Genomic DNA, 71497 nt, shown 5'->3' on the forward strand with positions numbered 1-71497 from the left:
GGCGGGCCGCGCCTGGCATGGCGGCGGCCTGTATTGGAATCGCTGCTTTGACCGATTCTTGAGGGGCCGCACCTGACGTGGCTGCGGCCTGGGCTTGGCGGGCCGCATCTGCGGCGTGGATTAACGTCGCCGCTGCGGCGGGATCTTGCTTGTCCGAGCGGGGTATCGCTGCTGGGGCCTGAGCTGGACGGGCCGGGCTTGGCGTCGCTGCTGCGGTGTGGAGGGGCGTCGCTCCGGCGGCGAAATCTTGGCGGGCCGCACCTGGCGTGGCTGCAGCCCGGATCGGCGTCGCCGTGCCGGGCGTCCCTCCAGGGACCGCGGGCATGGCAGCGGGGGTTGGGGCACTCGCGCCAGCAGGGGCAGCATGGGACTCACCCAGATCTAGGCCGGAGATGCTCTGCAGCAGGATCGGCATCGCTGGTGTGGGCTCCGGATGGTCGTGGGCGGCACCTCCACTCAGGCCTCGATGCACAGACTTCTGCAGACTCCTCATGGCCAGCACCATCTCCTTCCCCCACACGGCTGTCTCCCGTCCGCTCGGCTTCTTCATCCCGTCAGCCATCCTTCCGACCTCAGCCTCCAGCTCAGCGGCGGTCACAGGCCTGATCCAGGTAAGCTCCTCCTGGCCTCCGCTTGCAGGAGCCATTTTCTCTCTCTGCTGGTCTGGCATTTTGACTTGTTCTGCCAGCCGGCCAGCTTTTCTAGGCGCCATTTTTTCTTCCGCCTTCCATGGCGGGCACTGCTTCGCACTCTTTTTCTTGGACAAGGGGGCGGGGCTTCTCTTCGCGCCCTTTCTTCTGGCACGCCCCCCTTCTTCCCGCGCTCAGTGGCTTCAATGGCGGCAGTTTCTCACAGTAAAGCATGCAGTAACAGTCTTTTCAGGCGCACAGTACCCGGTGGGACCGGGCACGAAATCCTGTTCGTGACGCCAAAAGTTGCTTGTCGGGGCCCAGGGGCTCTTGGACTGCTGAGACCACTGTCGGGGACCTCCGCCGTTTCTGGGTGATTCTGAGAGTAAAAGCCGGTACCCTTCTCTTTAGTGTCTCTGTCTTCGGCTGTCTTCCTAAGCCTTGCCTTTGATAGGATAAACCTGGCTTGGCCTCCACTACAGCCTCCAGGCTGGGGGGTCATCTGTCGGCTGATTACCCCTTTTCTGGAGGTTCTGCTATGGGCTCTGGCCCGGGGAGTCTACAACGTTCCCTGGGCCTCGGTTTTTACTGTTTGGAGTTGATTTTGCACTCCTCCGGTTTCTAGGGACCGTCCCCTGTTGCAGCTTGATCCCTCCACCGATGTTCTTGTGGAACAGGCCACCGTAGCTCTAAACTGCCCCGACAGCTCTACAGCTACCCGTGGCCCTGCGACTCCTTCTGTCTCCTACGTGGTGTCACCTGGACCCTCCGAGTCCCAGGATCTTCACCAGGAAGCGTCCCCTTCTGTTTCTCTGCTCCTGTCTGACTTGGAGCTTTCTTTCCTTCTTTCCTTCTTTCTTTCCTTCTTTCCTTCTTTCCTTCTTTCCTTCTTTCTTTCCTTCCTTCTTTCTTTCCTTCTTTCTTTCTTTCTTTCTTTCTTTCCTTCCTTCCTTCTTTCCTTCTTTCTTTCCTTCCTTCTTTCTTTCTTTCCTTCTTTCTTTCCTTCCTTCTTTCTTTCTTTCCTTCCTTCTTTCTTTCCTTCCTTCTTTCTTTCTTTCCTTCTTTCCTTCCTTTCCTTCTTTCCTTCCTTCCTTCTTTCTTTCTTTCCTTCTTTCTTTCCTTCCTTCTTTCTTTCTTTCCTTCCTTCTTTCTTTCCTTCCTTCTTTCTTTCCTTCTTTCCTTCTTTCCTTCTTTCCTTCTTTCCTTCTTTCCTTCTTTCCTTCCTTCTTTCTTTCCTTCTTTCCTTCCTTCTTTCTTTCCTTCCTTCCTTCTTTCCTTCCTTCTTTCTTTCCTTCTTTCTTTCTTTCTTTCCTTCCTTCCTTCTTTCTTTCTTTCCTTCCTTCCTTCTTTCCTTCCTTCTTTCCTTCCTTCCTTCTTTCCTTCCTTCTTTCCTTCCTTCTTTCTTTCCTTCCTTCTTTCCTTCCTTCCTTCTTTCCTTCTTTCTTTCCTTCCTTCTTTCTTTCCTTCCTTCTTTCTTTCTTTCCTTCTTTCTTTCCTTCCTTCTTTCTTTCCTTCCTTCTTTCTTTCTTTCCTTCCTTCCTTCTTTCTTTCCTTCTTTCTTTCTTTCCTTCTTTCTTTCTTTCCTTCTTTCTTTCTTTCTTTCCTTCCTTCTTTCTTTCCTTCCTTCCTTCTTTCCTTCCTTCTTTCTTTCTTTCTTTCCTTCCTTCCTTCTTTCTTTCCTTCCTTCTTTCTTTCTTTCTTTCTTTCCTTCTTTCTTTCCTTCTTTCTTTCTTTCTTTCCTTCCTTCCTTCTTTCTTTCTTTCCTTCCTTCCTTCCTTCTTTCCTTCCTTCTTTCCTTCCTTCTTTCCTTCCTTCTTTCTTTCCTTCTTTCTTTCTTTCTTTCTTTCCTTCCTTCCTTCTTTCCTTCCTTCCTTCTTTCCTTCTTTCTTTCCTTCCTTCTTTCTTTCCTTCCTTCTTTCTTTCTTTCCTTCTTTCTTTCCTTCCTTCTTTCTTTCCTTCCTTCTTTCTTTCTTTCCTTCTTTCCTTCCTTTCCTTCTTTCTTTCTTTCCTTCTTTCTTTCTTTCCTTCCTTCCTTCTTTCTTTCCTTCTTTCTTTCTTTCTTTCCTTCCTTCTTTCTTTCCTTCCTTCCTTCTTTCCTTCCTTCCTTCTTTCTTTCCTTCCTTCTTTCTTTCCTTCCTTCTTTCTTTCCTTCCTTCCTTCTTTCTTTCTTTCTTTCTTTCTTTCCTTCTTTCTTTCTTTCTTTCCTTCCTTCCTTCCTTCTTTCTTTCCTTCCTTCTTTCTTTCCTTCCTTCTTTCTTTCCTTCCTTCTTTCTTTCTTTCCTTCCTTCTTTCTTTCTTTTCTTTCTTTCTTTCTTTCTTTCCTTCCTTCTTTCTTTCCTTCCTTCCTTCTTTCTTTCTTTCTTTCCTTCCTTCTTTCTTTCCTTCCTTCTTTCTTTCTTTCCTTCCTTCCTTCCTTCCTTCTTTCCTTCCTTCCTTCTTTCTTTCCTTCCTTCTTTCTTTCTTTCCTTCCTTCTTTCTTTCCTTCCTTCTTTCTTTCTTTCCTTCCTTCCTTCTTTCTTTCCTTCCTTCCTTCTTTCTTTCCTTCCTTCTTTCCTTCTTTCCTTCTTTCTTTCTTTCCTTTCTTTCTTTCTTTCCTTCTTTCTTTCCTTCCTTCTTTCTTTCTTTCCTTCCTTCTTTCTTTCTTTCCTTCCTTCTTTCTTTCCTTCCTTCTTTCTTTCCTTCCTTCCTTCCTTCCTTCCTTCCTTCCTTCCTTCCTTCCTTTCTTTCTTTCTTTCTTTCTTTCTTTCTTTCTTTCTTTCTTTCTTTCTTTCTTTCTTTCTTTCTTTCTTTCTTTCTTTCTTTCTTTCTTTCTTTCTTTCTTTCTTTCTTTCTTTCTTTCTTTCTTTCCTCCAGCAGGCCTCCTCCTCCCTCCTTTCTCTCGTTCTTCTTCCCCAACTACATGCTGGCTCCTCACTCTCACTCTCTGAGGTAAACTGAAACTCTAACCTTCCGCTCTGTCTGCTCTCTGATGGCACCTCCCACCTCCCCAATTGCCCTGTTCTACCCTATGGTAGCAGGGATGGGTCTTATGTCTCCTCCCAGCATGCAGCACTTTCCCTGGTCCCAGTGTGTTCCTAGCAATGGGTGTAGTGTGGATTTACCAGGGGACCGGTGTTCACTCCCTTCCTCACCCAGAATGGGGCATCACACCGCTGATGGGGTGCAATGACCTGTGGCGACGGAAGCCTCAGGGGCGCCACAGCACCCTGTAATCATACTCCTCAGATGACGAGCAGAGGACCTGCTGTGATCGCACAAATCACACACGCAAACATTGGATCACACGCAAACATTGGATTGCACACATACTCGCCACATACAGCGACACCGATCTCTTCTCGCCGGCAGAATCCTGAGGCAGTGCGGTGGAGCGCAAGGACCTGCAGAACAGGACCTGCGGCCAGACACGTGACTTCCTCCCATCATTCATGTGTCGAACCCCCCCCCTCCGATGCGCACGTTTCGGCATCACCTTCGGGGTTGATAACATCAGTGACAGCCCCTACTGCTTGAATAACAATGACTGGATTAGTTGAGCCTCTCCATGAACAGCACAGGCCTAATGTCATCTTCATGGGCGACCATGCTGCAGCTCATTGAGATCACATTAAGTAACAGGTGCTGGAGACTGGGGAACCTCAAATGAAGCGGCTGTCACTTTCTCCAGGCCTGAGTCCTATAGAAAACCTATGGTATCAGCTGAGTCACCGTGTACAGGCCGTACCCCTGTACCCCAGAAACTCAATGACCTAAGGGCTGCCCTTAAAGAGTAGGAAGCCATGCCTCACCAGACAATAACTCCACGTGTGACCAGCAGGAGGAGTGTTGTCCAGCTGTTATTTACACATTTGACTTTTTTGGGGCGTGGCATTTGTTTCAATAATTGTTTGAAATGAGATCACCATTGCATGCTTCTACTTAAATGTCTTTCTTTTCATGATAAAATATCACTGTAGAGAACTTTTTCCGTAAATTTCAACCTAAAGCCAAATATCCCGAGCTCTCGAGCTCCTTTTTGAGTACCGTAGTGTCTGATCTGTGCTCCTAGCGGACATAACTTGTATAATCTTGAAGGGGCTTTCCACCGCTCACACCCAGTGACTCCAGTCATGTGTTTGTACAGGTCTGCGCTTATCCAGTGCAGGGCATCTACTGATGAGATGGGACTCTACAAAGTGATGGTAGCCACAGGAGAAGAACTCTTCTGCGGGACCATGGACTCCATCTCGATCAGTCTTATCGGAGAGAAAGGTGAGAGCGCCAAGACGAAGCTGTTCCAGCTGTGTTTCCACGGATCGGTAAGTCCAGTTATGTGAACCTTTTTAGATTGTAACATCAGTTTTCTGTCTACCCCACCAGTCATAGTAGCTTGGTCACCAGTGGCCCTGGTTTTGGGATATCGGCTTTGGTCTTCTTCTTAAACAGTAGGAAAGGATCAGAAACTGTGGAAAAACAAAGCGCAATAGGGTCTTACCCCAACAATGGAAGGGGGTAAAAAGGAGTGTCACACTCGCCTCTGATGGTTGTGCCAGTCACAACCACTATATAAGCATGTAAGAATCTGGGTCCAAGGCAGCAGCCCCAGGAAAGCTGATAACAGAGTAGTGGAGGAAGGGTCTAATATCCGCGCCAAGGACTCAAAGGATCCAATGAAGAGATTAATGCTTCTTTTAATATCATGCAGAGGTCTACGCGTTTCAGGAGACGCAGCTCCCTTCATCAGGACGACAGGCAGAAAAACATCAAATTTGATTTGATGTTTTTCTGCCTGTCGTCCTGATGAAGGGAGCTGCGTCTCCTGAAACGCGTAGACCTCTGCATGATATTAAAAGAAGCATTAATCTCTTCATTGGATCCTTTGAGTCCTTGGCGCGGATATTAGACCCTTCCTCCACTACTCTCTATAAACAGTAGGAAAGAGCAGGTACTTGTTGCATAGCTCAGTGGTGGTGCTCATGCCTTACAGCTCTTTATATTTGGGCTTGGTATGACTTTTCTGTAGCTTTCTCATGCTCATCTAAGAGGCATTTCTGATTTCCAGAAAATTTCTTAGAATGAAACCAAATTAAATTTCCAAAGATGGCGGATCTTCAGCAATCTGCCTTGGTTCAGAGTCCGGACATTCAGCTTCCGCCCTCTGCTGAGCAGCTCCTGTGTCACATGGTTAGTAGTGATGAGCGAGTACTAAAAAGCTCGGGTGCTCGAAGCTCGGGCCGAGCCTCCCAAGATACTCGTGTACTCGGGCCGAGCAACGAGCCCAATGTTATCCTATGGGAGACCCGAGTATTTTTGTGAAATGACCCCCCGGCAGCATGGAGAAACCCTAAAAATGTCACAAAAGTCTCAGAGTGTTCAAATGACATGGCAACAGCATGGGGAAGACCCCTTGAAGCATTTATCACTCAAAAGTCACAGCTGTGAACAATTTTGTCCGCGTTTTACGCCATTTTTACGGACTCACCAGAAAACCTTCCAAAATGACCCCAAAATGATTTTTCATGGCGGAAATGTTAAGGGCACATACCCAATAGTGAGATAGAGCTGGTGTATGTTACTTTTTGAGATTAATACATGAAAGATTTTACGTGAAAACATTGTGTGGCACTCCGATGTCCCTGAGAAGAGACGTACATGAAGGCCTCTTGAGTCTAATGTGCCCATTTTGAGGAAGTGAGTCTTTGTAGTATTTTCCTTTGCCAGGGCAGTCCAAAATTGTGAGGTTCACCAATGCCCCTGCATACAGACGTGCATGAGGGCCTGTAAACCTGAAGTGCCCATTGTAAGGAAGTGGGTGTATTATAGTATAGCCCTTAGGCAGGGCAGCCAAAAATTGGGAGGCTCCACGTTGTCCCTGGATACAGACGTGCATGAGGGCCTGTAAACCTGAAGTGCCCATTGTAAGGAAGTGGGTGTATTATAGTATAGCCCTTAGGCAGGGCAGCCAAAAATTGGGAGGCTCCACATTGTCCCTGGATAGAGACGTGCATGAGGGCCTGTAAACCTGAAGTGCCCATTGTCAGGAAGTGGGTGTATTATAGTATAGCCCTTAGGCAGGGCAGCCAAAAATTGGGAGGCTCCACATTGTCCCTGGATAGAGACGTGCATGATGGCCTGTAAACCTGAAGTGCCCATTGTCAGGAAGTGGGTGTATTATAGTATAGCCCTTAGGCAGGGCAGCCAAAAATTGGGAGGCTCCACGTTGTCCCTGGATAGAGACCTGTTAGGTTCTTAGTGCCTCCGTGCTTGCATTTAAAAACCGCACGTGTGCCTGTTGGTGGCAGCTTTCCGCTGCATTTGTGAGTTTTGCAAAAACTTGGATATAACGCACAAGTCTAGTGAATACACATCAGCACAGCATTGCAAAATGCGCAAGGGCGTTGGCAAGGAACAAGGAAGTGGACGTGATGGTGGTGCAGGCAGAGACCGAGGTTGTGTGCAAGCTCTAATTTCGCCACAACAAAGGGCCACATCTAGTCGCTCGCACGTCCTGTCCCAAATTCTTGGGGACCGCAGCAGTACACCGCTCTTGAACCAAGACCAGTGTCAACAGGTTGTTAGTTGGATAGCGGATAATGCTTCCAGTCAGATTGGCACCACCACAAACACTCTGTCTTCCACACGGTCAAGTGTCAGTAGCCGTGATACTGCACCGCACATTTCAGAACCTGATCCTCCTTCCTACCACCAGGCCGAGTACACGTCCACGGACATTACTGATCCCACACTTGGACACTCGGAAGAGCTGTTCATTCACGTTTCCATTCACAAATTCTGGCCTCTCGCCAGCTCCTGTTGAAGTGGGCCATGACGAGATTGTATGTACAGATGCCCAAATATTTGAGCAGCCACGTTCTCACGAAGTTGGCAACGTGTCTCAACAAGGGGTGGACGATGATGAGACACAATTGTCAGGAAGTCAGGAGGAGGAGCAGGGTGCGGAAGAGGAAGACGACGTGGTGGATGATCCAGTAACTGACCCAACCTGGCAGGAGGATATGCAGAGCGAGGACAGCAGTGCACAGGGGGAGGGAGGCATGGCATCCCAACAGGCAGTAAGAAGCAGAGTGGTGGCCCCAGGCAGACGTCAGGCAACTGTTCCCCGGAACAACACGACACAAGGTGCCTGTACAAATGTTAGGTCTTCCCGAGTCTGGCTGTAATACTATTGTATGTATTGAGGATTTCGATTGCGTTAGGGCAATGACAACCAGAGACGAGTTCTTGGTGCAAGACGTTTATAATATGCAACCAGCAAATATGTACATAAACGGAACAAAAACACAGTAGAACATAAATACAGGAAATACCTTCCAGGGACGGAGCGAAAGGGAATTCCCGGGACCGCGCACCGGACTACCCCAGGGAAACCACCAAGAGCGAACCCCTATACAGGGACTGTCTGGCAATCACCCCAGAAGCCCTAAATGCGCAGCAGCCGGGACACAAAAGGGCAATAGGTAAGTCCAAAAATGTCCGTACGTGATGTGAGTCCAGAGTGGTATTAAACGGAAGGAACCGGGCAGAAGTGCCGACCAAAGACGGCAAACGGAGTCCGGGCACAGCTAGATGATACCAGATGAAGTCCAGAGTCGGTGTCGGTTGTTTTCCAAGAGGATCCGAATAACAATCAGGAACCAAAAGCAGCAGGGCAGGAGCACACAGGAAGCAGTATACTCAGGCACTGGACTAAGCTTTAAGGGCGGCTTTTAAACAGATGGACAGGAAGTAGGGCAACAGAACAGAAAACTCCATGTTAACAAAGGGCAAGCTCTTTCAAAAGAAAACTGGAAAACCCGGAACTCTGACACTGGCAGTTTTTTAAGTTGGCTCCAGATGATTCTAAAAAGGCCATTTGCAACACCTGCCATGCCAGCATCAGCAGGGGTACCAAAACTAGCAGCCTGACCACCACCAGCATGATCAGGCACATGTCAGCCAAGCACCCGACTTTGTGGAAAGTACAACAGAGTCGAGGAGCAGTGCTTGCTGATGTCACTGCTATGTCTTCGCTGGTTGTGCATGCGAGCCAATCCCCTGTCCATGCTGCCTGCGAACAAGCCTCCTCCGGTCCTGCACCTGCAGTTACCCACGCAGAAATAACACAATCATCAAGCACGTCCTTGTCCCAGCGCAGCGTTCAGTTATCCATTCAGCAAACCTTTGAACGCAGGTGCAAATACACTGCCAACACCCCACATGCCACACTTCTAAATGCTAACTTTTCGCGACTGCTTGCGCTGGAAATGTTGCCTTTTAGGCTGGTTGAGACCGAAGCATTCCACGACCTGATGGTGGCAGCTGTCCCACGTTACTCGGTCCACAGCCGCCACTATTTCTCCCGGTGTGCCGTCCCCGCATTGCATAACCACGTGTCACAAAACATCACACGTGCCCTGAACAACGCTGTTTCAGCCAAAGTCCACCTAACCACAGACACGTGGACAAGTGCATGTGGGCAAGGCCGCTACATCTCGACGTCACACTGGGTTAATATTGTGCAAGCTGGGACCCAGTCTGAGCGAGGGACGGAACACGTCCTTCACACACCAAGTTTTGCAGGCCCTACCTCAGTCAGGGTTTCACACACTCTACAGCTCCGGAATGTCATGCTCCTCAGCCTCCTCCTCCTCCTGCGCATCCTGATCCACTTTACCCTCCACACCAGTCCCAAGCTGGAAGTGTCGCGGGCGGAGGAGGGGACGGTGCGCTCTCCCACTGCTCGGCTCCGGCTGACGCTGCTCTACGGCTGCTGCTGCTCGTTGGCTCGAGCGATGGCCGGATCCCGGGGACTCGAGCGGCGCTACTCGCCCGTGAGTGAAAAGGGGTGGTTTGGGTTTTGGGGATATTGTCCGTGACGCCACCCACGGTTGTGGTGATTGTGTGGACACCACCGCTGCTCTGGACGGGGATCCCGGGAGCCTGTGACAGGGAGCAGCTTTGTTGTTATTTCTCCCCTCCGTGGGTAGGGGGGTTGGTTGTCCCGGGGCCTGGTGATGGGGTAGAGATGGATGACAGGCGGGTTGCGGGGCCTGATGAGGTGCAGGGTCGCAGGGGCAGCGCTGTGCCGCACGGCACGGAGGTACTCACTCAGCCCAATGATGATGACACAGTTCACGGTAAAACAAGTGGCTGGATGGACGGGTCCCTCGGACGGCTGCGGTTGTTCCTCCCTGCAGGTTAGTGATGACTGTCTCTCCCTGCACCTAAGTTAAGTGTTGGTAGTGATGGTTTCCCAACGGTAACCCGCTCCCCGACCTGGATATGGGCCGGAGGAGCCCCTTTTGCCCACAGGCGCTGGCCCTGGGAGACGGTTGCCCTTGGCGGTGGCGGTGTCTCCCCTTCACGGTTGGACGGTTGCCTTCTATCTGGACTTGGCTGTTTGGAAACCTTGAGGTCCCCTTCACTAACGGATTTGGCAAATTCACGGCGACACCAAGCCTTGCCGGGATCCGAAAGTCCTCTGCCAATGGTGCTGGCTTCTCTTTGTATACCGGTCCGGTACGGCCGGGTCACCACCCGTCCACGGTCCTTACGGCAGACTCCAATCGGCCTCCACTGCAGACGGTCACCACATCCTGCCAACCTTGCTGTCCTGTCCGGGCCACACACCCGGACCAACTTCAGGCTCTTTGCTGTCACTTTTCTCCTCTCTACTACTTTCCTCCTTCCACTTCCTTAGCTTAACTCTCACTGCCTGTGTTTTCCCTCCTCCTCGGTGGGTGGAGACCAACCGCCTGGCTCCACACCCTGGTGTGGACAACAGCCCCTGGGGAAGGCAACAAGGATTTTGTGTTTTGACTATGATATGCCTGCAGGGAGTGTGGGGTGTTTAAGTGTTGTGCTCTGTGGCCCCTGGCTTGTCCAGGGCGACACAGAAGCACTGCAGCACTGCCTCGGCGAAGCGGCAACAGGCAGTGCTGAAGCTAATCTGCATAGGTGACAAACCCCACCATGCAGAAGAGGTGTGGACAGCTCTGAAACAGCAGGCAGATCACTGGCTCACAACTCTGAACCTAAAGCCAGGAAAGGTCGTGTGTGACAATGGCCGGAACCTGGTGGCGGCTTTGAGGCGAGGCCAGCTGACACATGTTCCATGCGTGGCCCATGTGCTCAACCTCGTGGTTCAGCGGTTTCTAAAGTCATACTCAGAGCTGTCTGATCTGCTGGTAAAAGTTCGCCGCCTGTCTGCACATTTTCAAAAGTCACCTACTGCTTCAGCCGGCCTTGCCGGCTTAAGACGCCGTTTGCATCTTCCGGCACACAGACTGGTGTGTGATGTCCCCACGCGTTGGAATTCAACTCTGCACAAGTTGGTCAGGATATGGGAGCAGAAGAGGGCAGTTGTTGAGTACCTGCATCACCTAAGCCGTCGGGAAATGGGTCAAACTCCACACATAACACCTGAGTGGAGATGGATGTCCGACCTATGCACCATCCGCCAAAACTTTGAGGACTCCACCAAGATGGTGAGCGGCGATGACGACATTATTAGCGTCACCATACCGCTTCTCTGCCTTCTAAAATGGTCTCTGCTCAAAAAACAACCATGATGCATTGCAGGCGGAGTGCGATGAGTTTGAGCAACAAACAGTAGTGGGTGTGGGTGATAACACACAGCCCAGCCTCGTCTCATCACAACGTGCAGTGGAGGACTATGACGAGGAGGAGGATGAAGACATGGAGCAACTCTCTGGCCAAATTGAGGATATGACATGCAGTCATATCCTCGGTTCAGCGTGGCTGGCCAGAGGACAGGGTAGATGATGATGAGGAGGAGGAGGAGGAGGACAGCATGTTCAGTCATCGTGTTGGTCAGGATACTGAAGTCCTGGCTGTTAAGAGTCTGGCACACATGGCTGACTTTATGGTAAGCTGCCTGTCTCGTGACCCTCGCGTTAAGAACATCTTGGCCGACAATCATTACTGGTTGGTAACACTGTTAGACCCACGCTAAAAGGAGAACTTTATGTCTCTTATTCCCGAGGCGGAGAGGTCAGGCAAAATGCAGCAGTTCCAGAAGGCCATAGTCACGGAAGTAGGCAAAGCATTCCCCTCACAAAACGCTAGCGGCATAGGTCAGGAATCAGTGGACAACCAAGGCGTACAGCCGAGAGGGGCACAAGTCCAATCCGCCAGAGGTAGGGGAACAGTCTTTAAGATGTGGGACAGTTTTCTCAGCCCCTCACATACCACAGCCCCTGAGGTGAGGGGTAGTGCCACAAGAAATCCTAAGTTTGGCCAGATGCTCAAGGAGTACCTTGCAGATCAAACAACTGTACTCCGACATTCCTCTGTGCCTTACAATTAATGTGTATCCAAGCTGGACACGTGGCATGAATTGGCTCTCTACGCCTTGGAAGTCCTGGCCTGCCCTGCCGCTAGCGTTTTGTCAGAGCGTGTTTTTAGTGCCGCAGGTGGAATCATTACAGATAAACGCACCCGCCTGTCAACTGTAAATGCTGACAGGCTGACTCTGATCAAGATGAACAAGGGTTGGATTTGGCCAGACTTCACCACACACCACCAGCAAATGACAGCGGAATTTAAAGTTTGTAACGGGAATTTGCCATGTACCTCCACTCACCCATGGTAACACACTTCTGGACTTTGGCTAATCGCTGGACTGCTCCTCCTTCTCTTCATGCGCCATCATGGTGACCGTTACAATAGTTAAGCCGTTGTTTCAGGTATACCCCCAGTGGTAAATTTTTTCGCCCATTCTTTCTGAATGGACATTACAACGACAGGAGACCCGCTCCTTTGCAATGGGAACAATGTTTTGAGGCCCTCATGCACATCTCTATCCAGGGACAATGTGGAGCCTCCAAATTTTTGGCTGCCCTGCCTAAGGGCTATACTACAATAGACCCACTTCCTTACAATGGGCACTTCATGTTTACAGGCCATCATGCACGTCTCTATCCAGGGACAATATGGAGCCTGACGCTGCCAACGACTGCCACACACGTGCTGTTTTTAAATGCAAGCACGGACGCAATAAGAACCTAACTGGTTTTTAGGAGCGACAATTACTGAGAAGTCTGACACTATCTGGACTGTTTTAGACTGTGTACACCAGCCCCAGATATGATGAAGGCTGGTATACGGTCACCACTAAGAATGGCTATATACCCTGCCTGCCTGTATACTGCTACAATAGTCCTGACAAGGACTCTTCTGGTCACTAGCCTGTATTCCGACCTGGCTATACCCTGCCTGTATATAGCAACAATAGTCCTGAGAAGGACTCTGCTACTGTACTCCGACCTGGCTATACCCTGCCTGCCTGTATACAACTACAATAGTCCTGAGAAGGACTTCTGGTCACACTGTTTGCAGCCCTGCTCCGGAACTAACTATAAAGGGCCGCAAAGCTTTCCCTGAATCAGCGACACTCTCCCTGCACTCACTGTCTGGATAGCTGTGAGCAGAGCACAGCGCGCCGGCCGGTATAAAGGCTCGGTCACGCTGTGCAGGCCGGCCAATCACTGCAATTCCACAACTAACAGGGCTGTGGCATTGCAGTGGTCTGCCAGCCAATCCCTGCATGAGGGCTGGCTCTCAAAAGAGCGCCAACATGCAGGGATGAAGACCACGAGTACAGCACGAGTATCGCGAGATTACTCTGTCCCCGCCGAGCAGCCCGAGTACAGCGATACTCGTGCGAGTACCGAGTAGTTACAAGCATGCTCGCTCATCACTAATGGTTAGTGATTTTGGCTTCTAAAGTAAAATATTAAGCCAAGCCAGTCCCCCTTCTAGAATTGGTGGAAAACATTGGTAGATACTGCTTTGATATTGGAATGAGTTAATCGGCCGCACCCCTGGGTCATCTGACCATAAATGCTCCAAACTAAGTGGAGGCTCTGAACTGGGACAGTGGCTGATGACCGAGAGTCAGGACACCTATGGGAATATGTGAAGCTGTTCCTTAATATTGAACCAATGATTATAGAAGGAACATCTGAAGACAGGTAACGCATATAAAATCAGATGTGAGGAAGTGACTAGGCAAGAAAAAAGAATCAGCTGGCCATTAGGGGCTTATGTGGGGGGGAGATGCTGGGGAATTGGGTCTTTATAGACTGGTTGTCCTAGTCGTATAGTATCAATTATTGTTGGGTGTGTCAATACTATACCAGACAGACCTCCGCTATGATCAGGTTTATACCGGATGCAGGGGGCTACATGCCTCTGTATGCAGCCTGTAGCTATAGAGGCATTTCTCGTCCTAATGTGGGGTCCATGTTCTCTCCCAGGTGTGTGACTTTGAGGTGCCCATTGAGGAGGATATTGGGGAGCTGCTGTCTGTGCGACTCTACAAAGAGACTCATGTGTTCCCAGTTGATGATGCCTGGTACGTCCAGTACATCCATGTCACGTCCCCCGATGGAAAGCTCTACCAGTTCCCTGCATACCGGTGGATCGACCAGACCAATGTGGTGATTCATCATGGGATAGGTGAGTAATCATGGACGGGTCATGTGGTCAGCAAGTAAAACCATTCTACAACAGGTGACTCCATTTAAGGAACATAACATGGCCCATATCATAGTATCATAGTTTTTAAGGTTGAAGGGAGACTCTAAGTCCATCTAGTTCAACCTGTAGGCTAACATGTTGATCCAGAGGAAGGCAAAAAAACCCCAATGTGGCAAACAAGTTCCAATGGGGAAAAAATTTCCTTCCTGACTCCACATCCGGCAATCAGACTAGTTCCCTGGATCAATACCCTGTCATAAAATCTAATATACATAACTGGTAATATTACATTTTTCAAGAAAGGCGTCCAGGCTCTGCTTAAATGTTAGTAGTGAATCACTCATTACAACATCATGTGGCAGAGAGTTCCATAGTCTCACTGCTCGTACAGTAAAGAATCCTCGTCTGTGATTATGATTAAACCTTCTTTCCTCAAGACGTAGTGGATGCCCCCGTGTTCCAGTCGCAGGCCTTGGTGTAAAAAGATCTTTGGAAAGGTCTCTGTACTGTCCCCTCATATATTTATACATTGTGATTAGATCCCCCCTAAGCCTTCGTTTTTCCAAACTAAATAACCCCAAGTTTAATAACCTGTCTTGGTATTGCAGCCCACCCATTCCTCTAATAATCTTGGTGGCTCTTCTCTGCACCCTCTCCAGTTCAGCTATGTCCTTCTTATATATCGGTGACCAGAATTGTACACAGTATTCTACGTGCGGTCGCACTAGTGACTTGTACAGAGGTAGAACTATATTTTTTTCATGAACACTTATACCTCTTTTAATACATCCCATTATTTTATTAGCCCTGGCAGCAGCTGCCTGACACTGTCCACTAAAGTGAAGTTTACCATCCACCAATACACCCAAGTCTTTTTCTGTGTCTGTTTTACCCAGTGTTCTACGATTAAGTACATAATCATAAATGTTATTTCCTCTACCCAAGTGCATGACCTTACATTTATCTACATTAAACTTCAATTGCCACTTCTCAGCCCAATCCTCCAATTTACATAAATCTCCCTGTAATATAAAATTATCCTCCTCTGTATTGATTACCCTGCAGAGTTTAGTATCATCTGCAAATATTGAAATTCTACTCCGCATGCCCCCAACAAGGTCATTTATAAATATGTTGAAAAGAAGTGGGCCCAATACTGACCCCTGTGGTACCCCACTATGAACTGAGACCCAGTCCGAGTACGTACCATTAATAACCACCCTTTGTTTCCTATCACTTAGCCAGTTTTTAACCCAGTTACACATATTTTCCCCTATCCCCATTATTCTCATTTTATGTACCAACCTTTTGTGTGGCACCGTATCAAAAGCTTTTGAAAAGTCCATATACACAACATCCACTGCATTTCCCTGGTCCAGACTTGAACTTACCTCTTCATAGAAGCTGATCAAATTAGTTTGACAGGATCGATCCCTCATAAACCCATGTTGATACTCTGTCATAAGGTTATTTTTCTTGAGATACTCCAATATAGCATCTCTCAAGAAACCCTCAAGGATTTTACCAACCGTAGAGGTTAAACTTACTGGCCTATAATTTCCCGGCTCAGTTTTTGTCCCCTTTTTGAATATTGGCACCACATTTGCTATGCGCCAGTCCTGCGGTACCGACCCTGTTATTAAGGAATCTGAGAAGATTAAAAATAATGGTCTATCTATCACAGAACTCAATTCCTGTAGTACTCTGGGGTGTATGCCATCCGGGCCCGGAGATTTGTCAACCTTAGTGATTTCGAGGCGGCGGCGTACTTCCTGCTGGGTTAAGCAGGTAATATTCAAGTGTGAATTTATGGTATCACTGGTCATGTCATCTGCCATGGCATTTTCTTGTATAAAAACCGTAGAAAAAAAGTCATTCAGCAGGTTGGCTTTACCCTCATCCCCTTCCACCATTTCACCAAGACTATTTTTAAGGGGGCCAACACTATCGCTTTTCAGTTTTTTACTGTTTATGTAGTTAAAGAATATTTTAGGATTATTTTTACTTTCTCTCGCAATGAGTCTCTCTGTCTCAAACTTAGCTAACTTAATTTGCTTTTTACATATTTTATTTAATTTTCTATAATTATATAATGCCTCATCACTACCTACCCTCTTTAATTCTTTTAAGGCTTTCTGTTTTTCTTTTATTGCTTCCCTTACAGCTCTATTTAGCCATAGGGGTTTCCTCCTATTTCTAGCATGTTTGTTCCCATAGGGTATATTTTCTGCACAAGCCCTATTCAGGATGCTCATAAAAGTCTCCCATTTGCTTTGTGTACTTTTATTACTTAGTACATCATCCCAGTTTATTGCACTAAGATCATCTCTCAACCGTTTAAAATTTGCTTTCCTGAAGTTTAGTGTCCTTGTAGCCCCTCTACTAGACATCTTACTAAAGAATACATGAAAACTTATTATTTTGTGATCACTATTCCCCAAGTAACCCCCAACTTGTATATTTGATATGCGGTCTGGCCTATTGGTTAGTACAAGGTCTAGTAGTGCTCCCCCTCTTGTGGGGTCCTGTACCATTTGTGAAAGGTAATTATCTTTCATTGTTATCAAAAATCTATTTCCTTTGCTGGAACTGCAAGTTTCTGTTCCCCAATTTATATCAGGATAGTTAAAGTCCCCCATAATAATTACCTCTCCGAGACTCGCTGCTTTATCAATTTGCTTTATGAGGAGATTCTCTACCTCTTCCATAATATTCGGCGTCTTATAACACACCCCTATCAGTATTTTATTATTCATTCTCCCCCCCCTTATATAACAATCATGTTAGTATTAAATTCATCCCACCCCCGTAATCCAAAGTCACAGAAAACCTTATGGTCAGCAATGCTCCTCTGCCATTGTGTGCGTTATTGTTCGTCTTTTGGGCACTTGACCGTAGGCTTTTCCTCAACTTTTCTTACAGTGGAGACCTCTACTAGATTAGGTTTAGAGGTTTTACAAAAAACTATAAAGTGGAAACCGTCCCTATGGGGGGGGGGGGGGGTTGGTGGTTTGACTTGGTTACTTAGTGTAACATTATACTTTTCCTCAGGCAGTATAGTATCGTCCAGCAAAGTCTGTGTGGATCAGAGGACAGAAGAGCTGGAGAAGAACAGAGAAGATTTCAAGTGAGTGGCTTCACATGCCCCTAACAGCAGGATGGCCATGTGGTATAGATTTTGGGGGCACATGGTTCCCTATTGTCTAATTCTGATGTTTGACTTGTAGATGGAGGTTGTATGCCCCTGGGGTCCCGTACTGCATCGATGCAGATAATGAAGAAGATATACCCATTGATGAACAATACTCTTTCCTAAAGAGAACCAGCTTCCGGATTATAAAGTTTCTGTCGTAGGTTTTCAGTGAGTTCTAGAAGTAGACAATGAGTTCTCAGCTTGTGAAGGTGTTTGGGAGGTTCATCACTGGTCAAATGCATGTCTAATATGAAAAGGGCCATCTGAAGCTTCTATTAATGGGGCTCCAGGTGTAAGCCAGTGATACTAATGGCTCCTTCTTGCATGTGATCCATGGTGGACTCTACTGAACCCCAAGAATTCCTGTCTTTACTAGTTGGTCTAGCTTTGCTTGTGCTGGACCCAATCCCTGGCCTTAGCTGACCCATGACAAGCTAATTACAGTAGACGGTTGCTATGATAACTACATAGTATAACTTCTGAGGGATGTCTGACCTTATTTGTGTCTTTTATAATCTTCTTGGTTCATCACATCGGAAGCTCATTGAACTCTTCTCTGGTTTTCTTGTAGAGCCATTGAAGCCAGATTGAAAGGTTTAACAAAATGCACCGATTCCTGGAGAAATCTAGAAGACATGAAAACTGTGTTTTACTTCAAGAAAACCAAAACTTCAGGTGCTTCCCTCAGGTCCTTCAGTGTGCCTGACCTTCTCGCAGCTTTTAGTTCCAGAAATCAAGAGTTGGGCTATGTGCCCACGGGACTCTGTACCCGTGGATTTTTCCGCAGGTACGGCCGCAGGTTTCCCGCAGCAGCTCCCCGGAATCAGCAGCTATCCATTGCTGCGGGATTCCAGCAAAATATCTGCGGTAAACCTGTGGACATTCATGCGACTTACCTGTGGAAGTCCCGGCTCTATCTCCATAGTAGAGGGCCGGAAATTCTGTAGGTATTGCTGCAGGAATAATTTACATGCAGTTATGTGCAGCTGCAGGACATCCACAGCATATTTTGCAGCCGCACGTTCCGCAGCATAGACACAGCACTCCCCATGTCCCATAGGATAACATGGGGAGTGTCTGTACTTGCTAAAACCTGCGGATTTATCTGGAAAATCCAGATAAATCCGCAGGTTTTCAGTGGCAAAATCCGCGGGTACATAGTCCCGCAGGTGCATAGCCTTCAGGCTGGAAAACAAAATAGCGCATGTAGGGTCTTATCCTGGCTTAATGGATAAGAATACCTGTGAGATTGCTCACCTGATGAGGTGGTGAAAAAACCACTTTGTAGGGACAAGGAGAACGACCACCACAGTCCTCAATGTAGGATATAATAAACTGGAGAATGACCACTGCCATGGAGGAAATGGTCAAACGTGGTTGGCCTGGAACGGGTTTTATTTTTACATGTTTTGGAAAAGTCTCCTTCAGGGAAATCAGAAATGTAGCTAGTCCCAGAGCTAGAAGTCATGACTTCAAGAACACCAGCTTGCCCTCCTTACATCTGGTCCTATGGTTTCTCAGACTATATTGATGACTGAATAAATTCAGCAAAAAAAAACCCCAAACTCTTCATGGAACAGATTTTCAGCTGTGAATTTCAACAAATGTCCTCCATTACTTGGTACATCCCAACACCACCATAAACTCTGGATTTGTGGGGTTCTCAAAGATCATGAAAAAATGTGGTGCCATACAAGCCCCAGTATGCACCCCATAAACCTCTGCTTGCTCACTGGGTAGTCGGGGACCTCATTGCTGCAGACAGTTAACAAAATCTGTCTCCACAATGTTTGTCATAAATCTGCCATAAAACTGTCTCCATTTTTACTCCAGTAACTTGTAGAAGGAATTTGGCCAACAAGCATGGCATAAATGGTCTCCAGTCTCTGGCTAGAGAGGACTTCTTATGCTGGAGTTTCATGCTCTGATGGACCATTCCTCATGGCTGCTATGCCCAATGCCAGTCTTCATGGATTTGGGCTGAAGGGTCATGGAGCTGCAGAAGAGTGGGGCATTTATCTGAGTGATGGGTCATTAATGGCTACCCTGCCCTAATCTTATTCGTTAATCACTTGTCTTGGAGGTATTATAGAATCATAGAATGGTAGAGTTGGAATGGACCTCCTGGGTCCAACCCCCTGCTCAAAGCAGGATTCACTAAATCATCCCAGACAGATGTCCGTCCAACCTTTTTAAAGACTTCCATTGAAGGAGAACTCTCCACCTCTCGTGGCAGCCTTTTCCACTCGTTGATCATCCTCACTGTCAATTTTTTTTTTTTCTAATATCTAATCTGTGTCTCCTCCCCATCAGTTTCATCCCATTGCTTCTAGTCTTTCCTTGTGAAAATGAGAATAGCGCTGATCCATCTACAGTGTGACAGCCTTTAAGATATTTGTAGACCGCTATTAAGTCTCCTCTCAGTCTTCTCTTTTGCAAGCTAAACAACCCTAAATCCTGTAACCGTTCCTCATAGGACATGGTTTCCAGAACAGTCATCATTCTGGTCACTCTTCTCTGAACTTGCTCCAGTTTGTTGTCTCTTTTAAAATGTGGTGCCCAGAACTGGACACAGTATTCCAGATGAGGTCTGACCAAAGAGGAGTAAAGGGGATAATGACATCACATGATTTAGACTGCATACTTCTGTTATTACATCCTAGAATGGTGTTTGCCTTTTTTGCTGCTGCGTCACACTGGTGACTGCTGTGTAGTCTGTGATCTATTAGTATACCTAAGTCTTTTTCACACATGCTTTTGCATAGCTCTATTCCTCCCATGCTGTATATGCTCTTTTCATTATTCTTGCAGAGATGTATGACTTTGCATTTCTCTGTTAAAAATCATATTAGTCGATACCAATTGTTCAAGCTTGTTTAGATCTTGTTGAATCCGCTCTCTTCTCTAGTATTCGCTATTCCTCCTAACTTTGTGTCATCAGCAAATGTAATCAGTTTACCCTTAATACCTTCATCTAAATCATTGATAAAAATGTTGAACACTGGGCCCAGGACAGAGCCTTGTGGTACCCCACTTGAGACAGTCTTCCAACTGGATGTGCAGCCATTTATGACCACTCTTTGACTCTACAAATCCATCTAACAGTTGCATTGTCCATTCCACACTTGGTCATTTTTTCAATAAGTATTGTATGAGATACTTTGTCAAATGCTTTACTGAAGTCAAGATATACTATATCTACTGCATTTCCCTGATCCACCCAGTCAGTGGTTCTGTCATAGAAGGAAATTAAGTTAGTCTGACATGACTTAATAGTTACAACCCATGCTGGCTCTGGTTAATCACTTCATTCTCATGCAGGTACTTGCATAAATATTTTAATTTGTTCAAAGCTCTTTCCTGGTATGGAAGTCAGGCTCACAGGTCTGTAGTTCCCTGGGTCCACAGTCTTCCTCTATTTGAAGATGGGGACAACATTTGCTCAAGTCTTCTGGAACTTCTCCTGTTCTCCAACAATTTTCAAAAATTATGAAGTGGTTATAATATTTCCTCTGCTAACCCCTTCAGGTCTCTGGGGTGTAATTTATCTGGACCTGGGGACTTGAATTCATTAATGTTATCTCAGTATTCCCTCACTATCTCTGTTTATTGATGGCCTGGATTCTTATCCTACAATAGAACGGTGAAGATCAGTTGATTTTACATTTACTTTTTCAAAGAAAACAGATGCAAAATAACAATTTAAAAGTTCTTCCTTCTCAACATCATTTTTTACAACTTCACCATTTTCATCCTGTAAAATTCCTATAACATCTTTGACTTTTCTTTTATTATTGACATAACTCCAAAATCCTTTTTTATTGCTTTTGACATCTCTTGCTGCCTTATTTCATTATCAGCTCTGGCTAATCTGTGTGCCCTGCAGGTTTTGCAGACTGTATTAAATTCTTTAGATTTGCCTCCCTCTTTCCATTTAATAAACATTTCTTTCTTCCTTTTTAGCCTGTGTTTAAGTTATGTGTTCATCCAGCCTGATTTCCTTAAATGTTTCTTATTCTTTCCTCTTTTGGGGATTAACAATTGCGCTTTGAGAATCTCATTTTTCAAGATGTCCCATCCTTCCTGGACATTTCTGTCCTTTAAGGACATACGGCCATTGAATCCCGGCTATCCTCTTTCTGAGTCCCTTAAAATCTGCCTTTCTGAAATCCAGCCTTGAAGTCTGAGTTTTCACTGGTTTTCCTCCTCTAGTTATCCAAAACTCTATGATGGCATGGTCACTGCTTCCCAGGATCCCAGCCACCCTTACCACCTCTGATAGCATGGTCACTGCTTCCCGGGGTCCCAGCCACCCTTACCTCTTCTATGATAGCACGGTCACTGCTTCCCAGGGCCCCAGCCACCCTTACCTCCTCTATGATGGCATAGTCACTGCTTCCCAGGGCCCCAGCCACCCTTACCTCCTCTATGATGGCATGGTCACAGCTTCCCAGGGTTCCAGCCACCCTTACCACCTCAACTATTTCCTCCCTGTTTGTAAGGATTAGATCCAAGGTAGCAGATCCCCTTGTTTTCTCCTCTACCTCTTGGAAGATAAAGTTGTCAGTAACAGAGGATAAGAATTTGTTGGAACGGTTACTTTTGCCTGAGATTCCCAACAAATGTCTGGAGAGTTGAAATCTCCCATGATCACAACATCATATTTTCTTGAGAAGTTGGTCATCTGATGTATAGAGTTTCTCCATATCCTCGGCTTGTTGAGGCGGCCTGTAGTACTCGCCTACAATGGTGTGCTTTCCCTTGTTTTCTCCGTGTATTCTTACAACTTCCACAGAATTCCCAGTCTCTGAAGCTTCGATCTCTGTGGAGATACAGGATTTTCTAACATACAATTCGACACCTCCTCCTCGTTTATTAGGTCTGTTTTTTGCACATAAGTTGCATCCTTCCAGCCTTGTCCTCCAGTCATGTGTGGATCGTTCCACCAGGTCTGTGATGCCAGTGGCATCATATTTCCTTTCCTGAGTCAGTAACTCCATTCTCCTTGTTTGTTGCTCATGCTCTGTGCATTTGTAGAAAAACATTTTAGTTTGTGATTGTTTTCTTTCCCCCATATTTTCATTATTCAGATTTTTTTGGTCTTAGTTCTTCCTTTCCATTTCTAGCAGCAGAGTTGTCAGTAGTATTTGTCACGTGTGTGGCTTTCCCTGGACTTTTTCTTCCCTTCCCACGCTGTTCTAGTTTAAAGCTCTCTTGAGCGTAGCAAGGCCATTTCCAAATGTGTTTTCCAGTCTTGGACTACTTGCTAAAGATGGGCTGCACCTTACCATCATAGTTATTTATAACCAGGCTGCAGCTGATAGATCAGGGTAAATATGTAGAAGAAAACCATAAGGGGAGTACCCTGTGCCGCCCCCACGTCAGCAGCCGGGCTGCTCTGATCCGGATCCGCAGTGGCTCAAGGGGTCTCCGGACCCGGGGGTCGTGCGGACACTCAAATAAAAAGGGATGTAATATGTGCAGGGGATTGTTGTAGACAGTTTGTGATGTCACCCACGGTGTGTGGTAAAGTGGAGTACCACCGCTGCTGTTGGGGAGCACCCGGGGGCGATGGAGTGGCAGCTGGATGTTAACCCCTCGTGGGTAGGGGTGGATGCCCTGGGGCCCAGTGTCTAGAACACGAGAGGTGATGGCTGCTGGTGGTAGTGCACCGGGCTGGACCGAAGGGTGTGGGTGTACTGACGATTCAATGATTGCACACGAGTCTGCTGGTAAACCAAGGTGTCAGTGGCCGACTGCCGTTTCAGGGTGTATACGGTTCCCACACCCGGCTGGTGTACCAATGTCCCTTCCTCCGGCACTTTGTACTTTTTTCTACTATTTTGGACATCCTCGTGTGAAATGGGGAAGTCCACTCCTGATTTGGTTTTGGTTGGGAGATGTGCCCGTTAAAACTGACCCTTGGGATCTCAGTGGGTTGTTGCGGATACCCTATCCCCCACAGTAGAGCGAAACTGCAGCCCATCTGAGCTAACACACGAACATCTGGAACCTTGCTCCTGGCCTGGTTAGAGAAGGGGCTTGCAACCATCTTCTAGGGTCCAGGTACCCCGACTGTGCATGGTTTAAGGACCAGATCTCTGCTGTCGGTACCAGCGGGCTCCAACCCTGTCCTGGTCCACTTTGGATTTCCCGCAGCCGGACTCCTGTCGCCTTTAAACACGGTCCACTGCTTGCCACCTAGCCAGTAGACCAGGGCCACTACCCTGGCTACCCTTCACTAGGCTCGAACTTGACTCTCTCAAACTTGCACTTCCACTTTACTTGAACTCTAATTTCCACTCACTGGTTCCCTCCCACGGATCCTCAAGACCCCTAGGTGGGCGCTCCCATCCACTTGGTCCCACCCACTAGTGTGTCCTTCCTACCCTGAGTGGTTGGCTAGGATTTTGTGGCAGATGGTACCTGATGTGGGGTGGTGTTTGTTTCTCTGTGGCCAACTGGTGGCGCCAGGGCGTCACAACCCCATTAAAATAACTTTTATTTTAATTAAAAAGTCAAGTTACCATAACACACACAAATGGTAAAATATAGGGTATATACTAATCAGGTGGGAGGTATAAAAATAGAGAAGGAAAACACTGGCCCTATAGTGTCTCTCCCTACCTGGCAATGGAGGGTAGCACGTCCTAGGGTTGACGCTCCCCCCATTCAATGACTGGAAGCCCTCACTGACCCTATTACACCCTAACAAACACCAAATACAAAATTAAACAATAATCCCCATTGCAATGCAATAGTGGGGAGGGGGACTTATCTGAATTGTGGTTCAGACGCCCAGTCCCAGAAGATACCAGGGATTCCTCAGGGGGTCAACAACAAATGTGCAAGCCTCCCTGGAGTATGAGAGCTATGGTGAAGAGGGGTGATACCTGAAGTGCCTACAAATGTCTGCTATTTATAGCCGGAGCGGGTAGTAGCACAGGAACCGGAAGTGAATAAATCCATCCACAGATGTCGCGTGGAAAAAAAAAAATCAGTGTACCCCATATATTGGTGATGAAACATGGGGCATCATTAGTGAAGGGGATTTATGAAATGCATAAAACCGCTGCTATGATGTGCGCCCCCTCCCCACTATTGCATTGCAATGGGGATTATTGTTCAATTTTGTAGTTGGTGTTTTTGTTAGGGTGTAATAGGGTCAGAGAGGGCTTCCCGTCGTTAAATGGAGGCGTCCCAACCCTAGGACGTCATACCCTCCATTGCCAGGTAGGGAGAGACACTATAGGGCCAGTGTTTTTCTTCTCTAGTTCTATACCTCCCACCTGGTTATTAGTATATACCCTATATTTTACACTTCCTTTTTTTTTTTTTTTTAGTCACTTTTAATGAAAATATGAAGTTATATTTTAATGGGGTACTCCCCTTTATGGTTTTTAGTCCATCATACAGGTAATTCACTCCGTGATCCAGAAATCTGAATCCTTGTTGATGGCACCATCGATGTAGCCAGTTGTGCACCTGTAGAAACTTGTTCCATGACCATCCACTATTCACATGACTATTAGTATGAGGTTTCAGTCCCGATGCTTTTGATAATTTTCCTTCTCTCCAGATGAGGTCTCCCGGATCTGGAATGAGGACTCCTTCTTTAGTTACCAATTTCTGAATGGCGTTAATCCAATGCTGATAAAGAAATGCATCGAGTTACCGGAGAACTTCCCAGTCAGCAGCAGCATGGTGGCCTCATTGTTGGGGTCCTCCACAGACCTGGATAAAGAGCTGGAGGTGAGGGACTGATCACTATCATCTTACGATGTCTATACCAGTGTGTGATCTTCTCTACCCTGTCCACTAATCTTACAGTATGGAAATGTCTTCCTGGCCGATTACAAGTTACTCCATGGAGTTCCTAAAAATGACTTTATTAATGGGAAGCCGCAATACATGACTGCCCCCATGTGTCTGCTGTGGAAGGACCCCCAGGACCAGCTGCTCCCCATCGCTATCCAGGTATTGTTCGGTAATAGCATTCAGCATCTTGTATTTTTTTTCTGCCCTTGGTTGTACTCCACATGCTTAAGACATGGTCCAGCTTTCTCTACAACTATAAGCCTTAAAGGTGCGTCTGGCATAGAAGGTTCGTTTTCTAATCCTGAGCAATTCTAGGGACATCCACAGTTCAGGACTTCAGGCAAGGCATCTCCCACTGGGAGGATCTGGTGCATCGTTAAAATAGACGTGCTCCCATTTTGTAATTTGGCGCCCCTGAGGCTTCCGTCGCCACAGGGTACTGCATCACCTTCAAGATGTAGTACTCATCACGGGTAAGGAGTGGTTAATCGTTGGTGTTTCTCACATCAACAAACCACAAACGGTTAGGTACTTTCCCACCAGGGGTTGGACTGGGGTTGATAGGGGGTGGCCTTCACGAAGCATGGGACTTTCCTGGTCACTAGGACAAACACCTGGGGGGAGGGGGGGGAGCATATCCACACATAGTCAGTTAGCCCCGGGCACAGCTTGGGGTGAGTAGCACAGTTGGGACTTCAGTCACATTCTCTCTACCTTCACACTTCTGGGAGCGCCATAGGACCCGCAGCTTGGAGCAGGTAGCTCAGCCTGGGTTCTCTACAGATACACAGGATTCCAGGGTCTGCGGAGAGTGCAAGAAACCCCCGCAGCCCATTCCATATTTCACATACATCGGGATTGGAGGGACCCTGACCAAAAAAAACTCAGTGGGAACACCGGTGACCTCGAATTCTTGGGGATCGACTGGGGCCAATCATGGCAGTGACTGGCATCTCCCAGGTAAACCAGGACTGAGTAAAGAAACCTTGAACCCACAGAGACTGTCTGCCTGTCCTTTTTGTCGCCTTGGCACCAATCCCGGTGTATGTGGAATATGGAACGGGTTGAGGGTGTTTCTTGCACTCTCCGCAGACCCTGGAATCCCGTGTAGCTGTAGAGAACCCAGGCTGAGCTACCTGCTCCAAGCTGTGGGTCCTATGGCGCTCCCAGAAGTGTGAAGGTAGAGAGAATGTGCCTGGATTGAAGTTCCGACTGCTCCTCACTCCAAATTGTACCCAGGGCTAACTGTGGAGATGCTCCTTCCTTTTCCCCATGTGGTGCCTGCCCCTTAGGTGGTTGTCCTAGTGACTGGGGAAGTACCATGCTTCGTGATGGCCACCCCCCCTAACTGTGGTTAGTGAATGTGAAAAACGCCAGCGATTAACCTCTCCTTACCCAGGATGGGTACTACATCTTAAAGGAGATGCAGTACCCTGTGGCAACTGAAGCCTCAGGGGCGTCACAGTAAACTATAAAGCTAACTATCCACTTGTACAGCTGCAATTCTCCCCTTCCCACTTACAACTGATCAGAGAGGTCAAAGTGAAGAGGGGATCAAGGTGATGGCCGGCAGCATACTCGACTTTTTCAAACAGGTGGTGTGCATGCATTCCACCCCATCTGGCGGGGGTGTGACACTTACTTGCACATTCGATGGCTCGTCCACCACCTGGTCAGTCATTAACATCATTCTCGGGCAACACTTCACAAACTATTTTCTGTGACTCAAACTTAAACTTCTTTATTCAGCATTCATTCTTCATAATAGACCTCTTCACAGTAAAACGTCTCAATCTTCATAACCAACACTTTCTCCACTGTTACCGTGCTGCTGCTGCTCAATGGACTAATCTTCTGTCCAGGTCTCGCCCTGGACACTATTCCTCCAGCAGCTGAGCCTGACATCTATGGTCCCCGTCTCTTGCAGCTGTGCCCATATGACACAATTGAAGGATTCCTCTGAGGCCTGGGAAAACCCTGATCCAGGGCTTGTGATCCCAGAACCTCCTATGCAGCACACTACTGCATCTTAACTAAACTGACTCCTCTGTCCTGTCTGCTTTACCAGCTGACTCCTTGCTCTGGCCACTGTGCGGTCTTCTAGAATACCACTGTATCAATACCTGATCTGCTGAACCTACACTTAGTATGCCTCTAACACATTATCTACCACTGCTTCCCCTCCTGCACACTTGTCCCTATGTTGCACTATACCTTATCTAAACATTTGTTATGGAGGTGTACCGCCCTGCTCGCAGCAGCCGAGCTGCTCTGATCCGGACCTTCTGTGGGTGGCTCGAGGGTCTCCAGACCCCGCGGGGGGGGCTCGGGGTCACTTCGACTGAAAAGGGGGTTATGGTGTATGGGATTTTGGAAAGTTTGTACGTGACGCCACCCACGGTGTGTGGTGGTATTGGACACCACCGCTGCAGTTACGGGGCACCTGGGGGAGATGTTGTGCAGCAAGTAAACCCCTCCGTGGGCAGGGATGGTGGCCCCGGGACCCGTTGGGGAGGCTTGCGATGCAGGGAGATGGGCGACCGCAGGGTGCTGATGTACTCACTATTAGAAACACACACAAGTCTCTGGTATACTAAGGTGATGGTGGTCTGTGCCCACAGCCGGCTGCGTTCGGGTTTCCCCACCCCGCTGGTGGTCTTTCTCCTTCACCTGTGTAAGATGGTGGACTGACTGCTTGCAACTTCAGGAGTACGCTCCCGGCTTGTGGTTGCCTAAGGAGTCCCTTGCCCGCAGACGCTGGCCCGTGGGATCTGAGCCGTGGTGGTGGCCTTTTATCCCCATCGGTGAGCTGTTGCCTTCAGTCGGGACTTTGGGTGGGACAGGACCTCTAGTCCTGGCCGCAATCAGTTAATTAGTTAGCCCCCAGTCGCTTCTGAACCTAGCTTCAGGGTCTGAGTACCCCCCCTTTGTGCTCCGGTTTCTGAGTCGGTTCCCCAGGTCGGTACCGGCGGGCCACTACCCTGTCCCGGTCCACCTCGGTTCCACAGAGCTGTCTTCCCGGCTCCTGCAGACAGAGGCCTCCGTCTGCCTCCTAGCCTCCTACCCTGGCACCTGTCAAATTGGGGTTTTTTGCCTCTGCTGGAGCTGCACACAGCTCCAGCCCACACTCCTCTCAAACTTGAACTTCAGACTAATCTAGACTAGACTGTTTACTTTTCCCGCCCCAGGCTGTCTAGACTCCTTGGTGGGAGTCTTCCAACCACCTGGTTCCACCCCCTGGTGTGTCTAGCAGGCCCTGGGGGTGGTGACTAGGTTACAATGTGCGGCTGTATGTTACCTGTGTGGGAAAGGTGTAATGCGGGGCCCTATCTGTGACTACCTGGCTGGCCAGGGCGTCACACTCCCCCCTTGGTTAAACAGACCGTCCGCCTTCCCGGCCGGGCTCTCATTAGGTACGCAGGTGTGCACTTGGTGGAACTGCAGGGGATGTTGTTGTACATGTCCACCAAGTCGGGCAGCTTCTCCGGCCACAAGGGGCAGGGTATTGAGGAGGTTAAGGACCAAATGGTTCATCTTTTCACACATCTCATTAGGTTGGGCATGGTAGGCCGTGGTCCGGATTTTCTTGCACCTGTACAGGTTGCAAAACTCCTGGAAAACCTCTGCCTCGAAGGCCGGGCCCTGGTACGTGATCACCTTCTCCGAGTAACCTTGCGGCCGGCAGAAGTACGCTTGGAAGGCCCTGGCTGCAGTGCGGCCTGTTAGATCTTTGACGGCGAACCACCACCATGAATCTGGAATAATGGTCGCCGATGGTCAGGGCGTATGTATACCTACTCTGGCTAGGCATGAGCTTGACATGATCCAAGGCGACCAGCTCCAGCGGCTGGCGGGTAACAATCAGCTGTAACGGGGCCTTCTGGCTGGTTTCATCCCGTCTTCTCGCGTACAGGGACCACATTCTCTGCACCAGGCCTCTACGGACTCTCGCATCCCACTCCAGTAGAAGCGCTCTCTCAGCAGCATCTCCAACTTCTTCCAGCCAAAGTGTCCGGCGCTGTCATGGTACGCCTTCAGGACCTTGGGCACACATGCCTGCGGCACCACCAGCTGGCGGACTTTCTGATGTGTCTTCGGCTTAATCAGTTCCCTGTATAGCTTTCCTTGTCACAGGTAAAGGCGGCCTTTCTCCTTCCACAGCCGCTGAGCTTCAGTAGGGGCTGTAGGTTCCAATCTAGAAGCGCCTTGGGCAATCGCCATCTTGACGAGCTGGACCGCGGGCTCTTGATCTTGGGCCTCCTGCCACCCTTGGCTGGGCATCAAGTCGAGGTTTGCTTGCTGCGTGCCAACATAGGGTTTTTCATCCCCTGGTTGATGGAACGCGGGCAGCTTGATCTCCTCCAGACTGTCTTCCTCCATCCCTTAATCTGGTAGGTGTGGCATCCGAGACAATGCATCCGCATTAGTGGTCTTCCTGCCAGCCCTGTAGTTAATGAAGTCATAGTTGGATAGCCGAGCCACCCATCGCTGCTCCAGGGCTCCCAGTTTGGCCGTGTCCAGGTGCGTCAAAGGGTTGTTGTCCATGTAAGCGGTGAACTTTGCCGATGCCAGGTAATGCTTAAACCTCTGTTATCGTCCAGACGAGTGCCAAGAACTCCAACTTGAAGGAGCTGTAGTTCTCAGGGTTCCTTTCCATGGGCTTAAGCTTCCAGCTGGCGTAGGCGATCACCTTCTCCCTGACATCTTGCATCTGGGATAGGACCGCACCCAAGCCCACATTGCTGGCGTTGGTGTAGAGAATGAACGGGAGTCCTTAGTCTGGATAAGCCAGGATATCTTCCCTTGCCAGGGCCAACTTCAGCTGCTGGAAGGACTGCTTGCGCTTCTCACCACAGACAAACGGGGGTCCGGGAGCTCTGCCATTCTTGGTCTGTCCCACGAAGAGTTCTTGCATGGGAGCAGCCATCTTTGTGTATCCCTTGATAAAGCAACGGTAGCCCACCAGGCCCAGGAACTGCCTCACCTTTTACCGTGGTAGGTTGCGGCCAACTCTGGATGGCGTTGGTTTTCTCAGGGTCCGAAGCCACGCCTTCCGCGCTCACCACATGCCCGAGGTACTGCACTTTGGGTTTCAGCTGGTGGCACTTAGAGGGCTTTAATTTCATCCCGTACTTGGAGAGGGCTGCAAACACTTCTGTGAGGTGCTCCAGATGGGCCTTGTAGCTCTTGGAATAGACTATCACATCATCCAGGTACAGCAGAACAGTCTCGAAGTTGAGATGCCCCAAGCAACACTCCATGAGCCTCTGGAAAGTTCCCGGGGCATTACACAGCCCAAACTGCATACTGTTGAACTTGCAGAGTCCCATCGGGGTAGCAAACGCAGTCTACTTGCGGTCGGCTACTGCAACCACCACTTGCAAATAGCCACTGGTGAGGTCAAGGGTAGAGAAATAATGTAGCAGCCTTCAGCGCAGCCAACAACTCTTCAATATGAGGGAGAGGGTATGCATCCTTATGCATTATTTGATTAATCTTCCGGTAATCCACACACATCCTCATGGTACCATCCTTCACCAGCACCAACGGAGCTGCCCAGGGACTACAACTATCACGGACGACCCCTGCCTCCATGTTCCTCAACATATCTTTGGTGCACTGATAGTGTGCTGGTGGGATCGGCCTGTACCTCTTTGATAGGTGGATGCATACCTGTGGGGATATGGTGTTGAACCTCCTTAATCCTTCCAAATCTAATGGGTGTTTACTGAATACCTGCCCATACTCTTGCACTACCCGATACACCCACTCTTTGATGTGTGGGTGTAGATTCGGTGTCAACATGCAGCTCCCGGCACCAGTCCTCTACTTGTCTGGGCGGGGTGTCACTATCTGACTGTGATGTGGAGGTTGCTACATGGATGGCATCTGCGTCTACAGAGAACTTGGCAATGGTGGCATAGCGGGGCAGAATAACCTATTCCCCTCCGCAGTTCATCTCTCACGGGCACTCTCCCCTTCTTGACATCAATCACACCCCTCTGGCTGCCATTACTGTGGGCCAATGTTCTGAAGGCAAAGGCTCCACCACTGCTGGGTCATCCTGTCCCTGGGGACCTACTGCTGCCTTGCACCAGATCATAATCTCGCTCCGTGGAGGCACCACTACGGGCGCCGCATCAATCACTCGCACACAACCGATCTCTCCACCTGTCATATTCACTTGCTGCTGCAGGAGGGCCCGGATTTCGCATTGCAGAGCCCTCTGCCAGCCCCCTCCCACAGTGGCAGACAACTGTTGCAACAGGCTCAACATCTCTCCCATGCAGTGCTCAATCACATTGGTCCCTAGGACCACTTTTGGGTTACGGTCACTGGATTCATTCTGCACCACAATCGTCCCCTGACGTTTCAGCTCTGTTCGCCCTACGGTCAAAGTCCCTTCCTTGAACTCCACTTGGGTCATAGGGAGTCCATTGGCCGCAATGATGCTTAAACTATCGTCCGGAGGGGCAAGTTCACTCAGACCAATACCGTTGGTACAACGTATAGGGCATAGTCGTTACCTGCGATTCAGTGTCAAGAAGGGCCATAGTCGGGATACCGTCCACCGCCAGGGAGATGATGGGGTGACCTCCAACTTACCGGTCCCGCCAATCAGCTGGGCCTTGAGGGTCTACTCCTGAGGATTGACCCTTGGCCTCAGGGGCTGCTCGTTTAACGGACACCATCTGGAGTAGTGCCCAGTCTTGTTACATTTGTAGCAGACAGGTGGCCCATACCGGGTGTTGTTCCTCCTCCGCTGCATCCAGGGGACATCCTCCGGGCTGTCGGCGAGCTGTATCTTCTCCGCTGGCTTGACTTTCATCGGGAGCTGCAGGGTGGCGAGGATCCTGGCGACGTAATCATTCAGGCGCTGGACTTGCGACAACAGATCTTCCGGAGCTCCGATGGCTGCGTTGGGGACCGGTAGGGCCAACAGGGGGGCTGTTATGGAGACGGGAGCGGTGTCAGCCGGCCAAGGTGACTGGTTGGGAGCACCAGCATCCGGCGCCTGGAGGGCTTTGATGGCCCGGTCTTTCAGAACCGCAAAGTTCAGGTCGGTGTGCTCCAGTGACCACAGCCGCAATTGTTTGCGATCTTCGGCGGACCCCAGCACCTGCAGGAACTGCTCTACTAGCATCTTGTTACTGTCAGTCTCACTGATGGGATCCACCCGCCTCAGCGTACGTAAGACCGTGTGTAGCCGCAAGGCGTAGTCTCGGACACTGTCCTGCGGCCGCTGACGACAATGGTAAAACTGCATCCGCAACTCCCGCTTCTGTGCGGGTTTCAAAAGCGATCTGGAGCTTGTCAAAAATGGCGGTCACCAAGGCCCGATCCGCGTCTGCCCAAGTCTCCTCCTCCTGCTCGGCGGCACCGGTCAGCTGCCCTAGGACTACCGCTGCACGCTGTTTGCCACTCATGGCGTACAAATCAAGTATTGTGCATATTTTCTTCCGGAACACTGGCAAGGCATCAGGCTTCCCATCGTACTGGGGTAGTCAGGCAGCGCCGGGCACGTAGGGCAAGGAGATTGGCATTACCTGGGTGACTGTTGGAACCGCGGCCTACCCCACTCCTGCGACCGGAGCGAGCGCCGCCACGTTCCCATCATCAGGCGCACCTGCAGGCACCACCGCTCCAGCGGCCGGCGCCACTCTGCAATCAGGGTTAGGCACGGACATCTTCCCGCTCCTCCCCTTGGTCTTTTCTTGGCACTCTGCTCTCTGGCCGGTAAGTTTCATTTTCCGACTTCCGGCTTTGCTTTTCGGCCATGTTCCCAGGGGGCGGGGCTTCAGCTTCGCTCCCTTTCTCGGGGAAGAAGACCCTGGGCAGCAATTTTCAAGCCAAAAGATGGCGGCAAGATGGCGTTTTCTGGAAATTTTTCAACGGATTGCCACTGACTTCAGTACAAGGCGCACTTCCACAAGGTAAGTATCCTGTTCGTGACGCCAGAAATCTAGGTGTACCGCCCCGCTTGCAGCAGCCGAGCTGCTCGGATCCGGACCTTCTGTGGGTGGCTCGAGGGTCTCAGGACCGGGGGATCTCGCGGTCACTTCGACTGAAAGGGGGTTATGGTGTATGGGATTTTGGAAAGTTTGTACGTGACGCCACCCATGGTGCGTGGTGTTATTGGACACAACCGCTGCAGTTATGGGGCACCCGGGGGAGATGTTGTGCAGCAAGTTGTTAACCCCGCCGTGGGCAGGGATGGTGGCCCCGGGACCTGTTGGGGAGACTGGCGATGCAGGGAGATGGGTGACCGCAGGGTGCTGATGTACTCACTACTAGAAACACACACGAGTCTCTGGTAAACCAAGGTGATGTGGGTCTGTGCCCGCAGCCGGCTGTGTTCGGGTTCCCCCACCCGGCTGGTGGTCTGTCTTTCTCCCGCACCTATGTTTGATGGTGGACTGCCTGTGCTTTCAACTTCAGGAGTCCGCTCCCGGCTTGTGGTTGCCTAAGGAGCCCTTTGCCCACAGACGCTGGCCCGTAGGATCTCTGAGCCGTGGTGCTGGCCTTTTATCCCCCTCGGTGGGCTGTTGCCTTCAGTCGGGACTTTGGGTGGGACAGGTTCTCTAGTCCTGGCCGCAATCAGTTAATTAGCTAGCCCCCAGTCACTTCTGGACCTAGCTTCAGGGTCTGAGTATCCCCCTTTGTGCTCCGTTTTCAGAGTCTGTTCCCTGGGTCGGTACCGGCGGGCCACTACCCTGTCCCGGTCAACCTCGGTTCCACCGAGCAGTCTTCCCGGCTCCTGCAGACAGAGGCCTCCCGCCTGGAAACACATATTATGCATCTTACATCATACATTACTCTGAAATGCACACCAGCAATAAGCTTATTAGCTGGAAGATCTCGCCAACTGCTGCGCTGCTCCCGCCCTGCTACATCGCCAGCAGCCGCACTAATGTACATTCAGCATTAAACACATTTACATCACAGCCCTGTAAAATAGGAGCAAATCAACCACTTCCTATACAAGCAATAATCTAAAAATTCTCCTACAATTGTCTCTTTAGCAGATGACCAGAAATGAAGACTATGTAACTGTGACGCCCCTGGACTATCCGATCATCACAGGGTGCCGGACAAGCTGCCCTCCCGTGCAGTATCCACCTCCCTCTTGGTTCTGGGTCCCTAACTAAATGGTGTTTACTCAAACAGCAAATAAAATCCTAGATACACCCTGCACCACACCCACTTAACACACCAGTGGACGGCTTGAGAGGAATAGTCGTCCACCTGGAGGGGAGCAGTGTAGTGAGAGGAGAGTGGAAGGAGAGTTTGGAAGTAGCCCTCAAGCTGAGAGCTCAGAAAGTAACTGTCTAGGTTGCAGACGGTGGTCTGGGTCTAGAGGAGTTGGACCCCCAGTCTCAGGGGATTGTGGCGAGGTGCTCGGACCTGTCGGAGGACAGCCGGCAGCCAAGCACTATCACCGGTCCGGGACCGAAGGCACGACTGGGTACACGGACCCAAGGTCGGGGAGTAGCTTCAGGCAACACGATAATTCACCTGATGAGAACGGAGCCTTTATGATCTGTTCCCACCCACTCGAGAATCAGGGCATTAGCGCAACGAGGGGGATAGGACTTTCCAAACCAAAGCGGTCCAAAAAATCCCATGTGTGAGCCCTGAGAGCAAGCTCCCATACTTAGCCATAGTAGGGAGCGGGGCCCGGCTAGTTCCACGCTACCGGGCCATCAAGTTGAAGTCAAACTAAGTGCCAGGAGGCAGGTCACGGATCACCAGGCAGCACCATTGGGGATGGGACCCGGACGAGCTCAGCGGCAGTGGTACCCAGAGACTTAGTTCATAAGCAGAAACTGACAACCGGGTAAACAGAGTATGAGCGACCCACGGCACCCCTCAGTTCCGGGGTAACCCTCCACAGGTAGAGGGATGCCCAACACCTTGCTGCCCCACTCCATCACCCTGGGTACTCACAGCGGCAGTACTCCCCAAATTACTGTACACCACGGGTGGTGTCACGAACTATACATCAACTCCCCTGGAAATGCCCCCTTTCATTTGAGAGGCCGCACGACCCCTGGGTCCGGAGACTCTTGAGCCACAGCTAACCCGGATCCGAGCAGCTCGGCTGCTTCCACGGGAGCGGCACATAACCTGGCCCGGCACTAACTGTTCATTACATGGAAGCTCTGCGGTGCCATGAAGAGTAAGGGACATCCTGAGGCCGCTAATGCTAGAAGCTAGTTCAATAGATATAAGATTATGGGTTTTTAGTTTTTGTCCAAATTGACTGGGTTGAGGATGTGACAACCCAAACCTAACCAGCTGGGAACGCTGTAGGATGCAGCGAGTGCTGCTCTGCAGCATAAATTAGGTAAATCTCAAAGCATCCAAAGCCATGTGGTGCACACTATCTGTGCTAGAAGCGTTGTGCGTGGCTGGTCTCCGTCACACTGGGGCAGTCTGACTGATTTTCCTCACACTTGGTTTTCAGGATGCGTTTTTTTTTGTTTTTTTTTCCGATAGTTGGGTCAGACTCCAGGAGAACAGACACCGATCTTCTTGCCCAGTGACAATGAGTGGGACTGGACCTTGGCCAAGATCTGGGTGCGCAATGCGGAGTTCACGGTCCATGAAATAGTCTATCATCTGCTCCACACCCATCTCTTTGCTGAAGTATTTAACATCGCCACTCACCGGCAGCTGCCCCGTAACCATCCAGTGTATAAGGTGAGTGGCAACTATCCATGGCTGAGTCTGGGCCACACTACATGTGTCGCGGGCGGGGAGGAGGGTGTCGGCACTGCGCTCACCCCTCTGCTCGGGTCCGGCGGCTGCTGCTCAGTGGTGGCTCGAGCGGTGTGCCGGATCCCGGGGGTTCTCGAGCGGCGCTCCTCGCCCGTGAGTGAAAAGGGGATTGGGTGTTGGGATATTGTCTATTGTCCGTGACGCCACCCACGGTTGTGGTGATTGCACCACCGCTGCTCTTTATGGGGATCCCGGGAGTGTTGGTGTGGAGCAGCAAGTTGTTGTGTCGCCCCTCCGTGGGTAGGGGTTGGTGATCTCGGGGCCCGGTGATGAGATGTGAGATGCAGGGCCTGGTGGGCGCAGGGACGCGGGGGCAGCGCGGTGCCTTGCGGCACTGTGGTACTCACTCAGCCTGAAACGATGACACAGTTTCTCGGTAAACCACACGGCTGGGAAGACTGTTCCCACGGACGGCTGCACTTGCTTCCCCAGTAGGTGATGGTGATGTCCCTTTTCCTGCACCTAATGTCTTTGATGGTTTCGATGGGTCCCCACCCTTCAAGCTGGACCGGAGGAGCTCTACTCTTTGCCCGCAGGCGCTGGCCCTTAGAAACTGGTGCCCTGGCGGTGTCTCTACTGTAATGGTTGAGCTGTTGCCTTCAATCGGGACTTGGTTGTTGGGGGATCTACGTCCCCTTCACTGACGGATTCGGCAAATTATGGCGACTCCTAGCCTTGCCGGGGTCCAAGAGGCCCCTGCCCTGGTGCTGACTGTCCTTTGCACGCTGCTCCAGACCGCCGGGTCACCACCCGTCCGCGGTCCTTCCAGGAACTTCCGAACAGTCACCCCTCCAGACAGTCACCGTCGTTGCTGACCTTGCTGACCCTGTCCTGCACACAGCTGGACTACTTCAGGCTTTCTTTCTGTCACCTTTCACCTTCCTTCAGCTTCTCTTACTCCTCCTTTACCACTCTACTTCACTACTTTGTTTACTCCTCCACTCCTCAACTGTTCTCTCTGGTTTTCCCGCCTCCAGGGCTGTGTACTCCTCGGTGGGCGGAGCCAACCGCCTGGCCCACCCCCTGGTGTGAACACCAGCTCCTGGAGGAAGGCAACAAGGATTTTGGTAGCTTTGATGTGCCTAACTGGGGTGTAGGGTGTGGTGGTGTGTGACCTGTGACCCCTGGCTTGCCCAGGGCGTCACACATGCAACTCAGTAGCAGAGTGACTTGATGGATCCATAGACCTGATTGGTTTTTCAGCCAATGGTGGGAATGTCTCCTCGATGGTTTTATTCTCTATTGTTAAATTTTTATTATTTTCCAGGTCGTTATCCCTCATGTACGCTATACTCTGGACATAAATACTCTCGCCAGACTTCAGCTGATTTCTCCTGGGGGAGTTTTTGATAAGGTGAGTCCCTCATAACCTGTGAAGATCATGGTGGGTAATGACAACCTGTTAGATGTAATTGAGGTAGGTTGTCTGCAGTTATGTCTTCTATAAAAGTGCAGGTGTTCATTGAATGGTAATGCCAAACATCCTTAGTGGTGTCTTCTCACAAAAGCTAAAACATTTGGTGTGACTACTGACCTCTTTATCTTGATGGCATCAGAGGGGGTGAGGGTCTGCCCCTACAGCTGACAGGACAATTAAGAGCTAATAAGGACAGCAGCCACTTGCACCTTTTTTAGTGGCTTTCTGTCCTGAGGACAGAGGCTCCTGGGTCTGAATCGTGGGGCATAACTATGGTGGGCTGAAGTGAGCTCCAGAATGGACTCTAGGAATTGCTGCTGCTCTGATGGCCACCATTGTGTATCTTTTACCTCCGAGCAGGCCAGCAGCTTTGATATCCTTCTTTGGGTTAGGCTTGAGTCTGATTTGTCCTTTTCCTTCAGTTTCATTTCCAGCTGCTTCTTGCCTATGACTCGCCCACCCCAGGGCTATGGGACACCCGGTGCCGGGCCGGACTAGTCCGGTGGTAGTCAGTGGTGGCTGGGCCCGGCTCCGTGGCCCTGGTGGGTGTCAGTTGAATATGTGGCTTGCTTGTTAATGGTTGTGTTCGTGACGCCACCTGTGGCATGCGGCTATTAAGCCGCCGCTGCTGTGTGAGGCCTCCGGGATGATGATATAGCAGCTATGGTAGTACTGCTCCCCACAGGTGGAGCAATGCCCGGGGCACAGTTGGTGCTTGTGAAAGTCTATGGTGCTGTGTGACTAACACGGTGCAGGGCCGACAGGCGAGGAAAGAACCAGGCACAAACAACAGTCTCTTTACCTTTTCCTCTTTACTTTGGAAACAGTCCAGTCCTGGGAGACCGTTACAGGTGGTGATGGGGATCCGGTCGGCCTGGAAGTACTTGGGGTGATCTTTCTGGCCAGCTGAGTATGAGGCCTACTCCTGTACCTTTCTTGGTGATGATAGGACCCTGCTTCTCTGAATCCAGCAATGGCCCTCTTCGCTGCTGGGACCAATAGCACGTCCCTTTCCTCTGTAGGTGGCTGCGCAGGCCCACTCCCTGGTGCTTCTCCGCTGGGGTCCACACCGGGCCCTGATGCTGCAGCTGTACCTTGGATGTGTCTGGGCCAGGGGCTTGCAGCTCCCCTGCCCTTCGGATTCGGCTACCAGGGACGGATTTTATACCCTGGCAACCACAGACTCCGATGTCCGAGTCTCTCTGCTGCCTCTCAGCTACTCCTGCTTCTCTGGGCCAAACTGCTCCAGCTCTAGGCCCCAGATTCACAGGACAGCTCACTCTGTGTCTGTTCACTTCTGCTGCTCCCTACAGACTAACTAACTCCTCCCCCAGGTCAGGCTTAAGGAAGCTCCCTGAAACTTCAGGTTCAGAGCTCCCCCTACTGGCCTGAGGGAGAAACTGCGGTGGATGTTAACTTACTGGCCAGTAGATTTCCCCATTACCTCCAGGCTCAGCATTAACCCTCAGGAGGGCAATGCCGTTGTGGCGACCAGGTCCTAGGGCGCCACACTCCCCCTTAGTTAAATTCAGTACTCCCGGACTGTAGAAACAAAACATAACATGTCATACATTTCATCCCAATATGGGAGGCACATTCTCTTTAACGTTACAATCTTAAACATTTCTATAAGAGTCCAGTGTGGCTCCCTGCCGGGTGTCCATTACACTGCTCCATGGGGGACCCGCCGCGATCAAACCCCCAACGTAGGCTCTGGGCGTGCGTCAGAGCATTGATGACCCCACTCTATGCACGCCGGACGGGTTTTTCTTCAGGGGTGTTTGAGCACACTGGTGCTAACTATGAACAATTTAGGTGTTGGCCACCCATAGTCCAGTGGCCCAATTGTCCATTTTTGCAATCAAAGAAAAAGAAAACATTTTGTGCACAACATGACAGACATTTTGCATAACTATTTACACTCTAATAAGTACTCTTTACTTTATACAGTAGACTCCCTATACCTTAGAGGGGGTTGTCCCCGAGTGCTGCGCTGGGACCTACGTAGCTCTGGTGTTTGCCCCTGACTACGTGGTGCGGCTTCTATCTCAGCACTACAGGTGGGCCTAACCCCAATAGGTAAGCGTGATGGTTGCCTTTGTGGTCCAGGAGTCGCCAAGGGTATGACAGGTTCACCACTGACAGGGGGTTGATCCTCCTGTTCCACTGCTGGCGTGTCATCTCGTGCTGGAGCGGACGATTCTTTAGGTGGATCCGGAACCTTTTCTGTTTCTGGCTCGACCAACTGCGGAAACGCCAAAACTGGTACCACTATGGCATTGTTGATTCGGGTCCAAGTTTTGGGGAACTTCCCAAGGATGGTTTGAATCATCTCCCCTTCTTTCTCTTGACTTTGGGGACTTCCTTGTACTCCTTCCATTTCTCTTTGGATTCGGCACCGTTCAGGGCACGCTTTCAGGCGGTCTCGGGAAATTGCTTGACAGGTCTTGCCTTCATCTTTGCTTATGAGGCATACCTTACTATTGTCAAAGTTGGAGGGGATAATGGTGTAGGGCTCGTTTTCCCACTGATCATCCAACTTATGCGTCTTCCGCTTCTTCTTGAGGACTTGTTCTCCAGGTGCTAAGGGAGTTGCTGGGGCTGTTTGATTGTAATGCTGTTCTTGTCTCGTTCTTGCTTGAGACAGGCTCCTTTCCACGCACTCCTGGACCTTACGGTACCGCTGCTGCCGTTCTGCATCCCAATCCTCTATTTCTTGAACCGCCTCAGGCGACACAGTCCCCATCTCAAAGTCTACAGGCAACTTGCCTGGTCTGGCTCGCATCAGGTAAGCGGGGCTGCAGTTGGTCGAATTCACTGGGATGTGGTTGTACAAGTCTACCAGATCTGGCAACTTTTCTGGCCATTGGTTCCTCTCTTCCAGCGGTAGGGTCTTCAGCATATCAATAACCACATGGTTCATTTTCTCGCACAGTCCATTGGTCTGGGGGTGGTACGGTGTGGTTCGAATTTTCTTACAACCGTACATGTTACAGAACTCTTGGAACACTTCAGCCTCGAATGCAGGACCCTGATCCGTCAGTACCCTTTCCGGATAGCCGTGCGGTCGACAAAAGGATGCCTGGAACGCTCTAGCTGCCGTCCTGGCTGTCTGGTCCTTCACAGGCACTACTACCAGGAAACGAGAGTAATGGTCCACAATGGTGAGGGCGTACACATAGCCTGACCGGCTTGGTGTTAACTTCACGTGGTCCAGGGCCACCAACTCCAGGGGCTGCTTCGTGACAATTGGCTGTAGGGGAGACCTTTGGCTGGCATCATCCTTCCGCCTCAAGTTACACGGGCCACAGTCTCGGCACCATTTCTCGATCATCTTTCTCATGTGCACCCAGTAGAACCGATCACGGAGTAAGGCCTCCAACTTCTTCCACCCGAAGTGCCCGGCGTTATCATGATACGCTGCTAGGACCATTGGAGCATCCCTCTGCGGAACCACTATCTGCCAGACAAGTTCATTTGTTCGATAGTTGACATATCTCTTGCAGAGCTTGCCCTGGTAGGTGAACAGTCGTCCCCTCTCCTTCCACAGCTGCTGGGCTTCCTCTGGAGCGTCTGGGCCAAGATGGGTCTCAGCTTGCGCTAGCTTCTCTTTGACCAATCGCACGGCCGGGTCACCATTCTGTGTTTCTTCCCAATTATGGTGGAGTAATGGATTGACCGAGACCTCGTGCTGGTTTAAGCGCTTCACTCCCACAGCATGCTCACACTGTGAAACACCCTGGTGATGGAAAGCCGGTAACTCTATCTCTTCGAGTTCATCCAGGTCTTCTCCAGACTCTGGTAAGTGAGGCATTCTGGACAGCGCATCAGCATTGTTATTCTTCTTGCCAGCCCGATACTTGATGGTAAAGTCAAAGTTAGACAGCCGGGCCATCCATCGCTGTTCCATCGCACCTAACTTGGCTGTTGCCAGGTGTGTCAACGGATTGTTGTCCGTGAAGATGGTAAACTTGGCCGATGCCAGATAGTGCTTGAAGCGTTCAGTCACTGCCCACACAATAGCGAGGAACTCCAGCTTGAAGGAACTGTAGTTTTCTGGATTCCTTTCCGTGGGCCGAAGCTTCCTACTGGCGTACGCTATTACCCTCTCTCTGCCTCCCTGTACCTGGGACAGAACTGCTCCCAGTCCCACGTTGCTGGCGTCTGTGTACAGTATAAACGGTTGGCTGTAGTCAGGGTAGGCCAGAATTTCTTCTCCCGTGAGAGCCCCTTTCAGCCGGACAAAGGATGTTTCCAGTTGGCTGCCCCATTCAAATGGAGGGCTCTGCTTCTTAGCCTGCTTCGGCTGGCCCACCAGGAGATCTTGAAGGGGCGCTGCTATCTTGGTGAACCCATCAATGAACCTTCGGTAGTAGCCCACCAGTCCAAGGAACTGCCGCACCTCCTTCACCGTGGTGGGTCTTGGCCAGTCCTTAATTACCGTGACTTTCTCCGGATCAGGTGCCACGCCTTCTGCGCTGACCACATGACCCAGGTACTGTACCTTTGGCTTCAAGAGGTGACATTTGGACGGCTTGATCTTCAGGCCATATTTCGACAAGGACTCAAACACTTCTGCTAAGTGCTTCAGGTGGTCCTCATAAGTCTTGGAGTAGACTATTACGTCATCCAGGTACAGCAGCACGGTTTCGAAGTTGTGGTGGCCCAAGCAGCACTCCATCAACCGTTGGAATGTCCCTGGGGCGTTGCAGAGCCCGAATGGCATACAATTGAACTCAGAGACCCATTGGTGTCGTGAATGCAGTCTTCTCCTTGTCCGCCTCTGCCACGGGAACCTGCCAATACCCACTGGTGAGATCCAAGGTGGAGAAATAGTTAGCTGACTTTAAGGCTGTTAGTGACTCCTCTATTCTGGGTAGTGGATAGGCATCTTTATGTGTAATGCGGTTAATTTGCCTGTAATCTACACACATTCTCATTGTACCATCTTTTTTCTTTACGAGCACTAGTGGAGCTGCCCAGGGGCTACAACTATCTCTGATAACCCCAGCCTCCTTCATTTCCCGTAACATTTCCTTGGCACACTGATACTGTGCGGGGGGTACAGGGCGGTATCTTTCTTTAATGGGATGATGATCACCCGTGGGGATTTGATGTTGAACCCCTTTCACCTGCCCAAAATCTAGGGGGTGTTTGCTGAAGACCCGCTCATACTCCTGTACCACCCGGTAAACCCCATGCTTTTGGTGTGAGGGGGTGGAGTCGGTGCCCACATGTAATTTTTGGCACCAGTCTTCCGGCTGCCCCTTGGAGCCATTGTCTTCCGCCTGGTCGGACGGGATCAAGGGTTCCACTGCTTTAATGGTATTGTTGCTGACAGTGTACAATTTTGCCACAGTGGCATACCGGGGCAATTTGGCCTCCTCCTCCCCACAATTCAGGACACGGACGGGCACTCTCCCCTTGCGGACGTCCGCTACCCCTCTGGCTATCAGGACTCCAGGCCTACTGTCTGAATACATTGGTTCTACCAAGGCATGGTAATCCTGACCCTTGAGGCCTATTGCTGCCCGACACCATATCAACATTTCACTTCTTGGGGGTATTACAATGGGGAGGGGGTCACTTACCCTCACACTGCCAATTTCTCCTCCGGCCAGCTCTACCTGCTGCCTCCTCATCAGGGCTCTGATCTCCCTCTGTAGGACACGCTGCTGCCCGGAGCTGGCAGTTTCAGACGCCTGTTGTAACAAAATTATCACTTCGGCAATACAATTTTCTATCACATTTGTACCAAGAGTTAGCAGTGGGTCAGATTCTTTGCGATCAATATCTACAATTATCATCCCCTGACATGGCAATTCCACCCGCCCCACTTTAATGGTTACTTCTTTGTACCCAATCTGAGGTAAAGGCTGACCATTACTGGCCACAATTGTTAAATCATCATCTGGGCCATGGTCAATGTCTGAATCGGCCCAATATCTTTTGTACAGTTTGTGGGGGATGGTTGTTACCTGGGACCCCGTATCCAGGAGGGCATTCAACGGGATCCCATCCAGCACAATAGGAAGGACCGGTCGTCCTCCCACATACTTGCTGCGGCTGGGGGTTGAGCCGGGCTTCCTTACACCTGGGGGTCGGCTCCTGGCCCCAGGCTCGGCCCATTTAAAGGACAGCGTCGTGCAATGTGGCCCGCCTGGTTGCAGTTGCGGCAGATCGGTTGTCCTGTTGAATCGTACCGGTCTGTGTCTCTGCCTCGGGTCGGCGGAATCCTTCTCTGTCGCATCCATGGGACGTCCTCTGGGCTGGAGGCCAACTCTATTTTCGCAGGCGAGGGGGTCATTTGTAGAGACTGCACGGTCTTGGCAAGGGCAGCCACAGTCTTGGTCAGCTCCTGGACCTGTTGTCTGAGCTCCGCAGTGGGATCCTTATCCAGGGACTGCGCCTCAGCCCCTGCAGTGGCTCGTGTTGCAGGCACCACCCCGGGGTACGTGATAGCAGGAGGCCGGAGGGGTACTGGGTCATTCGGCGTAGATTCTCTCAGTACCCTGATGGCCTGGTCCTTAAACTTGGCAAAGTCCAGAGCAGGGTTCTGCAGGACCAGGATACGCAGCTGGGTCCTGTGGGCATCTGACAGGAGCCCCTCTATGAACTGCTCAGTTAGGAGTTTGTCTTCTTCACGTACACTCTCTGGGTCCACCTGTTTAACTGCTTTCAGGGCCTCTTGCAGGTTTAGGGCATAGTCCCTTATGCTGTCTGTGGCCCGCTGCTTGCACCCAAAGAATCTCATCTTTATCTCTGCTGCGGTGCGAGTGTCAAACGTACTCTTTAGCTTGGCCAGTATCTGGGCTGCTGTCCCTTTATCTGTATCAGGCCATGACTTCGCTTCACGCTGGGCTGCGCCGGCTAGCTGTCCCATTAATATGCCCACCTTCTGGCTCTCAGTCAGCGGATACACCCGGAATAAGCTGTGCAGGCTTTCTCTGAAGTCACTCAAGGTATGGGACTCCCCGGAGTATTGCGGCAGCCATTCTGCTCCCGGTATGTATGGCATGGTGATCGGCATTACCGGCGCTACAGTGGGGGCCGGGGCGACGGCGACTGGGATTGCTTCTGCTGGTGCTGCGGCGTCTCGGGCTATGGCAGCCACCTGCCCTCCCTCTGAGTCGGACATCTTCCTCCCCCTTAGTGAACCTTACCAGGCTCCGTTCACTTTTCAAATTTTCTTCCGGGTCGCGCGGGGTTAACAGCGCTCTGCTCTGATGGCGCGCTCCCTTCGCGCTCTTTGTCAGGCACGCCCCCCTTCTTCCTGCGCTCGGCGAGGCTAATGGCGGCGGTGGTCTGCAGCCAGTACAGTCTTTTAAGCACAATTCCGGCAGGCGCACAGTACCCGGTGGGACCGGGCACGAAATCCTGTTCGTGACGCCAAAATTGACTCGCCCACCCCAGGGCTATGGGACACCCGGTGCCGGGCCGGACTAGTCCGGTGGTAGTCAGTGGTGGCTGGGCCCGGCTCCGTGGCCCTGGTGGGTGTCAGTTGAATATGTGGCTTGCTTGTTAATGGTTGCGTTCGTGACGCCACCTGTGGCATGCGGCTATTAAGCCGCCGCTGCTGTGTGAGGCCTCCGGGATGATGATATAGCAGCTATGGTAGTACTGCTCCCCACAGGTGGAGCAATGCCCGGGGCACAGTTGGTGCTTGTGAAAGTCTATGGTGCTGTGTGACTAACACGGTGCAGGGCCGACAGGCGAGGAAAGAACCAGGCACAAACAACAGTCTCTTTACCTTTTCCTCTTTACTTTGGAAACAGTCCAGTCCTGGGAGACCGTTACAGGTGGTGATGGGGATCCGGTCGGCCTGGAAGTACTTGGGGTGATCTTTCTGGCCAGCTGAGTATGAGGCCTACTCCTGTACCTTTCTTGGTGATGATAGGACCCTGCTTCTCTGAATCCAGCAATGGCCCTCTTCGCTGCTGGGACCAATAGCACGTCCCTTTCCTCTGTAGGTGGCTGCGCAGGCCCACTCCCTGGTGCTTCTCCGCTGGGGTCCACACCGGGCCCTGATGCTGCAGCTGTACCTTGGATGTGTCTGGGCCAGGGGCTTGCAGCTCCCCTGCCCTTCGGATTCGGCTACCAGGGACGGATTTTATACCCTGGCAACCACAGACTCCGATGTCCGAGTCTCTCTGCTGCCTCTCAGCTACTCCGGCTTCTCTGGGCCAAACTGCTCCAGCTCTAGGCCCCAGATTCACAGGACAGCTCACTCTGTGTCTGTTCACTTCTGCTGCTCCCTACAGACTAACTAACTCCTCCCCCAGGTCAGGCTTAAGGAAGCTCCCTGAAACTTCAGGTTCAGAGCTCCCCCTACTGGCCTGAGGGAGAAACTGCGGTGGATGTTAACTTACTGGCCAGTAGATTTCCCCATTACCTCCAGGCTCAGCATTAACCCTCAGGAGGGCAATGCCGTTGTGGCGACCAGGTCCTAGGGCGCCACACCTATCTGCCCATTGACTTTTCTTCAGTCTGTATGGGCCCGGACCCCTGAGAGGTGCTGCTCTAATAACCACCCCAGGCACATTCTGGATGGTAGGAGTAGTGTTGAGGGGCCCAGGCAGTTGTTGACTTATAGCAATGGGTTAATTTTGTTTTTAGGTGCAACTCATGAATGTTCAATGAAATGTAAAAGGTGGTGTATATCTGGGCCGAATCCCACAGGGGTCTAGGGCGTCTAATCTAGAGGAGCAAACTATGCAGGATTTGGTGAGACCAGTAAGCTCTTAGCCAATGTGACCGGTCAGTGTGGAGATTGGAAGTCTTTCTAGAAGATGGCTTTTTCACTTGAGCCTTGAACCCCAGAACAGTTGTCTAGACGCTCTATCGGTGGAGAACCTTATAGAAGCAGCTTTTGCACAAGGGTAGTAATGCAGTCTGGAAAGACTGGAGGAAGGATAAATTCTGATGCTCATGAAGCCACAAGGACCAGTGACAGAAGGGCTTGGATACACTTGTAACATCAGCCTGAAAACACTTGGGCCGTATATTCTGAATCCAGGGGACCATATAGCAGCATTGGTTGTATTTCCTTGGTACGTTAAAGCTACCGGTGGGATTATAGAAGCCTAATCTTTCTCTTCTCTGTAGTATACAGTTCTTGGCACAAAAGGCATTAATGTTTTACTGGAGAAGGCGATGCAGGAGGTGACGTACAGTGGCCTCTGCCTACCTGACGACATCGAGGCCCGTGGATTGGAGTCCATTCCCAATTACTACTACAGAGATGATGGGAGGATGGTCTGGGAGGCGATGGAGAGGTGACTTTTATACAGGACTCGCTCATTCCCATCCAGAGTGGACATAACTTGGTCTCTGGATTTCTGACTTGTTGGTGGTTATACCAGCCCTATGGTGTACGGGTGGGACCCTGGTGTGCCCATATCAGCACATAATGGTGCCATACAGATCTATACTAGAAATTGTGTTTATAATTCCTTGGATGGGCTGGCGATGACTCCAGTGTATGAGGCCGTGAACTAATCCTCCCTTCTCCTTCCAGATATGTATCTAGCATGGTGCGGTATTATTATAATGGGGATGAGTCTGTGCGGACAGATCCAGAACTGCAGGCCTGGGTGGCCGAGATCTACGAAAAGGGCTTTCTACAACGTGAATCCTCAGGTACGACTGTCGTAATGGCAGCTCCGTCCCAGAACAAAGCGGGGATAAGTAACGGATTCCACAACAGCATCCAGAGCTGCACTCATTATTCTGCCTTAAATGAAGTTACACGCTTTGCCATAATCTAACCCCCCCTGCAGAGGTGAGACTATAGACCGAGAACAGCCTGCAGCAGAATGGTGACTGCAGCTGTAGGTCTTTCCAGACTATAGGACTCAATGCTGAAGGTTATTTCAGTATTTGGAAGTCCAATGCTTCGTAATCGAGAGAATCCACATGGCTTCTCCTGATGACGCTTTGGGCTTCGAACACTGGCAAAAAAAAACAGAGCAATACATTTTGACTCCTTCATTGCTGGATCCTCTGGCACCGCAGAATTTACCCATTGGTCTCCAGGGTTCCATTACTTTGTACCCAGTTCTACTCCAGCCTTTTTTCTCGGCACTATTGAAGTGGATTTGTGACACAACAACCGAACCAGGTGAGCATTGATTCTCAGTGTTCCCGGTTGTCACCCCAATAAGACTCTTGAGCGTTCTCTCCAGTTTTATTCCAAGCTTTTCGTGTTGGCATATGATAAAACTGATAGAAATGATTCTCACCACATTTTCATCTCCTCCACCAGGAATCCCATCATCCCTGGAGACTGTGTCCTCACTGGTGAAATACCTGACCATGGTGATCTTCAGATGTTCTGCAGGGCACGCAGCTGTTAATCTTGGTCAGGTGGGTGGTATAAAATGAAGGATTGCTGCTAACTTTCCCCCGAAAGTCTCATTACTGTTGAGTAGAAGACCCTTCCCATGGGACTGGTCTGTGGTCCCTCTCTAAGACTCCATTGTTGACTGACTGCTCCTATATAATTAGACTATAGCAATAAAGGGTAACAGTATGCACCTTGCCCAAGGGGGAGATTGCCTGGTGTAAGGCACTGGTCACACATACAATCCGATTTACAGCCCACTTGTGATGGCCATTCTACTAGAGTAGGCAGCTAAAGCAAAACTGAAGAAATCTGAGGGAGCACTAGTTGGTATGCCTTCTAAGTATAGGGGTGTGTTCACACTGGTCATTACTAGTTTGGACGAGCGTACCAGGTACACTCCCAAGCATCCTGGTGCTTTAGATGGTCTAGTCAATAGTATCCAGGTACTTGGGCGCCATGCTCGATGTCCCGTCCCTCGTGTTTTGCTGCAGTGTTTTTTTTTTTTTGTTTTTTTTTTCAGCTACTAAATGTGGGGAATGCCTGTGAATTCCGGTAATGTCATAGCCATCTTGGCTACTGGCATTACTGTAATTGGTCAGCTATGTAGTGTAATCTAGTCTAGACGTGGTGATGCCATGCCCGGCACACTGTACCTGAAATGATGTAAGGACGAGAGTCTGCTGAGAACTGACGGGGTGTTATATATGGTGACAGGACCTGCTGGAGAAGGGACAGTGTTTATATATGGTGACAGGACCTGCTGGAGAAGGGACAGTGTTATATGGTGACGGGACCTGCTGGAGAAGGGACAGTGTAATATGGTGACAGGACCTACTGGAGAAGGGACAGTGTTCATATATGGTGACGGGACCTGCTGGAGAAGGGACAGTGTTATATGGTGACAGGACCTACTGGAGAAGGGACAGTGTTTATATATGGTGACGGGACCTGCTGGAGAAGGGACAGTGTTATGGTGACAGGACCTGCTGAGAAGGGACAGTGTTTATATATATATATATGGTGACAGGACCTGCTGGAGAAGGGACAGTGTTATATGGTGACAGGACCTACTGGAGAAGGGACAGTGTTTATATATGGTGACAGGACCTGCTGGAGAAGGGACAGTGTTTATATATGGTGACAGGACCTGCTGGAGAAGGGACAGTGTTTATATATGGTGACAGGACCTGCTGGAGAAGGGACAGTGTTTATATATGGTGACAGGACCTGCTGGAGAAGGGACAGTGTTATATGGTGACAGGACCTGCTGGAGAAGGGACAGTGTTTATATATGGTGTCAGGACCTGCTGGAGAAGGGACAGTGTTATAGATGATGACAGGTTTTGTTCTCTCCTAGTTTTGGGTTTCTGGCAGGTATATTGCTCCAGTAGTTTGAGACATTATATAGTGTTGCTAGGCCAGCACATTGATCCTGTTAGTGATGGGCAGACTCACAGATAACTGGGATCAGCAGGTCTAACTAAAAAGAAACAAAACTGTTCCAGCTTGGCACTGATCCCAGATATCTTGGACACTGGTCCCCATATATAAATCTATCTGAGCCAGATTCTGGTGCCATTGTGTGATGGCCCTGAGGATTCAGTCGCCACATGGGTACCTGCACCTCAGCCGGAGGTGTGGTATCTCATTCTCTGGTAAGGAGGAGGTCACAAATCTGTATACACAGATACTCTTATTTAGCAACACTCCATCAGGCCATGGTTAGGACCTAGTGCAACCAAGCTATGGTATAGCTCTTCTGGTAGAAGCACCATCATCCCCTAAGCCAGCTGGCAGGTGGGGTCTAGTTAGTGGGAGACTGTAGAACGTTGGTCAGGAAGTAGGAGTGGAGGAGTGAAGACCTGTGGTCTGGAGCTGGAGCAGCTCTGCCCGGGCACACGACTGAAGGGCTCATAAAGTGCACAGGAGCGACCATACTCCCGTGGCCTCATTCCACAAACTGCATACCAGAGTGGAGGGACTTGGCCGCAGAAGTGGACCAGCCCCTCAACTAGTGGAGAACTAAAAGGCTCAGCTAGCTAACCGGAGGCTGCCAGTACCAAAGTCACATCTACACACATCCAGTGAAAAGGTGACCACACAGGGCTAAGGGGTAGAGCTTCAAGCACCCTACATAACGTGGACTGTGGGACCAGCACCCTCAACAGACCTGCTTTGTCACTTTAATATTGGACAATCTCCCCCTCTATGAACTGGTAGTTGAGTGGTGGTCTCCTCACCTGCTGCTGCCATCTTTATTATGTGGATTTGCTGCATCCGGTTAGTGCTTCAGTTTGTGACCTCGGCAGGTAAACACTGTCACCCTTTCTGCTGTGTATAATTCTTGAATTTTGGGGAGAATCCCAATTTCTCTCGGTGTGTTTTTTTTTTTTTTTTTGAGGGTCTACATCTGTTCCCTGAAGTCTACAGTCCCTGCAATTACCCAGAATTGTGGGACATCTGATCATTTGTTTCCAGCTGACTAATATTAATCTGAATGTAATGAGCTGCTACCGAGGGACCGGGACTAGCGGTGGGCGATGGCCACCGAGGGACCGGGACTAGCGGTGGGCGATGACCACTGCGCTTGGGACCGGGACTAGCGGTGGGCGATGACCACTGCGCTTGGGACCGGGACTAGCGGTGGGCGATGGCCACTGCGCTTGGGACCAGCAGTCACATGCTCAGACAGGCTCGAATCAAGTATCTGCATATAATGGAAGTCAAGAGGGAACTCAAGCACTTCTACAGAAGATCTTCTGGAAAAATGCTTGCGTTTCCAATTAACTTCCATTTTACGCTGATACTTGAGTCGAGACACTCAGTGTCCAACTACTCTTAATGTGTACTGAGCACCCATGCATTGCAGCTGGGTTGGATTATAGGCTCCAGCCCCGGGACCCCCACCAAAAGAGCTTCTAAGGGGGACCCCACCATCAGGGCGATGCTTGCAACTAGGCACCTGTCAGCTTTTTTCTTTTTTTCTTCACACCCTCTCCCCCTCCGTAAAGACAATCTAATAAATCAGCTGTGTTTTCGGGGGGGGGGGGCACGGTGTAGTGGGCCGCTGTATCTTCTGTTACCGCCGCGCTCCTCAGCAGTGTGTATGCCGGGCACGCTAGCTGCAGGAGGCAGCGCCCTGTGCTGTGCCGCCTCTATGCATGCCGGGCACACAGCACGCAGCACACTACAGAGGAGCGCAGCAGAGCCGGTGACCGCAGCTTCCTTCTTCCTATTCAAATGTATTTGTATCTTTCGGGCGTAAATACATTTGAACAGTGCACCGGGACTGGGCCCCGCCCCGACGTGCAGCAACGTGATGAGATCAGCACATTGCTGACGTCATCACAGTGCTGCAGGCGCCACACAGGGGACATCAGGATGGAAGCGGCAAGCGCTCCATGGAGGAGTCGAAGAGACAGGTATAATGAATGGAGATGTGTGAGGAGGGGCTGAGGACACAGACCGGGGATCATTTGTGAAGGAACACAGCTTTGTGACAAGCAGAGGAGGAGCACTGTATTCTGAGGGGGGGGGGGGGGGCAGGAGTGTGTAGGGATGGGGCAGTTTAATTTGTGAGTATAGGGGGTGATTGGGGAGGGGTGCATTGTATTTTGTGTGTGTGTGTGTGGGGGAGGGGTAATGGGGTGTGTGTGTGTGTTTGGTGCATGGTCTGTGTACATAGGGGGTTATGGGGGGTGCATTGTATTTGTGTGTGTGTGGGGGGGTGCATTTTGTGTGTGTGTGTGTGTGGTGATGGGGGGTGCATTGTGTGTAGGGGGTGATGAGGTGTGTGTGTGTGTGTTTGGTGCATGGTGTGTGTACATAGGGGGTTATGGGGGGTGCATTGTATGTTTGTATGTGTATGTGTATGTGTATGTGTGCAGTCTGTGTGCCCCATCCCAGAACTATATGGGTCTCCCAGAGTGCTATGTCACCCATCCCAGTAATGAGTACACCACCAGAGCTGTTTGCCACTCCAGTAACATCTATGCCCCTGCCCCTCCGGTAATGTGTATATATTGTAGCCCCCAGCCCCTCCTGTGATTTATATACAGCAGTGCTGTCAGTGTTCAGTCATGTCTGTTAGTGATGGCCATCGTGAAACACAGCCACATGTCCTGAAGGCGCTGGACGGAAACAAGCGGGAGAGGTGATTGAGGCTGCTGGCGATTTCCCCATATTAATACCTGTAAGGGCTCATGCGCACGTAACTGCTGAATATTCTGCAGCGATCTGACAGCACATGTGCGCGTCAAATCGCTGCAGAAACACTGCATAATGGATGCAGTTTTTCTGTACAAAAAAATCCAATTTCCTGCACTCTGGCTGCTGCCCCCACCATAGACAGAGCGGGAGCTGCATCCATAGCGCACGGAATAATTGACATGCTCATTTTATGAATATGCACGAATTTGGGTCAAAATTTTAGCACCCAAATCGCTGCGTTCATAAAAGCATCAAGCGCACGTATCGTGCACAGTCTTCATAGACTGTGCAGGGGACGCAGGACGCAGGACACATGCATTTACACTGCAGTGGTATACACAGCGTAAATGCATGGAATTACACAACATGCACATGAGCCCTAATGTGTCTGTGTCGCGGGCGGGTAGAACGCCGTCGCTGCTGCGCTCTCGCTAACGCTCGGTCCAGCGCGGCTGCTGCTCGGTGGCTCGAGCGGTGGGCCGGATCCGGGGACTTGAGCGGCGCTCCTCGCCCGTGAGTGAAAAGGTGTTTTGTTTGGGGATTTAGTCCGTGACACCACCCACGGGTCGTGGTGAAGATGGGCACCACCGCTGCTGGTGACGGGGATCCCGGGAGCGATGGTAGGGAGCAGCTGGGATGTTGTTTTCCCCCTCCGTGGGTAGGGGTCGGTGGTCCCGGGGCCCGGTGATGTTGTGACGGGGAGGCAGGGTTGGTGGTTGCAGGGACAGCGCTGCGCGGTGCCGGATGGCACGGGTGTACTCACTCAGCAAGAAAAGTACAAAGTCCTCGGTAAACCAAACTGCCGGCTGCAGTGTCTCTCCCCGGACAGGTGATGGCGGCTGTCTTTCCCTGCACCTTGATGTACTTTGTTGACTACTATGGATTCCCAACGGTAGTCCGCTCCCAGGTGTATGGGTACCGGAGGAGCCCGTTTGCCCGCAGGCATTGGCCCTTGGATCTCTAGCCTTAGGCGATAGCTGTATACCCTCACGGTGTGGGCTGTTTCCTTCAATCGGGACTTTTGCTGTTGTGAAACCCCTGGGGTTCCAGTCACATTCAGATCTGACTATTGTCGACTGCTCCAAGCCTGGTCGGGGTCTGATGGCCCTGCCTGTGTGTGCTGGCTTCACTTCGCTCCCCGGTCGGTACTGGCAGGTCGTCGCCCGTCCCCGGTCCTATGGTTCCGCGTTGCTCCACCACTCCTGCAGACTGCCACCACCGTCTGCCAACCTTGCTGTTAGTGCCTGGGCCACAAACCCAGACACCCAAGTGTTTACTCCTCTCTCTTCCACCTCCTGGATTAAACTGTCACTTTTCCCGCCTCCAGGCCTGTGAACTCAGTGGGTGGGGCCAACTGCTTAGCTCCGCCCCACCTGGTGTGGACATCAGACACTGGAGGGAGGCAACAAGGATTTTTGTTTGGCTGATGTCCGTCTGGTGGAGGTGGGGGTGGGGGTGTTTGGATGTTATCTGTGACTACCTGGCTAGGCCAGGGCGCCACATCTGCATGTATGTCAGTGTATATGACTTTGCATAGATTTGTCTGTTTTATGTATTTTTCTAGATTTGTCTTCAAATATATGTACGTGTACCACCCTGAGAGGGGCTCGGCCACTCCCTGGCCAGGGCCGAGCCGCTCTAGGTCCGGACTTGGGTTGTCGGTGGCTTGAGCGCCTCCGGACCAGGGGCCACGTCGCTCTGTTAAGGGGAGGCAGTGGGGTGGTGGTGTGGGACGAGGTCCGCAGCCGGGGGCTGTGTTGTCGTTGGACGGGTCGTGGTGACGGGATCCACCACCGCTGCGACTGGAGTGATGGAGCTCCCAGGATCGGTGTTGTGGCCGCAGCCTAGATGTTAGCCCCTCCGTGGGTAGGGGCGGTGTGTCCCGGGGCCCGGCGGGATGGGCGACGGTGTTGTCGGGGTGCAGAGTGCTGCGCTGCGGTGCAGTGTCGTGCCCGGATGGCACTGGTGTACTCACGATTAATTCACACTGTCACTGGTAAACCAAAGTTCAGGTCTGGTTGGGTCCCTCAGCTGGCTGCTTGTGTCCCTTGTGAGGCTGATGGTGGCCCCTTTCCCCTGTACCTCTTGTTGTGGTTTTCGGCTCCCCTGCCTGGACAGTGGTAGCCCGCTTCCCAGCATTTTTAGCTGCCAGAGGAGCCCTCGGTTGCCTGCAGGCCTGGCCCGTTGGATGTTTGGCCCTTGGCGGTGGCTCTCACCCGGTATCTGTGGGCTTTTGCCTTCTTTCGGGACTTTGGGTGAGGATGAACCTGTGAGGTCCAGACTGCAATCAGTTTATTTGCCTAAACTCAGTGGCTTCTAAGCTAGGACAGGGTCTGAGTACCTGGTTTCTGGTGCTCCGGTCAACGATTGACTCCCCGGTTCAGGGCCGGCAGGCTCCAACCCTGGCCCGGTCCCTATGGTTCTGCCAGTTGCTGTACCGGTACTCCTGCATGCGGCCACCACCGTCTGCCTGCCTGACGTTACAGGGATCCCAGGCTCCAATCCGGGTCCCTGACAGCTCTGCTCCTCTACACCTCATGTCACTGTCACTCTACAACTCAAACTGCTTGCATTTCCTGCCTCAGGACAGTAGTCTACTCGGTGGGTGTGTCTTTCCGCCTGACTCGGCCCACCTGGTGTACCCTACTGGCCCTGAAGGAGGCATCAGGTCTTTCGGGTGACGTGTGTGTGCGTGTTTACCTGTGACCCCTGGGGTCCAGGGTGTCACATACGTATGCCTGTATGTGTGTGTCTTTGTGCAAAATGGGGTCCACTGAGACTTTCACCCAGAGGCCACAAACCTGGAGCCGGCCCTGGCTGCCTTAACATTGGGATCAATAAATATGTGAGTAACTCTACTTTCTGTGTATAAGTGACAGCTGTGAGTGATCCTGGACTGTATCTGTATTGTACTGTGTATAAGTGACGGCTGTGAGTGATCCTGGACTGTATCTGTATTGTAGTACTGTAAATCTGAATGTGGCAGAACAGGATAAGATAAATGTTCATTGGATTTATATCTAATGCTACAGTTCGTGCTCTACTGTTATGGCTAAAAATGTTAACGTTATGGGGCCCCCACCAGATTTTCTGCCCAAGGGCTGCCACCAACCTTAATCTGGCCCTGCATGGCAGTATTCACTCATTAATCACAACCTGTCCGAGGAGGCAATGGCCTCGCACCACTCCCAAGGTAAAATAATGTACAAATGCTTCTCCTGTGTCCTCTGCAGTTTGACTTCTATACCTGGATGCCCAATGGACCAGCATCCATGAAGAGCCCCCCGCCCTCAGTCAAAGGGGTCACCACACTGCAGACTATCCTGGACGCTCTGCCTGATGTCAACACCACCGTTATGGAGATGGTTGCTGTGTGGCAGCTGAGCACGCAGCTCATGGACCGGGTGGGTATCTTTTGTAGTTTTAATACCAAATAAGGAATAGCTTTATATAGAGCAAAAAAAATCACATTTTGTTACAGAAATGTCTTGGGAATTACCACGAAGTGCACTTCATCGAGGAAACGCCACAGCGGATAATTCAGGAATTCCAGGAGAAGCTTGTCGAGATCTCCAAGATAATCAACGAGAAGAACCAGAGCCGGCACATGCCCTACCTGTACCTGGACCCGAAGAACATTGAGAACAGCATCTCCATATAATATTACTGCTTGATAAATAAAATATCAGTGTAAACATCAGTTTCTAGTGCTTCTGCCTTAATTTTATAGTTTTCAAGTTTTAACTTTCAGGCCAAATACACAACATGCCTGTTCTGTAGGACACATCATGTGGAGGAGCTATGAAGAAAACTCAGGACAGGAAAAGTGTGATGCCCTGGCACCGCCAGGTGGTCTCTCTCACACACACACACACACAATAGGCCCCTGCATAACATGTTCCCTCACAGGGTTACACCAAGCCAACAAAACCCTAGAACAGAGCCGCCCACGCAGCGCCGTGTCGGGAGAGGAACTCAGACCTTCCCAGCCTCGCTGATATGCCCGAGGCCAGAGCCTGTTCCCAATGTGGCCATGGAACGCCAGCTGCCACAGCTTCCTGACAGCTTCCTGAAGTGATAGTGCCACCTGCTATACCGCCTCCGTTCCCGATGGGAGACCAGAGCCCCGGGATGTGCTGTGGCTGTTCAAGGGATGCTGTTCCCAGAGAGCTAAGTGAGCCATACAGCCCTATGCAGCAGTGGTAGCGGAACCTGTAAGACTACCCATAAAAGTTAAGAATTGACAGTTTGAAACCTGGTTACCCTTGTTGAGCTTCCTCATGTTACTGGAGGAGGCCATCTGCACAGCAGGTGGCAGGGTGGTTGAAAAAGTTAAACAAGAACGAAGCTCCAACAGTTAACATCTTCACCCCTGCCCGTTGAAAGTAAAGAGGCCATCAGGGGTAGGAGCCCCTGGTGGAGGATGGAGCCGGACCGGGAGGAGCGGCTGTACCCGCACTGTCAGCAGCAGGAGGGGTCCCTGAGCAGTGCAGCACCAAGAGTGAAGGTGGCACTGGGGACCCATGCTGCTAGGGCGGTGGTCTTGTGGGAAAGTTGCAGAAGGAGGCTGCCTCGGCAGCGGTATTGATATGTTTTAAAATCCACTTCCTTGCTATGCACCAACAAGGCCTCTGGAGCGGCTGATTAGAGGAAGGGCCTGCGGTGGAGTAGGCTGAGGCACAGTCACTACCAAAACCGGTGACTAACCTCCAGGCCAGGGGTCCCTGGACTATAGGACCCGTGATGAGGACTGCCAGGTAAGGAACCTTTTACCTGGCCTGTGTGGGCGTTACCCGGAACTATTTTGGACTTGGGAAATCGGTGCCCACCAGTGTTAGTGGTGGCACCAGGGATCAGGTTTTCTTGGGTGGCGGGTGCAAGTGGGAAAGTGGTTAGTTCGAAATGTTTAAGAAGTGTGCCTCCCATAAAGGGAAGAAATGTTTTAATGGTTTCCCTGTTTTTCTACCTACAGTTGCTGAAAAATAAATGTTGGTGGTCGGACAGCCCACGGATGGTCTGTATTAAACCAAGGGGGAATGTGACGCCCTGGTGCTGCCAGGTGGTCACACACAAAATAGGGCCCTGCATAACACCTTCCGTCACAGGGTTACACCGAGCCAACAAAATCCTAGTCACCCCCCCAGGGTAGGAAAGGCACACCAGTGGGCGGGACCAGGTGGAAGGAAAACGCCCACCTAGGGGTCTAGAGAACCTGGGGCAGGAAAAGTGCAGTCTGTTTGAAGTTCAGTTGAGCTGAGTTGGAGGAGAGAGGAGGAAGTCAAGTTAAAGTGAAGCCAGAGAGGAAATGCGTTGGGGTTGGAGCCCCGGCGTACTGGCTAGGTGGTCCGTGTCTGTCAGGAGATGGGGGAAAATGGCTGCCGGAGATCCGAGGTGGACTGGGACAGGGTAGGAGCTCGCCGGTACCGATACCGGAGAACTGACCCGGAAACCGTGCACAGAGGGGTACCTGGACCCTGAAGCAGAGTTTGGAACCACTTACTTTGTTAATTAACCAGTTGAGGACAGGATTACAGGTCCTGTCCCAACAAGCAGACCAGCAGCCCACTGAGAGGGATAAGGCATCTGCCAGGGCCCCTTTAAATCCCACAGGTCAGCGTCTGCGGGCAAGGCTCCCACCTGTAGTTCTGGGAGTGGACTCCCGTGTTCTATACCAAGAAGAACTAAAGACAGTGCAGAGGAAAGTGACACAGACCATCACCCCGGGTGAGGAACCAAAATACACCCGGCCGCGGTGGCCGGCCACTGGCACCTTGGTTTACCATTAGACTTGTGTGATTCATTTGACTGTGAGTACACTGACGTCCCCCGGTGTGACCGGGGGCGCTGGCCCCTGCAGCCATCATCCTCAGCACAGAGACACTGGGCCCTGTGGCATCCATCCCTACCCACGGAGGGGTTAATATCAAGCTGCTATCCCATCGCCCCTGGGTGCTCCCGAACAGCAGCGGTGGTGCTACACCTCACCACACACCGTGGGTGGCGTCACCAAGTGATTACAGCAATCCCTATATAATATAATATAATAGAATATATATATATATATTAATATTATAACAAACGTCCCCTTTTATTTGAAGTGTCTGCACGACCCCCGCGTCTGGAGAATCCCTCAAGCCCCACTCCGATTCCGAGCAGCCCGTCTGCTGCTGACGTGGGGGCGGCACAAAAGATGCAAAGAAACACTGCTACCGAGCAATAAAATGCATCTTCTAATGATGGGCGAGCACTGAAATGCTCGGAACTAAAGTCAGACGAACGGGCGGACTCAGCTCGGGTAATGAGTATAATGGAAGCCAATGGGGAACTTCAGCAAGTTACTGGGAAACCCTCCCAAGAGGTCTGCGGGGAGGAGGGTAATCACTGAAATGGATGGAAAGACGCTTGGACACGTTTGACTCCAAGGTCGCTGCTGGGGACAATGTCAGAGGATTACTCCACTTCTACCGACTGACAAAAAAAAAATGTACAAAACCAAAGAACATGGATTTTCCAGGAAGAGTGTTAGGAAACCTTCTATACTGTATAAACGGTGTATAAGGCAAGCTTTATAAAGGGAGAAATACGTCTCCTCCACACATTGGCCATGTTCATATGTAGCTTATTTGAAGCATTTTTGCACTTTTCCACTGCTGTATTTTTAAAATCACCATGTCAATAATTTCAGGGATTTATCTTGATTTTTTTTCACAATTTTTAAAGCTTTCTGTTTTGTAAGGAGTGGGACTTCTAGACTGGTGAAGCTGATGCATGAAGTGCAAGAGCTGCCAAAAATTAGTAATTAATTAGTATTTAAAATTAGTAATGCAATACCCCCTGGAACACCTGTAGAGCAGGGCCTCAGAAACCTTTAACTTTTGAAGCAGTGGGACTTGTTTGGCGAAAAAAACAGAGTCCCGAAGGCCATTACTTGGGTAAAAATAGCACAACAAGGATCTTCAGACATCTGACTCGGTTTCCTCCAGCTTAGGTGGGCGGCAGTTCCTCCTGTGCCAGCTCAGGACATCAGGCAGCCCTGAACCTTCAAATAGATTGAATCAGGGGTTTCCAAACTTTTTCTCATTGCAGACCTTTTGGCAATTTAAAATTCATGAACCAATGGGGGGGAAGGAATTTCACTTACCCATCCCGGGGAAAAAAAATCACAAGTCCTTTGTCCATTTATTCACACAAGGTGCTCTTGGGCCTTTCTCACATTGTATAAAGGCCTCTTTATTTTTACCTGGAGTTGAGGGAATTCGGTCTCAGGCTGCAGTCACTGCTCCCTCTCTGCTGACTTCATTCCATGGGTTTTTAGTGCCACTGGGGCATAATAACTAATAGGCTCATCCACCTGTCAACTGACAATGCTGCCTGTGCTCAAAATGAAGAAGGCCTGGATTGGCCCTGACTTATTAACCCCACCGGATGATGGCAATGGAATATTGTCAACTCAAATGTGGGGTGTTTTGTTTTGTTTTTTTTTCCCTTTCCTACTAAATTCCCATGCACCCCTTCATACCCAAAAAACGTTATATGGTCCATGGTTTCCTTTTTTATTCTTGCCCTTCTCCACCTCTTCCACCATATCCACAGGGTCCTCATGCAAAACTTGCTCATAATTTTTAGAGGGCCCTCAGAGGTCTAGGGATGGGCAGAGAGAGCAGGGGGGGTACTGCTCCCCAGAGCACCCACACACAAAGTTCTAAGGCGAACGGTTAGGTGTTCCCCATTCTGGTGCTTCTTTTTAGCCGGGACAATAAAAGTATAGTCACTTGTAACCTGTGCCATGCTAAAATCAACAGAGATTGACCAGCAGCTGCCGCACAGCTTCAGTAAGACGGCCACAGGTTCTGCTGAAACATATCTTTAGATGACAAACAGCACACCACTGTAGAGATGCTGAAAGGTCTTGAAGACCAGATAGATCTGTGGCTCTCACCCTTAATCTAAAACCAGGTATGGTCAGTCGATTATGATTGTAACCTTGGCAAGCTACCACACATACCATATCTGGCCCACAAGCTCAACTTAGTGGTTCAGCAATTTCTGAAAAACTACCTAGATTTGCCTGAGCTATTTGTGAAGGTGCACCACATGTGGGCTCATTTCCGCAAGTCACTTACAGCTGCCGCAAGTCTGGCAGTTCTAAAGCAGCGCTTGCAAGTGCCATCTCATCGACTGGTGCGCGACATGACCATGTGTTGGAACTCCACGTTACACATGTTCGCAAGGGTTGGCATCAGTACAGGGCCGTAGTTGAATACCAGCTCCAACATCAGCCTCCGCACATTAGAATAGGTGAGTGTCCATAGATGCCTGACATCTGTGAGGTTCATGAACACTTTGAGGAATCAACCAAGATGGTGAGTGGCAATGGTGCCATTCCGCTTTTGTGTCAACTCAAAAGTTCGCTGCTCACGATAAAAGGGAAGTTTTGCATGTAGACCCGGTGGAGAAGGAAGACGTGCACAGTGTGATAATACCCAGCCTAGCCTCTCCCAACTTCTCAGGGAGGATTGGGTGATGAGGAGGAGGAGATGCAGAGTCGTCGTCCTGGTGGGGACAGGGAAGTCTTACCTGTTGTGAGTCTGGCACACATGGCGTACTTTATGTCCGGAAGTCTTTCCATGTTCCTCACGTTATATGCATTTTGGCCAACACTGATTTACTGGTTGTTCATCCTTCTCCATCTACACTGCAAGGAGAACTTTACATCTTCTTCCAAAGGTGGAGAGATCAAGTAGAATGGTGCAATAAAAGAAAGCCCTAATAGAACAATTAGTGCAAAAATTCCCATCTGACAACACAGGCTGCAGTGGTCATAGTTCCTTGGGCAACCAAGGAGGAGAGATAAAGGAGACACAATCAGGTCCAACAGAGGCTGGGGAACACTATAAAAGGTCTGGGATAGTTTCATTAGACCCTACAAGCATCCAGGCCCTGATGCGTGGGGTAGTTTGACAAGGAAGGAAATGCTTATGAAGATGATGAGGGATTACCTAGCCAACCGTACCAGCATCTTCCGTAATTCTTTAGTGCCATTCAACTATTGGGTGTCCAAGCTGGACACATGGCATGAACTGTCCCTCTACACCTTAGAGGTGTTGGCCTACCCTGCCTCTAGTATTTTGTCAGTGGGTTTTTAGTGCCGCTGGGGGCATAATAACTGATCAACTGAAAATGCCAACAAGCTCTTAAAAAATGAACATGGACTGGATTGGTCCCGACTTCTCAGTGCCAGCGGATGAGAGCAGTGAAACATGAAGCCAAATCAAAAATATCTTTTGTTTCCGGTGAAGTGGCCGCGGGTAAGGCCGCGGCTGAGTTCCCATAATCTGCGCCAACAAAATCCCCACGCTCAGATTTTATGCAAGGGTACTGGTAAACATCTCAATGACACACACAGCTGGCTTAGCAGCACACATAACCAGAGTTTGCTATCCGGGTCTCTAACTTCGGACACATGGCACAGAACACAAAAAAAACAACAATGATAAACAAGAATTCTGTCCCTGACTTGCCCTATGAGTTATATTACCAGTCCAAAACACAAGGAGGGAGGGCTCCCACGTAGCAGGCCTGGACTCCGGGTAAACAGCGGCGACTCCAAGGGAGAGAGATGGGAAGATCTTCAGCCCTCTCACCAGAGGACTAGCTTACAGTCTCTTGGTATGGAGGAAGGAGACGGTCCAGAGATCCCTTGAGTCCAGTATCACGTCTGTAGCAGTTCTGGCAACCCCTCACACTTCAGCGATGAGGGCAGTCCGAGGCAGGTCTGTTCAGGTCCAGCTAAAGTAGCTCAGTGTCCTTTTCCCGCACTTTTACTTCCTGTACAACAAGTGCCTGAGGGAGGGGATAAGATTTTTACAGCGTCCACCCCTGAAGCAGTTTCAGCACTTGTCCACAAGGTGGCAGCACCATCCTGTGTAATGTCAGTCTCCATGTCCATTTTAATCACAAAACAGCCAGAGCTGCTCGCCTCGTTACATATCCCCCCACTGAAAGGTTGGCAGTCCCTGTCAACATTCACAGGTTCCAAGGCAGCGAGGACTGAGGCTGTGGCAGGGTGAGGCTGAGAAGCGGACCATACATACTGGTCCCTATAAGACTGTCCAGGAGGAACCCCGGCAGTGGTGCAGGTAGTACGCCGCAGAGGTTGGTTTCCCTCCACTCTATCACCGGTTACACTCTCTACTTCCGTCAGTTCCCTAGAGGGAGAGCCAGTCTGAGCAGGCGGGTAATCAGTCCCGGAGTCAACAAGGTCACTATGCTGAGTAATATCAGTGGTGTCAGTCATGTCAGTAGTGTCATCCTCCCTGGGTACTGTGGTCAGGGGGTTAGGCTGGGATCGGCAGGGGCGCAACATATTCCGATGCAAGGTGCGAGAGTTGCCGCTATCTTCGCCCCGGACTCTGTACACATGACCATCGGGGTAGGGGCGCTCAACTACCCGATAGACTTCAGCTTCCCACTTAGCTCGGAGTTTTCCTTGAGGCTTCTTAATATGAACCAGGACTAGCTGTTCTACTTCTAAGGGCTCTTCCTGTACGGGGAGCGGATCAGTATGTCTCTGGCCCTGGATTTGTTGGCCTACCAGTCGGTATACAGTTTCCATCTTCTGACGGTGAGTGTGTAGCCAGGATGGATAGGTACCGCCGGTATCTTTTTCAGGACTGGTCAGGTTTAGGTCATGGACCCCTTTTCCTGGGCGGCCAAAGAGAAGGGTGTGTGGGGTAAAGCCCGTCACGGAGTGGACTTGATTGTTGTAGGCCCACACTAGATCTGGGAGGAATTGGGGCCATTGGTCTTTCTTGTCATTGGCTAAGGTGCAGATCAACTGGAGTAGAGTCCGGTTAAAGCGCTCACACGCACCATTCCCCTGTGGGTGGTAAGGGGTGGTTCTGGACTTCTGGATCCCATACATCCGATGCAGCTCCTCGATAATTTGACCTTCAAAACAAGCCCCCTGATCAGAGTGCAACCTCTCCGTACACCCATAGACCTGGATGAACTGTTGACAGATGGCCCGCGCAGCTGACTCGGCAGTCTGATCTTTGGTAGCAACAGCAACTGCGAATTTTGTGAAATGGTCTACCATAACCAGACAGTATTGGTAGCCACCACTCGCCGTCCCAATCGACAGGTAGTCCACCATCAACAGCTCAAGGGGCCGGGATGTCTCAACTGTTTGGACAGGTGCACGCTGCTCAGCGGGCTTGTAAAGCTCACAGGTGCGACAGGCTTGGCAGACATCTTCAACCAGCTTGCGGAGTCCCGGACAGTAGATGGACTGTTGTATCCATCGGAAGGTCTTGTCTATCCCAAAGTGGCCGTTCCTCTTGTGTGCTTCTCCCACCATCTCACTGGCCATTTGGGCCGGCACTACAACCTGTAGGCACTCCTCCAGCATGTGGGATAGGAAGATCCTCCAGTATAGCACTCCTTCTCTCAGAATCAGATGATCCCATTGGCTGAGCAGGGTCAGGGTACTGGTGGACAGTCGTGACCGCGTGTCAGAGGACGGCTTCTGCTGCTGCTTCACCCATTGTTTGAGTAGGGCACATTCAGCATTCCGGTCCTGGATTCTGCACCATTCCTGTGGGGACAGTGAGGACCCTACTGGAGTGCCAGCCTCATCCACAGCATACTGGCTGCAGTCCATCATCTGCCGGGCTAGTCTTGCGAAGTCAGGCATCTCGTCTCCTTCCAGCTCTTCGTCCCGGTCCTTAGTGGGCAAGGGGGATGTCCTTCTGGACAGGCTGTCCGCATTCTGATTTTCAGCCCCAGCTCTATATTTAATCTTGTAGTTAAACTTGGAGAGCCGAGCCATCCATCGCTGCTCTATAGCCCCAAGTTTCGCATTTTCTAAGTGGGCCAAAGGGTTGTTATCCGTCAGGACTAGTACTTCTGTCCTCGTCAGATGTCCGGCAAATTTCTCAGTCATTGCCCACATCAAGGCCAACAGCTCCAGCCGGAATGAACTGTAATTGGTGGGATTCTTTTCACCTTCATGTAGGGACCTGCTGGCATAGGCTATAACACGCTCCTTGCCTTCTTGTACCTGTGAGAGTACTGCCCCCAGACCCTGTAGGCTGGCGTCAGTATGTAATTGAAAGGGCAGGGTGTAATCTGCATATGCCAGGATGGGGGACGACGTCAAGGCACCCTTTAGAGCTTGGAAAGACTCTTCTTGGGTAGGTCCCCAATTGATGAGGCGTCCTCTGGGACTGTTGGTGGTTCCTCAAAGCAGGTCGTGCAGTGGTGCGGCAAGCCGGGCGAAGTTCTTGACAAACCGGCGGTAGTAGCCTGCCAGTCCCAGGAAAGCCCTGACCTCCTTGACAGTTGTGGGCTGTGGCCAGTCCCGTACAGCGGCTATTTTCTCTGGCGATGGTTGTACACCTTCGGCCGAGATCCTGTGGCCCAGGTAATGGATCTCCTGCTGTAAAAGACGGCACTTGCTGGGTTTCAACTTCAAGCCATGTTCCCTTAGCCTCTGGAACACGCGGCCCAGCTTCTGTAGATGTTCTTCGAGCGTGGATGAATAGACCACAATGTCATCAAGGTAGATGAGGGTGAAGTCGAAATTGAAGTCTCCCAAGCAGCGCTCCATCAGCCTCTGGAAAGTTCCCGGCGCATTGTTCAGGCCGAAGGGCATCCTGTCAAACTCGTACAGACCCATGGGTAAGATGAAAGCGGTCTTTTCTCTGTCCTTTTCGCTCATGGGTACCTGCCAATAGCCGCTGGCCAGATCCAGGGAGGAAAAATACTTGGCTTTCTTCAGAGCCGTCAGGGATTCTTCGATCCTCGGCAAAGGGTATGAGTCCCGGATGGTGCAAGCATTCAGGTGGCGGTAGTCCACACAGAACCTCAGGGATCCATCTTTCTTTTTAACTATTACCACCGGTGCAGCCCAGGGGCTCTGGCTCTCTCGTACCACTCCGGCATGGAGCATGGAGTTCAGGAGGTTTTTCACTTCTTGGTATTGCTGGGGGGGTATCTGCCGGTATCTCTTGCGGATAGGAGAAGCGTTACCTGTAGGGATCTCGTGTTGGATACTGGTGGTGCATCCAAAGTCGGTGTCATGCCGGGCAAAGGACGCCTGGTGTTCCTGCAGTAGTTTTTCCACCTGGGACACTTCATGTTTAGAGTATTGGGATGTATCCAGCTGACACTTCTCTAGTAGCTCCTTTCCAGCTTCAGTGTCATCTGTGGCGGTGGCCATGGCGGAGACAGTCACTGTCCAGTCTCCCTCTGTCGATGGGGCAAACTGGAGGGGGCCCCTGGGATTCACCTCTGTTGGTAGGGTGTAGACTCTGGCGAGCTGTGTCCCCGCTTCTAGGTCGACGCCTACACTAGCCGTATTGCTCAGACGGACAGGGATCCTTCCTCTCCTCACGACAGCCAGAGTGCGAGCGACTAATGGGTTCAGTTTCCCTCCCTCGGGGTTCGCGGGTCAATCAGTACCTCCACGGTGATAGTGGCTATGGGTCGTTGTTCCTCTGCCATTTGCTGTAGGCTGCAGGCCCGAACCACTCTTCGGAATGCTCGGCGGGTGGCCCCGTGTGTGGTAACTTCCTGCCAGTACTTGGGTCCCCGCTTGGTAAACAATGCCAGGTCCAGGTCTTTCAGGATGCTCATCACAATAATCATGGGCGTTTCCGAACCTAAGCCTTCTTTGACCACGATTATCCCCCTCTTCCCGAGGTCCTGTCCACACATTTCGGTGTTCATCCAAGCTACTCCCGTTACTGGAATGGGTAGATTATTGGCTGCTTTGATCTTGATGACGGTATTCGGGTCATAGGCAGTCCGTGGTTGTAGATATTTCTCGTAAAATTGCTCTGAGATGGTGGACACCTGGGATCCAGTATCCATTAGTCCTTGCACGGCAACTCCCTCTAGCATTACTTTCAGTGTAGGGCTGTTTGATGCAAGCTTGCTCCTTTGTTGGCTCCTTTTCTCTTTGGCCTTCCCGGTCGAGTGAGCCTCCTCAGCCGGGGTGTCTAGTTTAAAGGTGGCTGCTGTTGAGAGGCACGGCTTGGCTGTTCTAGTGAATAGGCCTGGGGCTCCACCCACTGTTTCGAGTGAAACTCCACTTGCTGGGGTGTTTTAGAGTCCATTCGATGGAACGGCTGCGGGTCGGGTTGGAAGGAGTTCTGGGAGCAATGGTTTGCTCTGTGACGGGGATCACCACATGTCCAGCACTTTCCCATAGGCCGGCTAGGTTGCCGTCTCTCTTGCCTATCTGCCTGTCGGTCTAGTGTGAGCTGCAGCACCTGCTTCTGTAAATCCGCCACCATCTGCTTCAGTTCCTCCGTGTCGCTGTTCGGAGTATTTGTACTGTACATGGATCTGCAAGTAGCGGTATAAGTCTCTATTCCCGTAACAGGTCCCCTAGAACGTTCTATGGCTTCTTGTTTAACCTCAGCAAATGTAAGGGCTTGATTTATCCGGAGTAAGTCCTGCAATGAGCGGTTGAGATACGGATCTCTCAGTCCTATTACGAATTGGTCCCTCAGCACCAGGTCACGGGAGGATGCACCAGCTAGATTTTCTCCATTTTTGCAGGCTTTTTCCAGCAGTACTTGGAGGGCGTTCGCATATCGGGGAATGTCCTCCCACTCGAGCTGTGTACGCTGGAAGAACACATAGCGCAGTGTTCCCAGGTATCTGGTCGACTCATAGGTGTTCTCTAGCACCCGCACCAAGTGATCTAATGTACGTCCATGCCTCTCCCTCTAACGTCAGCATAGCCATTTCCGCTAAGGTCTTAGGGTCAACATTATACATTTCCCCCACTATCCTAAGTTGTTCTGCCCATTCAGGTACAGGGTAATTCCGTCCATTAAACTTTCTCACTTGATTTACAATAGACGCCGTAGGAGCTGTCTGACTATAAGCTACCACTGGGAGGGGATTTTACTGGTCACAGATCCTGCCGACTACGCCAGATGAAGTGGCCGCGGGTAAGGCCGCGGCTGAGTTCCCATAATCTGCGCCAACAAAATCCCCACGCTCAGATTTTATGTAAGGGTACATTTCTTTACTGGTAAACATCTCAATGACACACGCAGCTGGCTTAGCAGCACACATAACCAGAGTTTGCTATGCGGGTCTTTAACTTCGGACACACTGCACAGAACACAAAAAAAACAACAATGATAAACAAGAATTCTGTCCCTGACTTGCCCTATGGGTTATATTACCAGTCCAAAACACAAGGGGGGAGGGCTCCCACGTAGCAGGCCTGGACTCCGGGTAAACAGCGGCAACTCCAAGGGAGAGAGATCGGAAGATCTTCAGCCCTCTCACCAGAGGACTAGCTTACAGTGTCTTGGTATGGAGGAAGGAGACGGTCTGGAGGTCCCTTGAGTCCAGTATCATGTTTGCAGCAGTTCTGGCAATCCCTCACACTTCAGCGATGAGGGCAGTCCGAGGCAGGTCTGTTCAGGTCCAGCTCCAGTAGCTCAGTGTCCTTTTCCCGCACTTCTACTTCCTGTACAACAAGTGCCTGAGGGAGGGGATCAGATTTTACAGCGTCCACCTCTCGAGCAGTTTCAGCACTTGTCCACAAGGTGGCAGCACCATCCTGTATAATGTCAGTCTCCATGTCCATTTTAATCACAAAACAGTCAGAGCTGCTCACCTCGTTACACTGGTATATTCCCATGCACCGCTTCCCACCTCAAAAAGGTACACTGTTCATGGTGTATTATTGTTCTTGTCCTACTCCTCATACACCGTACCAACAGGGTTATCATGTGGACTACACTCCAAATATTTTGAGGGTCATCAGCCATCCCGCATACATTTTAAAGGGCCAAGAGGTTGCCCTAACTCATACATTTTGGAAGGCCATCCAGGGGCCCTCACTCAAGCTTTTGAGGGCCATCAGGTGGCCCTCACTCATAATTTTTTGAGGGCCAGCAGGCAGCCCTGCTCTTTTACAGTGTTCGATATTTTATTTTCAAAAATAAAACCATACAGTTTGCGGGTGGGAGAACAACAAACACGGTAATCCAGGAGAGCTAACTTCCTATCTTACTTTGCATAGGAGCGCGGGACATCACTCTTGAATCCAGAACAGTGCGAACAGGTGGTTGGTTGGATGTCAGATAATGCTTCCAGCCTGATTCCCAGCACCACCTTGTCTTCCACATGATCCAGTCTCAGTAGCAAAGAGTCTGGACGACACACTCCTCAACCTGAAAGGAGAGTCCTAGGAGACCATGTATTTCACACTGGGACACTCCAAAGAGCAAGTCCTTCCATTGCAATTTATTGACTCCGGCCTCTCACCGTGCACATTTTAAGAGGGACATGAGTAGACGGTGTGTAGTTATGGCCAAATAATTGAGCAGCCACAGTCAGCAGAAGATGATGATGGTGTGCAACGGTAATTACTGTCTAAAGAGGTAGATGATGGTGAGACACAGTTACCAGCAAGTAATGTTAAGTCACAAGTCTTGAGGAGGACCAGAGTGTGGAAATGGAAGATGAGGTGGTGGACTATGTAGTTGTGGTGCCCCTGAGGCTCTGGTTACCACATGGTACTGCACCTCAATTAAGGTGCGGTATCTATCTCAGGTAAGGGGGGGGGTCAATCACCGGTGTTCCACATTCGCAAACTACATACAGCTTAGGAGCCTTCACATAGGGTGGGTTGGCTCACAGTAGGCAGGGGGGTGGTCATAACGGTCATGGAACTTCCCAGTCACTGAAGCCAGCCACCTGGGGGCGGGTTCCACCTGGGGAGAAATAGGCATGACACACATGAAAAACAGACCCGTCAGGACCATAGTTCTGGCAAGACATCTCTGGAAAGCTTGGACTTTACTGGGCCCCAGGCTTAAGGGGGCTTTACACACTATGATATCGCTAAGGAGATATCGTCGGGGTCACGGTGGTTGTGACGCACATCCGGCCTCGTTAGCGGGATCGCAGCATGTGACTCCTCTGAGCGACCGTAAATGATCGCAAAAGAGTTAAAAATCGGTGGTCATGGAGAGGTCGTTCTAAAACAAAAAATCGTTTTCTGCTAAGTAGCAATGTGGTTCGTCGCTTCTGCAGCACCACACATCACTTTGTGTGACATTGCAGGAGCGACGAACATCACCTTACCTCCGTCCACCGGCAATGAGGAAGGAAGGAGGTGGGCAGCATGTTCCGGCCGCTCATCTCCTCCCCTTCTTTTCTATTGGGTGGTGGTTCAGTGATGCTGCTGTGATGTCGCTGTGACGCTGAACGAACCGCCCCCTTAGAAAGGAGGCGGTTCACCGGTCACAGGGAAGTCACAGAGCAGGTATGTGCATGTGACGCTGCCGTAGCGATGATGATCGCTACGGCAGCGATTACCACACATCGGCATTCTGACGGGGGCGGGTGCTATCGCGCTCGAAATCGCTAGCAATTGCTAGCAATGTCGCAGCGTGCAAAGCCCGCTTTAGAGCGGGAGCTCAGCGAGGGTACCTAACTGCGAAGGGAGCCACCCTAGAAATAGGTCTCTCATTCCTTCTCTCTCAAAACACTGGTGGTGCCCACTTACCAGATCTATGATTGACCAGAGCCCATCACGGCAGTGAGCAGTGTGACCGGGCTGGCAGCTGAAGTTGTGAGTAAACTACACCCTGAACCCGCAGAGACTGTGTTGGCTCGTCCTTACCGGGGCCACTGCCCAGCGCTTAGGCGTCAACGGCCATTAAAACCCTCATCATTCACCTGGGGCCCGCTCCGCCTGTGGGGAGCCACACCATCCCAGCTGCCGCAACACTTGCCCCGGCGACGATCCTGGTAGCGGCGGCTATTCCCTGGCCGCATACCACAGGACGCGTCATGACAAACTTTTCCCAAAACCCCGCTTCCCACACCAATTACTATACGCCTCGGGGAAACGGAACCGGGCCAGCCCCCCCCCCCCGTGACAATGCCTGACCCAACCCGAAACGGCCCGGTGATGAGTAGGTTAACCACCTGCCCCGTGGGGCACTACACAGTCTCTGACCCCTTCTGGCAAGGTGCCATGCAGAGTGAGGACAGCAGTGCAGAGGTGGCATAATCAGCAGCATTGCAACTGACAGGAAGAGGCAGTAGTGTGGCCAGAAAGAGGAGATGGACAACCGTTCCCCAGAGCATCCACATGCAGGAAGCTCGGTATTGGGTATTTCTTTTTTTTGTGATGTATTCTCATGCATACCTTACAGCCCGAAAAGGTGTACAGTGTATGGTTTACTATGTTTCTTGTTCTCTTTTTTCACCATATAAATAGGGCAATCATGTGGCACTTGCTCAACATTTTTAGAGGGCAAGCGGTTGGCCCTCACATAAATTTTGGAGGTCCATCATGTGGCCATCAGTTATTCATTTTGGAGGGACAGCAGGCAGCCCTCACTCATATTTATTAGAGTGCCATCCTGTGGTACTTGGTCCCCACCACTATTTTTCACTTTGTGTCATCCCCACCTTACACTAGCATGTGTCCCTTATCAAAGCAGTTACTGTGAAGGTCCACTTAACGACTGACACGTGGTCAAGTGCATGTGGCCAGGGTCGCTATGTTTCCCTGAGGACACACAAGGTGAACCTTGTGGAGGATTGGATGGAGTGAGACCCTTGGATGGCACATGTGCTACCGACACTGAGGATTGGATTGCAGGCCATAGCTCCATTTGGTTTCTTCCACCTCCTATACCAGATCCTACACCAGTTCCTGCACCCCCTCTTCCACCATCTCTGAATTGTCATCCCGGAGAACGCTGTCTATATGTCACAAGCTGTAAGAAATGCAGCACTGCCTCAGTGAAGCAGCAAAACACTCTGCTGAAACTTATTTGTTTAGGTGACAAACAGCACAGCGCCGCAGAGTTGTTGAAAGGTCAGAAGACCAGACAGATCTGTGGCTCTGGCCATTGAGCCCTCAACCAGGAATGGTCGTGTGTGATGTTCTGTTGCTGTGTCTCTCAGTAATCACACTCAGTGCAGATCTTCAGGCTATTTATTAGGTGGTATTGTCAGCCATTACATGTCTCTCTGCTGCCTGCACCCTGTCTGCAGTACCAGCCAGTACCCACTTGCTTGTGGTGAACACATGCACGTAGTCAGACCCCTACAGGCCCCTAGAGGCCATACAGCATATACATATTGCTACATCCTTTCTCTTTAAACAAGAAGAACAATCAAACTTAATAAACACAACAGTTAATCTGACCAAGTAAAAGAGAATTACAATATTTACAGTTAGATATAATCCTTGAGGTGCGCAGGCTTTCTGATCATTCTGCCGGCCCTAGTAACATAAGAAGAGTCAATGTCCACCGCTGGTAGATTTTCTGATTCTGGTAATGTGCCTTCTGATATTGCCTGTCTCTGGCTAGCATCCCCACCCTGATGGTCAGCAGTCACTGTTGATATTTGGCTTGGACTTGCTGCCTCGTTATCTTGGGTATCAGGATACTGTTCAAAAGGCCATGAATCATCTTGTCCTTGTGTTTTCATCAAATATCTCCTATTTCTCCTTAGGCTTCTTCCGTCTTCTGTTACAATTTCGTAGGACCGAGGTCCTAGTTTCTGGACAACCTTTGCCTTTTGCCAGTGTTTGTCGTATTTGCTGCTTGGCTGCAGCCGTA

At 50.6% G+C, this 71497-nt stretch overlaps 1 protein-coding gene across 1 annotated transcript; it reads left to right on the top strand.

Annotated features, from left to right (window-relative positions):
* Nucleotides 1–4789: 4789 nt before the first annotated feature.
* LOC142290783 (polyunsaturated fatty acid lipoxygenase ALOX15B-like) lies at nucleotides 4790–55536 on the top strand. Its single transcript, XM_075334784.1, has 14 exons — nucleotides 4790–4927; nucleotides 13889–14090; nucleotides 17163–17238; nucleotides 17339–17461; nucleotides 17876–17979; nucleotides 24884–25056; nucleotides 25135–25281; nucleotides 35623–35826; nucleotides 37172–37258; nucleotides 46427–46596; nucleotides 46839–46960; nucleotides 47586–47686; nucleotides 55109–55279; nucleotides 55357–55536. Exons 1-14 carry the CDS (start codon nucleotides 4790–4792, stop codon nucleotides 55534–55536), a joined length of 1998 nt encoding a protein of 665 aa, XP_075190899.1.
* Nucleotides 55537–71497: the final 15961 nt, after the last annotated feature.

The sequence above is a fragment of the Anomaloglossus baeobatrachus genome, chromosome 2 (genome assembly GCF_048569485.1).
Source record: "Anomaloglossus baeobatrachus isolate aAnoBae1 chromosome 2, aAnoBae1.hap1, whole genome shotgun sequence".
In the NCBI taxonomy this organism is placed as follows: Eukaryota; Metazoa; Chordata; class Amphibia; order Anura; family Aromobatidae; genus Anomaloglossus; species Anomaloglossus baeobatrachus.

Excerpts from the sequence above, each read along its gene's own strand:
- LOC142290783 (XM_075334784.1), top strand. The coding sequence starts at position 4,790 with ATGGGACTCTACAAAGTGATGGTAGCCACAGGAGAAGAACTCTTCTGC. Across the intron at positions 4,928-13,888 it reads AGCTGTGTTTCCACGGATCG|GTGTGTGACTTTGAGGTGCC; the intron begins GTAAGTCCAGTT and ends GTTCTCTCCCAG. Across the intron at positions 17,980-24,883 it reads CAAGAAAACCAAAACTTCAG|ATGAGGTCTCCCGGATCTGG; the intron begins GTGCTTCCCTCA and ends CCTTCTCTCCAG.